Here is a 72,089-nt window from a genome sequence, read left to right on the forward strand (position 1 = left end):
GAGATGGTTACTGCTCCTGGTGAAAATGAGCTGTTCTTAAATGTGGCTGTGTTTTTTCTTTTCTTTTTTTTACTGTGTTGTTTTTTGTTTGCTTTTGTTGGTTTTTGTTGTTGTTGTTGTTGTTGTTGCTTTTTGGAATTCTTTTTAATGTGTGTGTGTTATAAACCACCTTTCATAGTCTGCCATCTTAACTGCTCTAGGCAGAAGTGTGGTGCTTAATTACTAAGTGTCATAAATTCATATGCCATTTGTAACTTTAATGGCAAATCATCAGTGAGATTTGTTCTGCCAGCACTAGGGCCCTGGAACATTGAAAGCAAAATTTCACAAGTTAATGGCCTGCCCTTTTCTGACAGCACACCAAGCTTTCACACTATTAACTAACACTTTGCTTCACTCAACCACTGAACTGTTGACAAAAGCACTTTAGCAAGTCTGAAGAGCAGAAAAAAATCAAGTAAATCAAAAGCCAGTTTGGAAGGAAGTAGAAAAACAGGAGAAAAAAATTCAAATCAGAGGAAAACTTTTAGAAAGTGAAGCAAAGCAACTTAGTATATTTTGATAAACTTCGTTATCAGTGCTCAATACAATGAATAATATCTGTTATAATTTTTCAATTTTTAAATAGTTTTTCCTCTCAGTACTGAGGAAACATCATTGAATAGTCCTGAATTATTTCAGTTTGTTTTAAGGGTTTTATCCTACATAGCTGAGGTAGTGCTTATTTTATTCAAGTGGTTTTGAAACATGAAGAAAATCCAAAATTTTCCCTGCTCAAATAACTAAATTTCACAAGAAATATTTACAATGGAAATATTGATTCCTATAGGGATTGTAGAAAGAGATTTTTAAGAGCATGAAAGAGATAGTAAATTTTTTATTAATAAATAAAATCATATGTTTAGAAGCAATCATAAAAATATGGTTTGTGCAAGCACAGTTGGTTGGTAACACACACAAAGAGGCCTTTAGTTTGTAAAAGTCTATCTAGAATTGTATGTAGGTGTATCTTTATCTGTTAAATGTATGCACGCATACATGTCTGTTTTCTGACCAGAATTTACTTTTGTACAATGGCAAATGACTGAGAAAACCATGCATGTTATTTTATCCAGAATATTCTTGGAAGCGAGTATAACCTAATTCTTGTCCAGTAACAGAGGCAACACAGTAAGAATTTGATGAAGAGGAGGATTGTATGATTACAGCTTCAGACTGAATTGTGTATAAAAAGTAGCACATAGAGGTCTGCAAAAAACCCCAAAGTTCCTGAGGCACTACATGGAATCTTGTGAATATAAATGCTAGGAAATTCACCTGCCTCTTAGATTTTTGGCAGATGCCTCCATTCTTATAGTCAAAATGATTTCACATTTGTATGAATGGTTCATAATATTTTCTTTGCCATTGCATCAAGCAGAATTTCTTACTCTCTGAAAGCATCTTGGAATATTGCACCTGGTTTCAGTGAGATGCCTGTGTTATACACATGCCAGCAAGGAGCAACTTAGCTTCCTAACAAAATAATTTCTGGTTCTGCCTTCTTCTGTAACCTTGTAATTTTCACTGAATCAACACCAAGAATTTGCTGCAAAGTAGTACACTGATGGGTTTGCTGCAGCCTATTCATTGATTGGTTCAGATAATTAAGAAGCATTTGAGGGCAGGCAAAACAGCAGCTTTTTCCTTTACATTTTTTCAAAATTTCAGTTTTGCTAAATTTTGACATCTATATAGATGTCTTAGACTTCCTGTATAAAGTAACAAAATGACACAATATAATTTGCAAATTAATTAAACATATGAATGATATAAAGAATATGACATAGGATTAACCATGTAATTGCCAAGGGGTCACAGCTGTCTTTCACAACTGCAAAGCTAAGCCACTATAATGGATCAAACTTCAGCAACTGCTAATCCTAAACACATTATATGCAGTTTAAGTACTTAGTACACATTTTTAAAGTCAAGTCACAGCAAGACAGATGCCAGAGAAATAGGAAAATGAAATGGGACGTAGGTGGGTAATAAGAGAGAGAAGCAACAGAACAGCCCAAGGATAAAAAATATAAAAGGCAGTTTAGCTGTCACTCAGTATTTCCTGTGAGATATTAAGAAAGTTGATTGCTTTCTGGTAGTTTGCTCTTTGTCCCATTTGCCTCAATTAAGTGTTTCTGGAAAGAATGTACACCATCAAATTCAGTATTTAGTGATATGAAAATTTATACTTACAAAGCTCTTCAGTTGTTCAGTCATGCCTGTAAAATATTTCTTCTTTGCCATCCTCTGTCCTCTTTTTTACTTTTTAGGAAGAATTCTTCATATATTTATAAAAGTTTTGATGTAAAATTACAGGAAAAAGAAATGAGAAGATGATTGATGACAGCAAGAAATTTAAAATGTTATATTTCGTTCTTGCGAAAGGAGATCTTGTGATAAACTTGGCGGCTATTTTACTGTCTCAAAATCAGACAACAAAAAAAATAAAATCTGAAATAAAGATAGTAAAGTTAAAAAATATATAGACATTCAACATGAGCACATAGGTAAATTTGGAGAGAAAGTAAAAATATTTCTCTAGTCAGTATGATATGGAATGTGGAGACATCTCAAACTGAACCTCAGGTCAGTTTAAAAACAGTAAGACTTTTAAAAGGTTATTCTGCATATATAGATAAAAGTGCTAATTCTCTAAATAATGTTGTTTTCAGAGAGATTAAAAATATTAAAAACCCTAAAAGAAGGACTGTATGACACAGGACTGGAAAATATCCTTGTTAGATACCCCTGCATTATCTGAAGGCAATGTTCTAAATTTGTATTCTTACGTATTCAGTGCATCATGTGCAAGTCAGAGTTAGTTGAGAAGACCACCTTTGTAACACACTATGAGCTAGAATTAATGTAAGACAGTGACATTGCAGCCTCTGATCTGAAGAAAATATGGCATTCTCTTGAAAATTCAACTTTACTTGTATAACAATGAAGAGATGAGTGAAGTTGTGTCATTTTCTACTTGCGTATGAATGATTTTAAGCAATTTTTTAACAAGTTTGAATATTTTTGATGAATTATTGGTTTCTTTTAACAATAATTGTAGTATTTGATGTAATTTCATATATTGTTGCATTTTCCCCCATTTGAAGCAGTAAGGCTATCTTCTTTTCTTCTCCTACAAAGTGATTTTCCTGTGGTCTCAGTACAGGGGTGTTATTTACTTTTTTCAGAACTGTCTGTTTCATTACATTCTCTGATTCTCTCTAAAGAGGTTGACCCAAAAACTGTTGGTTCCATGACAGAAAAAGAATTCTAACCTCTCAATTTGTATGTGAAATCTTTTGGCTTCCTTGTATAAAATCATGTAACAAAGAAATGAACTTTTGTGGCCCAATATTTAATTGCAAGAGGAAGAGACAATTACTAAACCTTTTTTGTTTGGTTGGTTTTTTTGGTAGACACCTTATTTTGGGATCTAATGATCCAAAATCAAAGTTTAATAAATTCATTACATCTCTGGAAAACCTTAGTTCTCCATAGCTCAAGTAATCAGTGGGTCATAAGGTCAAGTAGTATGAAAGTTATGTTTAGTGTTTTAGAACAAATCAATTATGCAAGAAACAATTCCTGAGGTTTTGGGAACAAACTGTGAAACATTTCTGCACCACCAAAAATAACACATTTCTATAATTATGCTGGTTAATGATGTTTGCATTTGCATAATCACCACAATGCTTCCTTTAATTTTTGCGTGTTTCATATTTTTCTTTCCATTTAGCAATTTCTCACATTGTTTGTGGGGCAGTGCGGTGGATTAATCCTAGAATATTTGCATTTGTCTATAAATAGCATTATGCATTGCTAAATAAATAGAGGGTTGGGTGGGGTTTTTTGACTGTTTTACTAATCATTTGATTATATGTGTTTCTATTACATTTGCTTTATTCGTTGAAAGAAATAGCTCCTAGGCCAGAAGGTTTATGAATCAGAAGCATCTGTAAGGAGATTTCATCGAAATAATACTTCTCTGTACACCACTTTCCACTTTTTATTCTTCAATAACCTAGAAAATCATTCTATTTTTCACAAAACTTGGCCAAACTTATAAAAAAATCCATAGAAGAAAGTCAGAAGTTCTTACAGCACTCATTTGCTTACAAACAACTGAATTGTCAGAAAAGACTAGTGATATTTACATTTTAAAAAAACCTCTGAAAGATTGTCCAGGACAATATCCTTCCTTAAGAGGCTGGTGGTGAGATTTGTATCATGTATCATAAATACAGAGCATGTTGAAAGTGCTGCTAGAACACAGCAATCAGTAACAGAAGAAATACTATATTCTGGAATTCAGGTTAGATATTAATGCAAAATTATAATAAAAAACATAATCACCCTAGTTCTACAAGGTATCAGATGTGGTTGACAGGGTTTTCTTCAAGAAAGAGAAATACCTATGCATATGCTATCCATACTATTAGTTTATGCAGAATATGTACTTATGAGTATAACAGAGACAGAAATGACAGCAAAAATAGAAAAATAATCCTTAAAAAAAAAAAAAAAACACAACAAAAAAAGAGGCAGAGAGGGGGAGGAGAAAAAAACTAAATGGAAGATACCTCTTGTGCTGGTTTAAAAGTTAACAAGCAGGGGAAATGAACTCAACTTAAAAGAGAGATTATAAGTCAGAATAACAATTTAATAAAATAATACAATAAGTACGATTGTACAGACAAGCAATTTGGTTTTAACCCACAAAACCCAAATGTATAACCCAGCACCCTGGGGCATGAACAAAGTGGTGTTTCTTGCCCCCCCCCCCCCCCCCCCCCCGAGTCCAAAGTAAAGGGAGAGGGGAGAAAAACCTGCTGGTGGGAGAGCTGTTGTAGTCTGGTCAAAAGTGGTGATTGCAGTCCAGTTGAGGGTGGTGGTCTCAGTCTGGTTGAGAGTGGTGAGCTGCAGTCTTCCTCTGCATCCCACGAGTGGTAAAAAGGTTCCAAAACTCCAAGTTTATATGTTCTCCAGTTCAGGCAGGCATGCTCAGTCCTTCCCTCAGAGCAGGGAATTCCATAAAAGGCTATGAGGACAGGAACACCTACAGGCCTCTACTGCTAACAGTTTCTGGGAAATGGCATGGAAGGCTATAGAATACACAGTTTTGGGTTACACCCATACCATGATGAACTGGTCTCAACTGTCCTAACTAGGACACTCCTGGTTAAAAAATATTACTTCTTCTATCTGAAACAATTTCTTATGTGTTTAAAAAAAGAGATAAACTCCATTTTTTTTTCATTAGAAACATGAACAATTTTGATATCTAGATAGAGAGGAAATATATGTATGTGAGCTGATCTTTAATCTTCATTTTTTAAACTTCAGCAAGTGCAGATACACTAGTTCAAGTTGCTTGTATTTTAAGTTTTGACTGAAAGCACCTTTCTAATTTTATACTCTAATAAATTTGTCCTGTGTCCAAACCCCTGAGTCAGAATTCATCTTTCTTCAATAAAATTTGTGGTATATTTTTACATTTAGCAATATAATTAAGTCTAGCTGAAGAAGAGTTTAGGTATATACTTACACGTTATTAAAATCGGTTCCCAGAAAACTACATGATGCTAATTGTTGACCGATACCACTACTCTGAGCTCTAAATTAATTTTATTTTGATAACTTGAAACCATCACAAACATAAAACCAACAAAGAAAAAAGTAATTTTTAACACTTATGGTTAAAAAAAAGAAAAAAATAAAGCAAGTGTGTAATAACAGATAATCAAACTATTTTCTGATGAACTCTGAGCTGACTTCAGTACCTCTTTTGCTGTTCTTTCTACATGTTTAGAGTTGCTAACTAGCAGCCATACATTGTTGAAACTTGTATAAATACCCAGTATAGACAGTTGAGTGTGATTGTGTATCCTACATATTAACTACTATGTTATTAATAAACTAAAATGCTATAAGAATGTATTTTTATGTATGTATTAGTATACATAATAAACTCTTGATAAGAGTGATATGGTTTGAAGCTGGCTCCCTGCCAAGTCTCCAAACCTTACCACAAGAAGTCGTCCCCTCCCAAATCTCATGGAGAAGAGGGAGGAAAACAACTAAGAAAACTCGAGACGAGAGAGACAGCTAAAGTGATATATATAAATATATATAAATATATTTACACTTTTTACAGTTATATACTATTGAAATATATACAGTTTCACAAGGGAAAGGGAAGGGGGAAAGGAAAAGGAACAAAACCAAAAATAAAATATATATATATCCTGATTAGTAACCCAATATCTAACAACTAACTTTGCTAACAAGAGTTAGCAAAGAAATAGCTCACTACTCTCCTTGGGACAACCGAGAGTCGCTCTGGAACGATCGCCGGCAACCTCTGTCTCCCAAGGTTGGCAAAGGCCTAACCAGGCCTCGCTTCCCAACACGGCAGACTCAACAGCAGGGAACCTGCACCTCCAAGCCACTGGAAGGAAAGAGAGCGAAGGCCTTTCCTCCTTTCTTCTTATAGTCCGGCTTACGTAAAAATCGTAGGGAATACTGGGTAAATCTGGACCCTTCCTTGGTTACAAACTGGTCATCAAGGAAGGCCTAGGCCAAACTACCACAACTATAAACTATGCTTTGCATAATCTGTTATTTAAATAGTAGCATTCCTAATATATTTAAACCTGAAAAGTATTGTTCATCAGTCTCACAAAATGCAGGTATAATTATTGTGGATATTCATGCTTTAGGTTCACAGGTCATCTACCACCACCACCTGCGTCTCCTAGAATGCTGCCTCTGTACAATCCTAAACATCCACTGGTCAGATTTTGTGACCAATACATCTGTTCTAGAGCAAGCAGCAGTCACAAGTATAGAGGCCATGTTGATGAGAACACAGCTGTGATGGGCAGGGCACGTCTCCAGGATGAAGGACCACCGCCTTCCTAAGATCTTGCTTTATGGTGAACTTGCCATTGGCTGCTGCATGAGAGGAGCCCCAAAGAAAAGATACAAGGACTCCCTGAAACAATATCTCAGCCTTGGCCATATTGATCACCATAACTGGTCTACTCTGGCCTCCAATCGGGAGGCCTGGAGACATGCCATCTATAATGCAGCTGTCTCCTTTGAGAACGCACGCAGGATCACTCTCGAGGAGAAAAGGCAACGCAGAAAGAACCTTGTCTTGCAGAATATACCATCTAAGGAGTCTGTCTTGCCTTTTGCAATCGGATATACCTGTCTCGTTTTGGCCTCATAAACCACCAGCGCGCCTGTAACAAATGTGGATAGAGCCTTCCCAAATCTTCGTTCGCAAAGCCCAGCCATGACGTCATGCTTTAGGTGTTTAAATCAGCATTTAAACTTTTAAAGCTTTCTTTTATTTGAGCCAAAAACTGAAAGTACTGTGTATTGCTACGGCTTGGATCATAATTTAAAGAGAAATTTAGTCTTGAAATTATCAGTTGTACTCAGGGAAATTCATGAAATATTTTCATACTAAGCTCAGTTTTGAAAATATTTAAGTTACATAGAAAAGAAAAATTAAATCCCGTTGATCTGGACCTGAAGTTCTTTCAGCATATATATTTTTGTTTGCGTTACATGATTTGTACTAAATTATTGTATTAACTTATATGTTCATAACAAAATATTTTTTGTGTTCACTCTCTATATAGCTAAATATATGTCAAAATACCTTTCAAGTTATGTTCTTATTATTTTTTTCTTCCTTAAAAGAGTGTGCTCCTAAGTACATAGCCTCTCCTACAGGCTGTGGTCAACGTGCAGTTTGCAAAGAAAACATGAAATGGCATAAAGCGGGATTTTATGACATTTGAGGATTCTCTAAATATCCCTGAGTTCTTTAAGAATTTAGTGTGTGCTGCATGGAAGGAAACACCAGTTATATCTGCAGAGATAACAGTGAAACTAACTGTTTCAATCTAACACTTGCAGCACCAAGGTTCCTGAATTCAATTCTTCTGTCAAGTCAGCACAGGACAGAATGTCATGACCCGTGTGAACAAAACTGAGACCGTCCTGCAACTGAGACAGATGGTTCAACCCTGATTGTGAGGAAACTACCAACTACTTATATGGTGAGTTGAAACAGCTTGTTGATCTGTGTGAAGTCTATCCTGAAAGAAAACATAAAATTGGCGACCCAGCTCTCTCTCCTTGTTACCACTAGAATCAACACAAGGAAAAGGTCTGGGGATTAGGGAGGCACTGCCAGTCTAGTTCAGCTTCTACTACATGTGGAATATCATTCTTACTTTGACCATAGGATACATTTTTCAAAACTACAGGCAAATAAAGCCCATGTCATGCCTCAATGAAGGCATTCCAGACCTTTAGAGCTGTTTTAGCTATATAGGCAAAAAACTGAAAGGTAGAAATCCAGAAAATGAAGCAAAATTTTGTTTTGAACAAAAAACAAGAAGTCTGAAAAGATGCATAAACAGAGATATGGAAGCTGAACTTGAATTATCAAGGGAAGAAGCTTGATGAGAAAGGACAAAGAATCCATAACTGCATTTCCCTCTGGAATGCAGAGGAGAAGAAAAGAGGACAATGTACTGAAAATAAATTGTAAGCTTCCATTATTTTTAAATTCATGTATGTTATATTACATTTAGAGAAAATGCAATTCCTCCTCTAATACCACATATATTTCAACTGACTATAAATTTTATTTAGGTTGGGGTAAATTGGTAATTTTATTTAAGTAAGGGGTGAATGTCACATCTATCATTATATTAAGAGTGCTGTCTCTAGTGTGCAGAAACATTCATCATTCAAATAGTGATTTTTTTTTTTATACAAATATATGGATATTTTTGTTATATATAAAAAAGGGTTACAATTCTTCATGTCCATTGTACACTCATTCTCTCCAAAACATCGAACATCTCAAGAGATCTTTACTTTTGACGGTCTTATCCTTTGTGCAACAAAACTTACTGATGACTCTTTGTCCCGAATAAGTGTTTTTGGCCGCTTCTGTATGCTATTTGATGACACCACAGATTTTTGTTCACATTTTAAAAATAGTTCTGATCATAATTTTCCATTGCATATGAATAAAATAACTACTAGGCTCTGTGTTCACACTACCAACAGAGTCCTCTTTGTGGTCTAGTAAATCTTGAGCCCTTGCAGAAACGTAGATGTTCAAAAGCATCTAAGGTAGTATTTTTCACCAGTTATTTTAAATGTTTTATTATTATTTTGTAAAATTCTGACAGCTTTCAGAAAGGCCTAATCCTTCAACATGCAGTTCTTAACTCAGAGGTTTGGATTCCATTTTTCAGGCTGGGCATAAACATCCACTAAAATGGCTAGCCTGTAAGTGCTAAATTTCCTGTTTGAGTCTTTCATAAATAAATATAGTTTACTTAAACATTCTTCTTTGCGTTTGTCATTCTTCCAGGTATTTAGACTTCAAGCTCTATACAGAGTATTTTCTTATTTTTCAGATCATAATGGTAGAAAACATTGGTGGTGTTTAACAGGACTAAAATCCATTTGGTGTTTTTCTTCTGCTTTCTGTAATGGAAATTTTCCACTCAGTTTCGCTGTCTAGTTAAATGGTTGTTGTATAAAGTACACCTATTACTTATTAGCGTTTTACCTGGATGCTACCTGACTACTGGCATAGTAGTATTCATATTTTGTAGCTATTCACTACTCTCTCTTAGAGGCACAGTACAAGTCACCTGCTACTTAAACCTCTGTGCTCAAAAGTAGTGGGAATAAGAGAGAACTTGTGTGCTCTCTAGAGAAAAGCATAAGTATTTTTCACTGATTGTATTGTAACATGAAAGCTGAAGTGGGGAATCTTGTAGATTATGTCTACTTTAGCAAGAAAGGCAGAACAGTCGGAATGGACTTGTAAATCAAAGCAGTTGTCCATAACATCCCCCATTATCACGTTTCATGTGGAATTACTTCAGGTTGTCTTCAGTCTGCTTTCATGAGCTGAATGGCATTAGTGTCTGGAGGTCATTGGGTGTACTTTTGGTGTGCATCTTCAGATTAGTTTCACTTGAAACTAATCCAGTTGTGCTCTGAGACTGTCCTATAAAGTGAATCAAAGCATGGTATATGGGGATGGTTAGCATTAAAAACACTCTCCTACTCCAGACTGAAACTGTAACATAGACATACTGTAAACCACTCTCTAAAACTAAAGGCAATTTCAAGGACTACAGCTATCTGAAGGTAATGGTAACTTCTTTAGATCATTGAATATTAAAACTGAAATAAAAGAGATTTCTCTTGTTGCATGGGCTACTTTTTTGTTATGGCTGTTAAGAAACAACCTATGGACCAAGAAGGCTGGGAGTGTTCAAGTCCAGGTTGATGAGGCTCTGAGCAACTTGATCTCATGGGTGGCACCCCTGCCCAGGACAGGGGAAGTAGATGATCTTTAAGGTCCCTTCCAACCCAAGTTTTTCTGTGATTTCATGTTTCTACAGTCTCATAGAGAATTTGTTCTAAAGCACAATTTATTAATACTAAAATATATCTCTTTTAAAGAAGATAATGTATTCACTGACATTTCTTGTACTCTGTGTTAAGTAATTTCCATTTTCAATATCACTTCTTAACGGTATTTCATCCATCACTTTGATTACAAACATCAACTTTTAAGTTCTTTTTCACTCAGAAGTATTTGAAGTCTTCTCTTATATTCAATATTAGATCTATAATGCTTAGAGCCTTGAAGCTCGAAATTTATGTGTTTTGTCTTAGGGACTTATTTGTCAATATTTAAAATTTATTATATTAATAATTATGGACTTTTTTTGGTCAAAACTCTTCAATGATTTTTAAAATAAGTTGGTTATCTAATTCCCTATTAAGCATACTTCTGAGTGCTTGTAATTATAATATGCACTTATGTCTATGTGGTTGACATTTGGGTTTTTTTTTTTTCTTTTTCTACATCAAACATATGTGCAGTTATTTGCTCATTAAGGAGGGGAAAAGCTTTACAATTTTGTGGTTAAATATCTATATTTTTAACTTACAAGGTCAATTCTTTTGATAAATATCTGACATTTTAGTGCAGATTTTATCATTTCTGTAATACAGCATTTCATTGTTAGATGTGAATATAACTGATTTTTTTTCAAAATAGACACCTATATAACTCTAGATTAAAAATATTCATAATTTTATCTTTTTACAGTATTTATGTTTATTTCATCTCAGTTTAATCTGTAAAGATGACAATCAGACAATTAACCAGATTTTATAGAAACATAGAGTCATAAAGGTTGGAGAAGACCTCTAAGATCAATGAGTTCAGCTGTTAGCCAAGCACCACCATGTTCACACCTGCTTTTAGTGATGAAGCACCTATAAACCTACTGAAACGAAATATGTATAATTCAAAACACGAATCTATCAAGCAATGAATGATGTATATAATGAAAAGGGTGTGTCTGAAGCTTCTGTGTCTGAAGCTTCTATTTCTGAATTATAGATTTCCTTTCCAAGACTTTTTCATTTTGGATTTATATTGAAGATTTCTGTCTCACATGCATATTCCCATCTGAATTCATCTTACTGATTTTAAAACTAATAGGAGAAGGGAGGATAGACTCATATATGCTTTATGAAATAGTGTAATAGCCAAAGAAATGGGATAAATTATTCTTTGGTCCTGTACCTCCAAAGCTTAAAGTAAACACCTAGACCACCTCAATATAGTGAGGAGGAGGGGCACTCGATTTTTTCCTTCCTATTATTTCTTATGCTAGTTTCATTTTCCTTTTGAAGACACATTACTACATATAAAAGTCATAGCACTAAAAAGAAAAGAATTAGGATTTCTAAGGTGGTACCTACAATGCTAAACTTTGGTTTTATCTCCTTAGGGTAAAATACACTTAAAACCTAATCTAAACAGTAGGATAAATATAGCAAATCTTGCTTATTATTCTAATTATTCCCAGGGCAGGACGTCTTCTCATTTATATCTGCTTTCCTCCACCCATTCATAATTTTGGTCCTTACAATATTCTGGACAGTGAAGTACATATTGCACATCAATAATATGATGGTTGCACAATAATAGACAGTCCTTGCATTGCCTACAAATGCAAAGGCAGCAATAATTTTTAAAAATAAAAACCACAAATTCATAAGAAGAGTATTTCTGATAGTCCTGTTTTCAGATGGCAGAGAGCTAATGCTCTTCTTAGTAGCTAATACAGTGCTGTATTTTAGATTTGGTATGAGAATAATGTTGACAATACACTGATGTTTTAATTCTTGCTAAGTAGGGCTTACTCTAAATCAAGGACTTAGTGTCTCATGTTCTGGTAGTGAGTAGATGCACAAGAAGCTGAGAGGGAGCATGGCCAGGACAGCTCACCCAAACTGACCGAAGGAATTTTCCATACCATGGAACATCATGCTCCATATATAACCTGCTGGGAGCCACTGACCACTGCTCAGAGATGGGCTGAGCATCAGTCTGTGGATAATGAGCAATTGCTTGATGATGAGGTGATTTACTTTAACAGACAATAGGTATCAAATGAGTATTATACACTCAGCTTGCCAAAACTTCTGCAATGCTGACGTGTCTCTAAGAAGTGGTGGTTCATTTAATGATATAAATGAAAAACGAAGCTTTACAAGTTACTGTTTAAAAATCAAAATGAAAAACCTATCAAAAGGTCTCTTTTTGCTAAACCATTTAAAAAAGAGTCAATGGCAGTTTGAATGTGCTCAAGTTATTATTGATATTATCAGTTGAATGTCTCTTAGCTCACCAATCTAAAGTACTTCAGTTTTTTATACAAGATCACTAGATTTTAAAATATACAGTTTTTAGTAGTAACCAATATAAAAGGAATTAAAGCATCTGACATTTCCATACCATTCATTCTTATAACAGGTCACTAATACAGAATAGCCCTCAGAAAGGAACTATTTTTATAGAAAAGATCTAATAGATAAAATAAAATGCACTAAATCTGTACAAGAAGGATATAGTAAAATTGCACACAGAAATTCAAGCATCTCTAAACTTGTCTGTTTCCATGGCAGCAAACAATTTGTATATTACCTAGTATTTTAGGCACTGAATTTTCTTTTTAATAATTTAGAAGTATTCAGAGACAATTTGAATCTGTTTTATTTTTGACAAAATAACTGATATATTTTATTTTGTTACATTATAAAATTTTTAAAAGGTTCCTATTAATTTAAACTTTCTCTTCTGATTTTGGGCTGTGAATTTTAGTTGCTTTTACCATTATAAGGAAATGGCACTAACACATTCACAGACTGCAAATTTAGAGTGAAATAAGTTATAGAAATACTTAATGTCATAGGAGACAGTGTGTCCAGAAACCAATAATGTTAATCACTATCAGAGACAGACATGAGAGCTCTGTTTTTTCATACCATTTCTAAAGCATAGTCAATGTTCAGCTCCAGAGAAGATAGAAAGGACAGTTCTTCTTCTTTACTTTAAATTGATTAAAAAATTGTAATGGGTTGGCCCTGGATGCCAGCTATTCACTAAAGCCACTCTCTCCCTCCCTCCTGCAACTGGACAGAGGAGAGAAAAAAACAGTGAAAGATTCATGAGTTAAGAGCTGGGAGAGGTCACTTACTGATCACCATCATGGGCAAAACAGACTCACTGTGGAGATATTAATTGAATTTATTATTAACGGGGTCAGAGAAAAAGAGTGAGAAATAAAATAATCTTTAAAATACCTTCCTCCCACCTCTCCTTCCTTCCCTATTTGTTCTACCTCCCCCCCCCCCAGTGGTGCAGGGGGACGGGGAATGGGGGTTACGGTCAGTTGTTGTTTCTGCTCAGAGAGAGTCCTTCCCCTGCTCCGGTGGGGTCCCTGCCACGGGAGACAGTCCTTCATGGATCTCCCCAGCATGAGATCATCCCATGGGCAACAGTTCTTCCCCAGCTGCTGTCCTGTGGGTCACTCCTCCATGAGGTGCATCCTTCATGAATGAGCTGTACCAACATGGGTCCCCCCCCAGGGGCCACAAGTCCCACCAGGGAAAAACCTAGTCCAGTGTGGGCTTCCCTCTCCATGGACTGCAGGTTCCAAGCAAGACCCTGCTCCATCATGGGCCTCCCACAGGGTCACAGCCTCCTTCAGATATCCACTTGCTCCAGCAAGGGCTCCTCCATGGGCTGCAGGTGGGTCTCTGCACCCCGATGGTCCTCCATGGGCTGCAGGGGCACAGCTGCTCCACCATGGTCTGCACCACGGGCTGCAGGGCCTCAGCTCCAGCACCTGGAGCACCTCCTGCCCCTCCTTCTGCACTGACCTTGGTGTCTACATTGTTGTTCACATGTTCTCACTCCACTTTTCCTGGCTTGAATTTTCATCTGTGCAACAACCTTCTGTTCTTAAATATGTTATCATGGAGATGTCACTGTTGCTCTTGGTTGGCTCAGCCTTGGCCTGGAGCTCTCTTGGCAGGAAGCCCATCCTGGAGCCAGCTGACATTGACTCCACCAAACAGGGGAACCTTCTAGTAGCTTTTAACAAAAGCCACCCCTGTAGCCCCCCCCCAAAAAAAATCTAGCCACAGAAACCCACTACAAAAATGCTTTGAGTAAAAGTAATATTTGGAAGCCGATTCATCTGCAGACTTTATGTGACGTACATTGTAGATTAATCTTCAATATGGAATGTCACTGCATATAGGTTGAACATAAATGTTATAAGAAAACCTAAGCCCATTATATATAGTGCATAGATCTAATATTTCAAAAAAGAAATACCTTTCCTATTCATTTTTTAAATCACCCTATGCTATAAAAAACCCCTGAAATCTAAGTAGAATCCAAATTTAGGTAAGGCCAATAGCAACAACATCCATATTGTTATGTTTCTAATAAATAAAAAGAACAGAATTAAACCAATATGTAGCATTGCTCTGTCGTATTTTCATAACCTGGTTCTTTCCAAGAATTAAAAGACCAAAAAAGGAATACAGATGAAATTTACCATAATCAGGGGATGTTCAGATTAGGTATTAGGAAAAAAAATTCACTGGAAGCACAGTTAGGCGTTGGAATAAGTTGCCCAGAGAGGTGGTGGAGGCACCATCTCTGGAAGTGTTCAAGAGGTATCTGGATGTGGCACTTGGGAATATGGTTTAAAGGTGATTATGGTGCTGCTGGGTTGACAGTTGGTCTAGATAATCTCGAAGGTCTCTTCCAACACTGATGATTCTGTGATGGTACAGAGAAGAGTAAGAGAAAAATACTAATAAAAGAAGGAATCAGAATAACAAAACCAAAGATCTGTACTAAAGTGGATCATGTTCCCAGGGCTTTTTTTCATGTTAGCAGAAGAATATTTCTTAAGAGGAAAACTGATTACGAAAAAAATAGAAACTGTTTATAGGAATTACCTGTTCTTGTTTCAGAACTGCCACTAGAGTTTGGAATTTTGCATCTTTAATGCTTTAAAGCTACATTTAAAAAACCAGAGAAAGATATTTGGTGAACACTGTATCCGGATTCACTTGATAGTTGAATTCAATAGGGATATGGAATTAATTTATAGTAACTATTGAAAATTAAACAAGCAAACAGGTTAGCAATCTTAGTTGCTTGACTTTCAGCTGATTTACAGTTGAAAATGAAACCTTCATATATTAAGATATAAAAGATAAATGTCGCGACGGAAAGCTCTAGACACCTCAATGTGAGAATCCAGGAACTTCGTTTATTGTAGATTGACAACAGCTTAATATACACTCTATAATAGGTTCATGAATATTACAGAAATTAGGCTCATTATTGGTGCTCAGTTAGGTGGTGATATCAACTGTCTTTCATTGTTTACACAGGTGGCTCGTTAAGTGTCTCTGTTTTGGTAATGCCTAGCTCCTGTTCTTCAGCTCAATTTAGAATACCCAAGGACGCTGCTGCTTTCTCATGGCCCTGCTATCTCAGACTTTCTCATGGGCCTAGTCAGACTGGTCTTATACTTTAGCAGCTCATCCATAGCCTTAGCCATGTTCATATGTCCTCTCATTTCTAACCAATCCTCTATAGATAAATATTAGCTTTTATAGGAAAAAGATCTTTTGCATATTTAGTGTTCACATTTTTCTTGTATTTTGCCTGGATAGTGTCATCATATGGCATCGTGTTCTTCTGTGAAACTATTTTCCTTGACAGGCATGAAACACTGTTCTTGGGGTCATCTCTGAAAGGTGTGTGCTCTGTAATATGTATTCAATGCATATATTTTGTTATCTTTTTTTTTTAATCACAGAGATTCTTCAATTTATGATAGGTCTAATAAATGCAGTTGTAAAATGATTAACAGTTAAATCCTGCTCAATTCCACTAAGTGCATCAATATTCAAGCATATGTCTGATTTTGCAGAATTTCTATCTTAAGTCAGACAATGATCACATTGTGATGGAGTGTCTGACTGATATGGGCATAATATGAGACAACTTTAAGGTTCTCCGTGTTTCCGTATTAGGAAATTTCTGGTGAAAATAATTAGTACATTATGTGACCTAATTTATGAGGACAATAGATTTCTTCAGTTTCTTTTATGTTTCAGAGAAGAGTAGGTTCTCTGAATTTCTTAAAAGAAATGTAGATACTCCCCATTATCCGCACCAAAGAGAATATTTGTGTTAAATTAGATGGTCATTCTTTTTAAGAAGTGTATTTATAGATAGATTCTACTATGGGAAGGAGTATTTTGAAAGCATCTAGGTGATGCGCTAAGTTTCACAGCAAAATGATATGCTTTATGTATTCCAACAGCAAACCAGAACAAGGATTTACTCTATTCCCCATGATTTTTTTCCCCATGATGTTGAAGGCCATAAAGTCTTCTAAATCCATATTGATCAGGAAGTAGAATTGCACACAGGGTTAAGATTAAGTCTTCTGCAAGATATGTGCCATGGATAAAATGTTGTTTTATTAAGTTGCAATTGTGCTAAGTGGATGAGATGTGTACAGCAGCATTACATGCTGAATGCCTCAATGTACTTGAGACCACCACCAAAGAATTCTAAGGCTTTAATTACAGCTCAGATATTTAGTTCAGCTACACTGAAACTGAATCACAGAATCACAGAATAGTTAGGGTTGGAAGGGACGTCTGGAGATGATCTAGTCCAACACCCCTGCCAAGGCAGAATCGTCTAGATCAGATGAAAGAGGAACATATCAAGGTGGGTTTTGAATGTCTCCAGAGAGACAGACTCCACAAACTCCCTGGACAGCCTGTTCCAGTGCTCTGCCACCCTCAATGTAAAGAAGTTCTTCCTCATGTTGAGATGGAACTTCTTCAGTTTGAGTTTATGGCCATTACACCTTGTCCTGTCACTGGGTGCCATTGAAAGAACTTGGCACCCTTTGACACAAAACTTTAAGATATTTATATGCATTGATGAGGTCCCCTCTCACTCTTCTTTTCTCTAAACTAAACAGACCCAGCTCCCACAGTCTCTCTTCATAAGAGATTCTCCAGACCCCTGATTGTCTTTGTGGCCCCTCGCTGGACTCTCTCCAGAACTGTGGAGACCAGAATTGAACACAATACTCCAGATGGGGACTCACTCGGGCAGAGTAGAGGGGGAGGATCACCTCTATAGATCTCCTGGCCACACTCTTCCTGGTGCACACAGGGATATCATCGGCCCTCCTGGCCACAAAGGCACACTGCTGGCTCATGGTCAACTTGTCATTCACCAAGACTCCCAGGTCCTTCTCTACAGACCTGTTCTCTAGTAGGTCAACCCCCAACCTGTACTGGTACATGGGAATTCCTCCCTAGTGCACTATACTACATTTACCTTTGTTGAAAAAGCATGTGAAACATCCATGCTTAGCCGGTATCGCAGACAGAAAATCATGCATTTATGAGATATTTGAGGATTATCTGATAGGTTATTTTGAGGATGTCAGTGAACACTCTGACTATGGTGAGTTGAACACCTACATGATTAGACAGGGAGTCAAGATCCTTATAGTCTATAATAATTTTGCACATAATCAGACATGAAAATCAAAATTAAAAAAATCAAGTTCATTTTTGTCTCAGTGGATTAAAGCAAATGGTCAAAGAAATTTCACCTTTTAATACCATTAATAAATGATTTACATGACTTAAGACAGGGAACTTGAGGGGGGAAAGATAATATCAGATCAATGAGAACAGACTTTTTCATTCATCATTTCTTCATCCATCCTGAGCAAATAACACTTTTAATTTATTATGATTACAGTGGTATATACACAGTTGCAGGTTTATGCAGGTTTATGCTATTTGAGCTCAGACTGGGGTTTTTTTACATGTTAAAAAGTATTTAATAAATAGTTACTTGTTCAACCTTTGAAACAGTTGATAAAGGAGTTGTAAAAGTTTCTATTAGCCATTTACTGAGATCACTCTCCACCTAGCGCCAACCTCCTTTCACGTAGTTATAGAGAGTAACAAGGCCACCTGAGACTCTGTTGTCTCCAGGTTAGACAACCCCAGCTCCTTCATCTGCTCCTTATAAGGCCTCTGCTCCAGACTCTTCACCAGCTCCTTTTTCTTTCTCTAGACTTGCTCCAGCCTCAATACTTTCTGGCAGTGAGGGGTCCAAAACTGAACACAGGATTTGAGGTGTGGACTCACCAGTGTCAAATACAAAGGGAAAATTGCTTCCCTAGTCCTGATGGCTGCACTATTTCTGATATAGTCGAGGATGCCACTGGCCTTGGCCACCTGGACACACTGCTGGCTCGTGTTCTTTCTGACAGGCAGTTTTCTAGGCACCCTGCCCCAAGCCTGAAGTGCCTGTGTGACCCAGGTGCAGGACCTGGTAATTTGCCATGTAGAGCCTCTTACTCTTGACCACAGCCCATCAATTCAGCCTATCCGGATCCCTCTGAAGAACTTTCCTACGTTCCAGCAGATCAACATTCCCACCCAACTTGGTGTTGTCTGCAAGCTGAGTAAGGGTGCACTCAATCATCTCATCCAGATCACCAATGAAGATATTAAATAGAACTGATCCTAATCCCTGGGGAATCAGAGATCTGGACTTGTGACTGGCCCCTCACTAGATTTAACTGGATTTAAGGCATTAAATCCAGTTAACTTAACTTTCTAACAATTTAAACTACACTGATCTGCAGCTCCTGGTACACCTAAAGTATTGATATGATTATATTTCCTTCAGCAAGATTCTTTTGGTGCCAGTATATCTACTACTGGTGATGCCATGCATATGAGACACATATTCTGCTGGATTTTCAAGCTACCTGTCCACAAATGCCAGTTTCAGACCATAACAAAGTCTGAATAAAGGAGAGATGAGTTCGAACCATTTATAATATATTTGGTGATCAATAGCCATATACTTAAATTACTGATGTAAGCAGTCCTTCTCAATTTGATTTCTGGAAAAAACTATTGACTTCCCAGTGACCTGACCTCATATCTGCTAAAACATTCTCAGACTTAGAAGAACTTCAGTCCCTTACCTATCAAACTCTGGAATGTCCTTCTTAATTCCAGTTCTTTCCAAGATGAAAGCTTGCTCTCCTGGCACTTCAGACTTTTTTTTGTTGTTTTTTTTTGGTTGTTGTTTTTTGTTTGTTTGTTTGTTTCTTGGGTTTTGGGGTTTTTTTGTAGCATGAATATGGGCATATTTGTTTGAGAAAAGTTCTATGATAAATACCCAATTCATCTTTCCTTTTATTTGCAACTGAAAACTATAGAATATAGTTTTTGTCTCTTAACAAAGACAGTTCATTCCTCAAGTAACTGTAATTCATTAACTTTATTGCCACATTGAATAATTAAGAAGCATTTCACTGGGTAGGGCTTTTAAATGTTAGGTATTGCAACACTAAATCTACATCTGCTTTCACCACTGAAGTCACTATATTTTTAAAGTAATCACTCAAGACGATGCCTATATGAAATGAAGTCATCATGATTTTTCAGACTTAACAGCCTGACAGAATACAGTGATCTGATACAAATTGCTGTAATAATCTTACTTTTTGTTTTAGTTGACATATCCTTATTTATAGTAATGAAATTTTGTCATCTATTTAACTAATACAATTAATTTTCCCTTGTCTTAAAGAAAACAGGCAGAAATTCTGGGTAAAAAAAAGAGTTTGTTTGCAATGTATATAAGGTGGGTTGTTTGTTGTTTTGGTATTTTTGTTTGTTTGTTTGTGTTGTTTTTTTTTTTGGTTGGTTGGGGTTTTTTTTTGTTTGTTTGTTTGTTTGTTTGTTTGTTTGTTTTTTCTTTATACCCTATACCTTATACTATAGGATTTGGGATTTGTCACTAGTACAGTGCACCATGATTTTTGTATTATTCTTCCTCACTGGTTTTGGGGTGGGGGGGGTATTATTTGACTTCTTTAAATGAATGAAGTGGTATTTTCCTCTTTATGAGCCAAACTCAGAGAAAGAGAAGAATCTTTCTGGACATAGACACATGCTTCTTTCCTCAAACATTTATATCATGCTATCTTATTTTTGTACGGTATGTTATAAACGAGACAGAGAACAAGTTGTTTAACAGTGTAACTGTCCTTAGAGAATACAGTATTCCATGAGATGATATAGATGGAATCTCTTTGGCCAGTTGAGGCCAGCTGTCCCAGCTCTGTCTCTCCCAACTTCTTGTGTGATCCTAGCTTCCTTGCTGGGGTATGACAGGCAGAAAGGGCCTTGATGCTGTGTAAGCACCACTCAGTAGTATTGAAAACATGCTGTGTTATCATCACTGCTTTGGACACAGGACATCTCTCCTCCTTAGCACCATTCAGGCTTCTATGAGGAAAGTTAGCTTCAACCCTGCCACATCCAGTACAATGTTATTTCAAATAACACAGTTTTCACATCACTGTTTTGCTGGAAATTCACAATAACACATTTGTGGTTTGAATTAGAGTAATAAATTTACAGCCAGATTTCCAGAGGAGTTTTCTGTGACACCTAAACAGGAAGCTGACCTCCCATATCAACAAATATGGCCTTAAGTGTTAAAGCTGATTATGAGTATTCATTTCTTCCAGTACCTATTTCTGCCCACACTGTTTCTAAAATTGAATGGGAAATAAGCAACCATATTTTAAAGTTACATTTAGAGAAAAATAAGCATATCAAAAAGTACTGTGCTATTAGATTATTGTCTGCATTTTAAATTTTTCCATATTTTTTAATAATCATAGCAACAAATGTAACATTTCAACAGCAAAGTGTGTCTCTTGCAGAGTCAAAGGAACAGTTTTTATTATAGCTTGATTTTTAAATTAATTCTGTACTTCATCATCATGTTCATTACATTGTCTTCTACAATGACCCAAAAAGTTGGACTGTTTTTTCCTGTGTTCACTGAATGAAGGGAACTTCAGAAAATATATGCTATGTCTAATAAGTCCAGTTAAACAATTGATTCTAAACCAAATACTCTTTTTTTCTGTGTGGAGGTAATAGGGATTTATAAAAAGTCTAAGCTTACTTCCAAAACTTATGGAAATTTACAATGTAGCTTATGAAAGTTAGTCTTAACTAGTGAATTTTCATTTCAATTTTTTACTGATAATTAAATGGGGCTTTAGACTCAAAAGCAGTGTCTTTCTGTTTCCAAATACTTTTTTTGTCTTATTTCCTTTAAAAAATGCAATTATGTGAATGGAATTAAAAATTACTTGCTGTTGTATTTCTCTTCCACTCCATTCAGTTCACAGTTCCATGTTGGTTTTTGGGTTTTTTTTCAGTTTCTCACATTTTCTCCACCAATTTCTCCCTGCTTCTTTTCTCCCTGCAACAACTTAACAATACTTTGTAAAATTGTTTAGATTTTCTTTGTGATACCTCTGGGATGGGGAAAAAATACTTCTTACAGCACAGTCAATGGAACTAAAGATGAAACTGATACAGCAGGTCTAGTTAAAACATTTTTCAAAATTAAATTAACAGACTTGTCTAAGCACTTGTAGTACTTTGCTCTATAATTACTGACAGGAGGTCCATCTTTGAGGATTGAGATCATTTCATGGCTCCCAGGAATGTAGAATCTGCAACAGCTGCAAAAGCAGCATTTGTAGCTTTTGGTGTGAGCAAGAAAGTCTCTTGTAGTTTTCAGTCTTTTTGTAGTTTCCAGTTCTTGCAGTTTTTTCTTCTCAGTCAAAACTCTGATTAACAGACTTTAACAGGTTTTGTGCACCAAGATGGGGTCATAGTTTCAGAAAGAATGATGTAGAACTGTCTGACTCCCTCGTGACTCTATGAAGGGAGATTCTGTGCTTTGATTGTCGCTAGACACTGTCATCGCCATTTAAATTGGCCTGTGTACCTTCTAAAGCAGTAGAACAGCTAACCTTTTGAATATTCTGAAATCATCATTTAAATTGGCCTACGTACCTTCCAAAGCAGTAGAACCTTTTGAATATTTTGAAGTAATATTGAAAACCTTTCTAATTTTTATACATTATTCTCATTCACTACGCACTGAAATCAGGGGATGAAAAGTGAGTTGCAACAGAACATACGTGTTTACGTGTGTGTCTGGGAATCAGAGGCTGCTCAGTGTTTGGAAGAGTGATGAATCAAGCCAACTTCAAACTTTAAAACATAACATTGCTCAATTCATTCACTGCTTGTGCTAATGGCTAGTTCTCATACTTTAACAATCCCTACCACTACACATACAAAACAGCCAATTCTCAAGTCACCTCCTAAACAATTGCCCCGACTGATTTGTACTGATAGCGCTCATGGCTGTAGTCCTTGATGATCACAATCCTGAAGGCTGAGGTTATGAGCTCAACAGTTCTTTGGCAAAAGAAGATGGAAATTTCTTTGTGTCTGGGTGGGCCCCTTGCATCATCAGAGATTGTGTGTTTCTGCGTGTCCTCCAGTTCACTTGACGTTATTTAGAAGGATGAACAGAAAATTTATGACAAGAAATTTCTTCCTTGGATTTCCTCTATGAGTTCAATTCAGATTCTTACTCCATTTTTATGATGAAGTTGCATGAGATGGCAAAGTTAACCTCACATATTGACACTACTCTAAGAAGGAGAAATCAGCTTCCCTCCCACTGCTCCAGCTTTCCCTATTATTCACCCTCATTCTTTTCCATCTGATTCCAGTTCATCTTTTGTTCTGACTTCAGTATTCTCTGGAACTACAATCTAGTTTTATTTTCTGATTTCTGTAGAACTTTGAAAAACATGTTTTTATTGTAAATTTTTTTAAAAACTATATTATTTTATTAGCCCCTCACTGTAGTCTTGTATGTTTTTAGGATTGCAGAATTAATTTCTTTCCAGTTGAGTTCTTTCTTACATTAACCATGTAGTCCAGCTGATAAGAATGTATGATAAGAAGCTCCTGGACAGAGCTGTTCAAGTTGATGAGAATGTAGAAGGCCATCAACCAGCTCTTAACTTCTAATGATTACCAGTCAGAGAAAGAAATATATATATAAATAGTGAACCGCAGCTCAAAGAAAAAAGCTGAGGTGTCATGACTATGGACTAAACAAATGGATGCTTTGTTCACTGAGATTGGGAGGAAATGCTGCAAAAATATATATGCATGTAAAATTAACTTTCTCGTCACAAAGATCCTACATACTAAGTTCCAGATGAAATCAATCACTTTTTGTGTGATGCTAGGAAAAGCATTTCTAGAGTACTACAGGAATTTAGTCTGTAGGAATGAGCACTGAAGGCTGAAAGCATACAGAAAATATTAACAGAAGTGAAATCAGTGGATTTTGAAAAGTGGTTATTCCACTTTACTTGGTAATCATTAGATTGCATCTAGAATACAACATCTCGTTTTTGGCCTTGCAATGCAAGAAAAACATTGACAGACTGTGGTAAATTCAGCAAAGGGCCACCAGAATAGTCAGGGGTTGATGTCTGTGAGGAGAATCTGAGGAAGTTTAGGTTTTTCAGCCTGGAGAGGACAACTTCAGTTTGCTGAGTAGCAGCCTTCCTGAGGATGACTGAACACCTGCCATGGGAAGCAATGTTTTCCTTTGTTTTCATGCACTGCTTTTGCTTTCCCTATCAAATTGTCTTTTGCTACACCCTTGAGTTTTCTAGCTTTTACCCTTCTGATTCTCTCCCTGATCCCACAGGTGGGGGAGAGAGGAAGCATCTGCATGGTGCTTGTTTCCTGGCTGGGGTTAAACCCCAACAACTGGTGATGAATTGTCAGATTATGATTGAAAGAGATACAAAGAGAAATGTCTTCATTTAAAGTATACTTAAACATTGGACCAGGTCCTCCAGGTAGACTTCACAGTCTCTGTGCTTGACAGTTTTCAAAACCCAGTTGGACTAATCCCATTGTTTCAGTGTTGATTTTGTGGTGAATAGGACCCCAGGCTAGATGATCAATGAATGATCCTATGATACTAATTTCATTTGTGCTCTCTTACATATCTTTTAACACCTGTATGTGACTGTTTTCAGAAAGCAAATCAATGGCATTCACGAATTTTCTGGATGAGAAGTTTGTCTGTATATCACAGGTAAAAACAACTACTTTCCTTTAAAACTTCCATGGCTTTCTAATGAGTATTATATCAAGACTTTGGAACATACTGTTTCCACCTGCAGAGTGACCCCTTGAACCATGTTGAGATTCACTTTTACAGCTTACTAGAGGGAAAAAATTCAGTTGCTGAACTACCAACATGTGTAGCTGAAGCTGTTTGGCTCTTCATCTTTTGTTTTCCTATACAGATTCCTATTTGGCCTGACAGGCCGCTTAGCCTGTTAGAGCTGAAGTCACCACAGCAAGAGACCATGTGAATATAATTTGTTTCTTGCTGGATGTGCAGTTCCTATTAGCAGAACATTGGTTCCTGTGCATTCAGCAAGTGAAAAATAGATTTTTTTTTACTTCATGTTCAATCAATAATATTATGGATTAACTACTCTCTTGAAATATTTATCGAGAAAATCCAGCTGCCTGCCTATTAATGAGAACCATTTTCATTATTTGTATTTGCAGTTTTTGATCAATGTCAGACAAATCAAATTACTGTGTGAAAATGGTTTGATTAAAGCAAAATTAAAATTAAAAATCTAAACAGTTTATAGCAGTGGATTTTTATTTCATTTCATAATGTGAATCTTACCTAGATACTACAGCACAATACTCATTTGATAAGATTTTTCTTTCATCTCTGTGACTACCAATTATGCTACTTTCCTTCAATGCACTTTATGCTCAGTAAAAATTGTTATGACTTGAAATTATATAGAATCACTAGTAAGACAACTAAAGGAGAATATATGTTTATTTAACACATCTTCCAGCATCCTGGAAAATTAAAGAGAATTTTAAAGTGAAACACTATAGCACAACACTTGGCAAGGCATACACTTCCACAGACAGGTGGATTAAGCATTGATGAATTTGGAAACAGTTGGAAAGGACTATATAAAAAGATTCCCATCAAGTTATTTCACTATAATTCCATAATTTGTTGTCTGAACATTATGATATGATTTGAAATGTGGCTGGATAATTAAACCAAAGATGTTGTTTAGATTTGGTTTTGGTTTTGTTTTTTCCTATTCCATAGTATGTATTGGACAGAATGTATATGTTACTGTACTTGTTTTGGTAGTTTGTATTCAGAGTACAAAGGACAAAATTCATCACCTGAGTTTCTTTGCAACAAACAAACCTATCATGATGAGTTTCCAAAACTAAGTTATGAAGATTATGAAGATTATATCAGTAGTTCTTGCTTCTCTTTCTTCAGTAGGACTCCCTTCTATGTTTTAATATGTGAAGGTTTGGAAAAATACCTTTCTGCCCTGGGGCTGGTGATAGGCTGCACCAGGGATGGTGTTTTTGATACTAGGCCAATTAAAAACTTGGTGCGCCCTGCAGAAATTACATACTCACAGACCCAGAAGAGAAGAGGTTAATTTTAATTGCATAGCTGGAAGAGAAGCCGTCATGCCCTAAAAACGCCACGTGTTAGCAGGGTTGGGGGGCCTTTGCCCCCAGCTCCTGGTCGGGGGGCCCAGGAGCAACACAGCCACTGAGTGAAGCCCCCCTGAAGCTGGTGACCGAGGGGGATCCCAAAAGATTGGGAAGACCCCCTGGGTTGCATCTTCTTCCCCCCCCCTCACAGTGGGGGGGAGAAAAACGGTGGCACGGTGCCCGATTGGCCAGCCAGAGGGCTGCAACCGGTTGGCAGACACAGCACTGGAGCAGAGACAGCACGAGTCGAGGGGTGGCCGGAGCGGGTCAGGCTGATTCTCCATGAGCCATGACCCTTGGAGAGGTGGCTACAGCACACAGCCATGGAGTGGCCCGGGAAGGGGTGAAGCAGCAGCTAGGACCCTGAGGCAGAGGCAACCACAGAGCAAATCCCTCCGAGATCGCACAGCAGCTCGGAGCAGAGAGGCCCCTGTGAAGGATATTGAGGTGCCGGAGCAGGTCCAGAGAAGAGCAACAAGGCTGGTGAAGGGACTCAAACACAAGTCCTATGAGGAGAGGCTGAGGGAGCTGGAGTTGTTTAACCTGGAGAAGAGGAGGCTCAAGGGAGACCTCATCACTCTCTACAACTCCCTGAAAGGAGGTTGTAGCCAGGTGGGGGTTGGTCTCTTCTCCCAGGCAGCTATCAGCAAGACAAGAGGGCATGGTCTTAAGCTGTGCCAGGGGAGGTTTAGGTTAGATATTGCAAAGAAATTCTTTACAGAGAAGGTAATCAGACATTGGAATGGGATGCCCAGGGAATTGGTGGATTCTCTGTCCCTGGAGGTTTTAAGATGAGACTGGATGTGGCACTTAGTGCCATGGTCTAGTAACCGCTGTGGTAGTGGATCAAGGGTTGGACTTGATGATCTCAGAGATCTTTTCCAACCTGGCTGATTCTATGATTCTATATGTTGCTACATAAATGGAACAGAAGTTTTAAAATGAGTACAATGGTAAACAGTGAATACAATGATTAAATAGCAAAAAAGCAAATGCAAAAAGCATGACATTTTCTAGGAAATCTAAGTACAAAATCTAAATATAATTTTGATAATATTAAAAGCAGTCCTTTGAATTATGCATTTCCCAATTAAAGTCCATGGCAACAAACATAAAATGATGCAGTATAAAACCAGAATAGAAAATTACTTTCTTGGATAGCAAGATTAACATTATCATTTGATTAGCAAATGCCCAATACTATTTTGGATGAGATTAGTTTCCCTTTAATTACCCATGTGTTCACAATTTAAGGTACTTTATTACATGCACATTTCTAGCCACATCTATCTCTCCTATTACACCTTTTCAATTACAATGAAAGTAGTATAAAATTACATTATTATATTCACATTTTAATTTTTACTATAACTATTAATCTTTTCTTAGCCTTTAACCAGCTGGATGAGTATGATGGCATAGGATTTTTCTCCTCCAAGCAATCCTTCTCTTCTGACAAGAACCTTTTGTTCTTTTTTGGGGAATGATGGTCAAAACCACTTTAGAATCCATCACACATTTATATGTGTATTTCAAGGTAGAGGTATGTTTATTATTTAACAACTTTCAGTGGGTTTTGAATACGTTAAGCTTAGTTCCGTTTTTTATCAAATCAGAACTCAGTAGACATTTCAAATGTGATACATAAAAATTAATGCAATCATTTGGAAAATATACAGTAATGTTAAGACACTAGGAGTATCATATGATGGGCAACACAGGACACATTCAGCTTCTTGAATTATGTCTGATTCATAACCTCTTTATATATCACATTCCTTCCATTAGACTTGTGAAAATTTTAGATTTTTGAATAAAACTTTCTATCAACTCTTTCATGGAAATATTCTAATATTCTTTAGGTAACTTTAAAGCACTTTATTACAATGGAACTGAATTTATTTGTGAAATATTGCTTTGTCAAAACAGGTTCACCAAGAAACTAGATGGTTGATTCTTACTGAAATGAGATCATAATGTTTAAACTGTTAGTAGTTTTGATACCACAAGCAGTTCAAACACAGAAAAATGCCTTGGCATCTTTAGAACAGGTGAACTTTAATGGATGTTTACATACCTAAATAGAAAATAGGTGACTAATTAACCTTCACCTAGCCATAGATGTCCAAATCCTGATCACTTATTATCTTATATCTGTGGTAATTTTCACCTCAGATCATGCCCTCACAGCCTCTGGGCATGTAGGCAGTCTCATTAGACCTGGGAGCTGAAAACAAGAAGAAACGGAGCCTTAATTTGTAGTTGGAGGTAGTCCCATTGCATATACTTCATCAGCACTGAAAATTAATGCTAAGCAGTGCTGGATTTAATTAACTGCCTTGGCCAGTAATCTTTCTGTTCATCGTCTAAATACATAAATATTACTTACTGATTAGAGGAATCCCCTGCTAATGTAATCTAAATAATATGATTTCTTCAGTATAAGGGGAAAATCTCTGAGAAAATCTCTGGCTTTCTCTTTGGCAGCAGTTCCACATTGTAGAAATAACAACATATTTACTGAGACTGTGATTGTCTGTACAGCCCCCATAGCACTTAACTCTCAGACCCATGTTCCTTGTCCAGCGAATATTTAGAACAGAGGGCACCAGACAGGCAAACAGAAAATAAGTTGTCCTAGAATTGTTAATAGCCTGTGATTAAGGCTGAATATAAACCTGAACAAAACCTGAGCCTACATGTTAATCTCATCTCTTCGTGAATGTTCCACCTACAGACTAACTGGTTTTTTATTCTGACGCATAACAGTAATCTTTAAAAATCTTGAGTACTTGTGTGGAATTGCAGAAAAAACCCCATGCACACCAATAAAAATGTAAAAACTAGTTAGCCAAATTTGATATTTTTTTTTAACTTGGCTTCTAAATTCAAGTAGATAACTAAAAGTGTAGAAACTAACAAAATCTTTAGACTCTTGTGAACAATAACAGAAAATGAGATAAATGTTTATCAGATTCAGTAGTTTGCTAGATTATAGTATGCCCAGCCAAAAAGGTTTTCCATTTGTTTTCTTCATGGCCATATCAGAAAATTAGATATGAGATGCAGTCTTCTAGGTTAGGAAAACTAGCATATACTATTTATTTTGCTTATTATCAATAGATCATGCAAAATTCTCTCTTATATGACTTAACTTCCAGTAAAAAAAATAATCAGTACTTTGGTTCAAGGACATCAGACATTTTTCTGTTTAAACCTTGATACTATATTATACAGTATTTCATATGTACTGATAATGAAGATAATGAAGAATCTAGAGAAAAAGTCCTTGGGTTTTTTTGTTCTTATTTGTTTGTTTATTTGTTTGTTTTATTTTTAGAATTGAAGTGTGCAGTCTTTCTACATAGTCAAAAGATAGGAAATCATTTGGAAGGTTATCATATCATAGAATAACCACTGAAAGTGTGAGTCAGGTTGGTTGTTTCCTCACAAGAGACTAATATACAAGCAGATGAGGACATCATAGTGCTACGAGTACCTTGGGTGGAAACTCTTTTACAGCTTATTCTTTCAGAGTTGTCATATGCAGATGTATCCTGAACTTGGAGACCAAGTGACTGTAAAAGAAGGGGAAATACATCGTAGCAACCCTTCGATAAGTAAAGTAGCCAAACATTCTCCTTCCTTCCTTCCACTCTGAAGGCATCAGTTGCCACAGGAAGACAATAATAAATTAGCTTATATTCAGTATCTTAGACAAGCTTTCAATGCATTCAGCACTAACTTTATTTGCTTATCTTCAAATACAATTTACTGGTGCAGTTAATCTGAAAAAATATATAATTCTTTTTAATATTTTTTGAATTAAATAGCACAATAAAATCTGTTCCTCCCCTTGATAATCTCTGAGATAGTCTTTCATCCATGTTTCAGATATCCTCTGTTCTTTTAACATGCCTATACTTCTTGTCTTTTCATTTGAGCATGAAAAACTAATTTGCTTCCTGCTATTAGACTGAATATAATTTGTCAGAATAATCCAGTGTATCACTTAGTTACACTGCCCCTGTTGCCTCCTTGCAGATTAACTATGGATCTGGTAGATTAATTGTTCTTGATGGAAAGTCAGAACAAACCCATTTCCTATGCTATTCTTCTATGAAGTTAAGCCTCAGTGATTCTACTTTCCTTGTATTCTGTCAGTTTTCTTGTTTTTCTGTCTCACTGTATAAAAGAGTTTCTTGTTGTATAAAAGTACTGAAGATTTTGAAGTATGATGTCCAAATTAGGGTCAATAAAATAAAGCTCTCCACTACATAGACAGCTAGAACATAAGAACATATGTCTAAGATCCCCACAAAGGGTCACTGAAAGCAGAACTTTCACCTTTAATGGTGTAGTTTTTTCAGTCTTATGAATCATGCTTAGAACTTGGTTGCTTACTCCAAAAATCTCCAGCATGGGCAAGTATAATGCCTGATCATATGTACTTCCAAGTACATATGATTCTTCAGTGGTGATATAATAATATTCTGTGAAAACACTTTATTTATCAGAAATTCTGCCTTCTTAGTGTCATTTCAGTCAAATCATACATCTTAACTTGAAGTCCTGTCAGAATGGCCAAGTACTGCAAAAAAAAAAAGTGACATAAAGTAATAATAATAAGGAAAACTAAATTAAAGAGGTCTCAGTAGGAGATTTAGTAGTACTCACTAGCAGAAGTGGTATCCCCATACCTAGCCTGAAATTTGGTATTTGATGCTTCTTGTTTACATCATAAGAGCTTCACAAGTAATGTTTGTAAAAGTGTTCAAGATAATCTAATTTTTGCATGTTGAATTCACTGTGCTGCTATTAAAAGCTTTTACTTTCACCATCTTATTTTTAAAATCTTGAAAGAAAAAAAGTGCATAAGAATAAAGTGTATGAAGTATGCTAAGAAGTTGCCACCTTCATCTAGTAAAGTGATTTAAATGTTATCCAGCTTTCCCTAACTCTACATGTTTTCATACATGAAAATAATATATTTTTTCTTAAAAGAAAAGGAAAAGAAGGGAAGAGTGCATAAGACTAGCTTTCCTAAACTTAACTTCTCTAAGATAAAAATGAAATTAGTAATTCCTTTTTAGTTGGATAACTTCCCCCTTGAATGAAGTTACATTATTCCTATCTAAACTTTGTAGTATTGACACAATCAGAATAATTAAAAAAAAATTAATCATCTTAAAATCAGAAAAATTAAAAAAGTAATTTCTTAGGATATTCAGTTGCACATACTAATTTGGTTTAAAAGTTCTTTAATTTTTAGCTGAAAAAATAACCTATTTGCTTGAAGCTACTCAGTGATGGAGAGCATTTGGACTAAAAGAATCTAGTGACAACTCTATAATTTGTATCATTTTAAATAGCAAGCTGAATTTAGCAAGGCAGCTTTTTTAAAAGTGTGTAACAGTATGCAAGAGACTGAAACAAATGAAGATTAAGTCTTATATTTAGATAAATGTGAAAACCAGATATTAACAGATAAGTTATATTTATTTCTCCAAATAAAAATAATCTGATTTCATACCGTGTATCATACTGTGAATTCAAAATGAATCTTTATTATCATCTAATAAATATCGGGGCTTTTATTTGAACTTTTTTTTTACGGATACTTACATGAACATATAACATGTCCTGATACTTGAAAGATATTTACTGCAGACATACTATCTTTCAGAAATTTTATCGAGTTTTGCTAAAAAGCTTCCACCTAGCCTCGCTCCTCTTCTGGGTTTTTTTTCTTATGCATGAGAATAATATTCTAAATTTAATAGTCTGCTCTGGAATTCCCTTTAATTTTTCAATTAATTCTATAAGCTGATACAGCACAAATATGTCTGAAACAGTAAATTTCCTTTATTTTGATCTTTCTCATCCTGTGACATATCCTAATATAGCAGGTCCAAAATGGCTTTAGAAAAATGTAGACATAGCATTTTCCAATATTGCCAAGTTTTACTTCTGTGCTCTCTGCTCATAAGGACAGATGAATTTTGGCATATTGCTATGCAAATATGCAAACGTAACCTCAATACCAAAGCTACTTGTACATTTGGCCAGCTGAATCTGTGCTCATGTCTAGTCGTGCCCGCAGGCACCTGTGTGCCTGTGTGGGTTTTAGCTTTTATCTTCAAATTATCTAACTCTTCAGTGGGATTGTGTCTTATTTTAATGTTCCCCTGGAGTCTATATACATTTATGGAATAAAAATGTAAGTCTATATGTATTACAAAATGCACTGCAAACAGTCTTAACCAGCTTTGTCTGAATAAATTTATTATGCATATTCCTGACTTCATCTTTCAGAAAGCCCTTTCAGGACCTGCAAACTGGTTATAGGCAAGCAATGAAATTGTCAGGTCTAACAAGTTAATTCATTTCAACTCCTTTGCTCCAACTACCTGTATACCTAAGCTAAGCCTAAGACAAATTCAAGCTAGATTGCTCAGTGAAATTTAATAAGCTGTCTGAAGTTTATCATAAAATAACATGGACAATTAGCACAGAACAGTTTGTGCAGGGTAATTTCATACTCTAGCATGTCCTACAGTAAATTACATGTGCATTCAGATGCAGAAATATTCTTTGACTGCAAAGCACCTAAGGTTTTGAATTTTTTTTGAATTAAAACATCCAGATCACAGTGTTCATTCTGATGACCAAGAAGAGCAAGTTTATTCCTGTAGCTCTCTTAAGGTTACAAAATCACAGAATCACAAAATCACAAAATGATTGATGTCAGAAGGGACTTCTGGAGGTCATCTGGTCCAACATACTTGCTCAAGAAGGGACACCAGGAGCAGGTTACCCAATACCATGTCCAGGCATCTTTTGAATATCTCCAAGGAGGGAGGTTTCATAACCTTTATGGGCAACCTGTGTCCGTTTTCAGTCACCCTCATAGTAAAAAAGTGTTTCCTTACATTCAGAGGGAATCTCTTGTGTTTCAGTTCCTGTCCATTGCTTCTGGTTCTGTTAGTGCTGAACTGTTAAACAAAGGTGCTGCAGATCCATATGTCCTGAAGAACATTGTCATGTCCTTTAGGATACAATTTAAAATGTAGAAGTTGAGCCACTTCCTGGTTTTCATACTAAGAACATATCACGAGATTATTTTAAGCTGTATTTAAATGCACATTTAAAATGCATTGAAGCTAAGAAATGACATACATGTATCTCTTCTATTTCATATCACAAAGACATAAGACACTTGACCGATTGAAGTAGGAAAAACTTAACTGCATATTTTTTCTTCTCCTATTCATTTAAACTCAAGCTCAATTTTGCATGACAGTTAAGAACAAAATGATTACAGTTTTAGAAAATGTTTTGCATCATCTGGAAAACTAAGAACAATATTTCAGTGATCCACTTTTCCAGTTTCTCTTATGTAGGTTTCTATTGATTCTTGTCCATTAGTATCTGTCTGTTTTCTTCCTTGTCAATGAATAAAGTAAAATGAAGTCATTAGCATGCATACCATAATTTAATATCAATTGATGATATGTTTGTTTCATACACTGCAAAAAATGAAAAAAACATGATAATGCTATGGTTGTTGAAGTCTCTAAAAATAAGAATATTTGCATAAAGCAAATAAGTTGTGCTACATACTGGTTTTTTTATTGTGTTTTTCGAAGATCTGGATATGCCATATATTAATAGGTAGATTCCTATAAGTTAAGAAATGTGTATAAAGACCAAAGCCCCACATTTTCTGATTACATCTATTTAATTGCACACTGAATGATCATGTTGAATTCAAGAGACAAGCAGAGTGTCAGAAGGTACCTGAACAAGTTCAGTATAATATATTCTACTTTTTATGTTTAAAATATTCAGTCCTAAAGTAAATTAATTGCCTCACTTGAAACATAAGTTAACAAAAATATAACTTCAGCCTATGTTAACATTCTTTGCTACCTATAGTAATATTATTTGTTGTTTAAATTCACCTCTATTGTATTTCTTCATTGAGACTATCCTTACTATGCTTTAATCCTTATTTAAAAGAAATGTATTTTTTCAAATATATATTTTATAAGAAGTTTACTACCTACCCCCTCAAATTTCTCTTTCTTGCTTGTCATTTTTATAAATACTTAAAAAGACGCTATAATAATTTACATACCAACATCTTATTTATTCTATAAAAAATGTTCACAGAAAAGAAAAGGAAATGAAAAATACCAACAGTCACGCTTCTCTATATGAAATAGGACCAGAGAAGTAAAAAGACTGGGAAAAATTAAGTCATCACTGTGACTTCTTTGGGGAATAATCACAGGGTCATCTGTAGCAGTCTGAGGAGATTAAGTTTACACAGTTCGATTAGCGTAAATGGATGAATGTATCACTATAAATAAGGAAATGATTATTTTTAGCACAATGTGCATAACAGGTCTAAAAGCAGATAGCATTTTTTATATTTTTTTCTCATTTTGAATTTCAGCAGACAGATTACTTGAGAGCTTTTTGCAGCAGGCATGCCGTACTTAAAAATTGAAATATGAGCTGTGTAAGCTCAGTAAGCAGATGATGTTTTCTGTTAACAGACCAAGCTTTCTGGGAAGTCTTATACTGTCAAGGAGTTGGAGCCAGCAATGGAAAAAAGCCAAATTTAATAAATAAAGTAAGTATGATAGCACCGTAAAGACCTGAAAAAGGAAAAGACATCATTCTACTTCTACATATACATTCTAAAATAGCATATTTCCAGGCTGTTACTGTTGCTTGATTATTGTTTGATTATGCTTTTATTATTCAGTACCAGTAAACAGAAGTACAGACACTTCTCCTTTATGCTAAACTCCTTTTTACTTAGATTTTCATAAGTGTAGAAGTGCCATTAGGATTCCCCAGTCATTCTAAGCCTGGTTGCCACATAAATTCTACTAGCAAGCTGGGAATGAAAAGCTAACTGTTAGCACTATATTGTACTGCAGAAATCATCTGGATTGGCAAGTATCTATATTTTGAAATTACTTTAGAGTGGGGGAAGTAATTAGATATATGGTTGAAATATCCTGTTATAAATTCTGTTATTCTATATTCTAATAGACCCTGAAAGGAGAACAGAAAGCAAACACTCCTGAAACTGTCCTTATCTACTCAGGAAGATTTAGGTTCACCCTTGAAAGTCTGTGAGCAAGGAGGACAAAAGGAAATGAAAGCCAACTTTCCTTACTTGCTTACAGAATAAGTGTCATGGAAGTAAAACTAATTAATTGGTTAGAATGTTTATATAGTGAGGATCATCCTATCTTCCTATGAGAAAGGAAAACATAGCTTTGGCACTTAGAATCTTTATTAATTCTAAGGATGTAGTAAATTCTATATCTGTAAATAAAAACAACCAAACCAAAACAAAGCCCAAACTACAACTCCTTTTAAAAGATAAATGTTTTTAATATAAATGCTAATAAATACCATAATAAATATTTGCATTAGTGATTTTACACATAGATTTAAAATAACATCTAATTTCAGCATTCCCGGTTCAAATTAATTCTATTATCAATTTAATTATTAAAAAAATCCAAAACAATAAAAATTCTATAAACTATCATGGTAGTTTCCATGACTTATGCCATGTTTATGCAATCTTTGTCTTCAGGAAAGTAAATAATGATTATCACATTTTGACTAAAATGAAAAGAATGAACATTACACTAAGTAGTTTCAGAATGTTTTGGTGAGAGAATGAACTCAGTACTTTGTAAAATATGCCTTGATTGTCCTGGGATTTTACTATGTCTGTTCCCAGCATAACAGGAAACTGATCAAGTCCATCAAAGGGAAATGTCAAATCCTGTGTCTGGGATTTGACAACTTCTTGCTGCAGGAGAGGCTAGTGACCAATGAACTGGAAAACAAAAAAAGACATGGCAGTTCCAATGGACAATGAGCTGAACAGGAGCTAGCAAGGTGTCTCTGTGGCAAAAAAACCCCAGCAACCTACAGTTGCATCAGGAAGATGGTTGACCAGCAGATGGAGGGAGCGATTTTTTTCCTTTAATGAGCATCAGTAAATATATCTGGAGTAGTGAGTCCAGTTCTGGGCTCCTCAATACAAGAGGCACATGGGTGTACTGTACAGCAAGTACAAGAGACTGAAGCATCTGAAATATGAGGAAATGCTTAGACAGTTGAGACTGTTCAGCCTTTAGAAGAGAAATCAGAAATATTGTATAAAAATGTATAAATATTTAATGAAAAGGAACAAGGAAGATAGAGTCTCTTCTCAGTGTGGCCCAGTGACAGAGGAAGAAAAATGGACATAGTTTGGTTTTTTCTTTTGTTTGTTTGATTGGTTGGTTGTTGTTTTCTTTTTTAATTTCTATTGAAATATAGGAATTTCAATTTAAAAAATTTGAAACCAGCCAAACCAACCAAACCAGAATGCAAAACTCCATTCAAACAAAATAAACATTTTTTTTTTACAGTGAGTGTGATAAAACATGGAAAAAAAATGCCCAGAGTGACTGCTGGGGCTTCATTTTTGGAAATACTTGCTCTAGATTTCCCTGCCTAAAGCAGGATGGTTGGATTGGATGATCTGCACAGGAATCTTTCTACCTCAGCCATTCTGCAATTCTGTGAAATGTGTCTGTCTGAGAACAAAAAGCCCAAAGTTTTTATCAACTAATATTGTTGTTGTCCACAACATTATATTTCTGACACTTGTATATTGACAAATACATACTGTAGTTTGTGATAGTTAATATATATATTAGCTAGTCTCAGCTCATTATATGATGAGAGACTTGAAGATTTCTATAGATTTAGTTATTGTCTCATGCTTTAACCATATTTTTGTGCCTTTCTTCCTTTTGTTGAAGGTTGTCTTTTCAGTTCCCAGCATTATATCTTAGGCACTATTTTATTTGTCTCGAAACCCAAGAATTATAGCAATTCTTCAGTTTAGAAACTAAAATTAAGATACTTCAAATCAATAGCCATATGGTGCATGATCTGAGCATGTAAACACCATCATTCAGTTTATCAAATAATGTCTATCAGCTAATAATCTCAATCTGAAAAAATTCCCACTGAAGGTACAGCTTTCAAAATGCATTTGACCTTCAGAATTAACTTATTTTAGATGTTCTTGTGACTTTTGTCTGTAAAATTACAACTTTGCTACATTCAGTGAACTATATGGAACAGGACAAATGGTTTGTCCTGCATAGTAATTTTGAAACACTAAGAGAAATTAATTTTCTATTGGAGATTATTATGTAGCAAATTGGTTTTATCACCTATGAACAACGAACATGCTGAGCTACCCATATGGTGGAGAATCTGAACTTTATAAGCTATAGAATAACTATGTGTCTTGTTCTTTCAGAACAAAAGGCAAATAACACATCGGCCTTCATAAGAAGTGTCTTACTGGACGTGCTGTCTGTTAACTGAGGACTCAAAAGTATGAACCATGTCCATGATGGGACATTGTTGTTGACAAAATACATATTAAAAAAAGATCGAGAAAAATGTCTTTCCACAGCATACTGTGGTAAAACAATGGGATCCAAAGTTATAAACTCTACATTGTCAACATACAATCGTGCAAATGTTGTGTCATCAAAAGAACAGATTTTTTGGTAACTTCGGTGGCTTTCCTGTCCAAATAAACACTTCCACTAGTTTTGAACCATTTTAGTGGGAAATGGGCAACATCAGACTGCTGAACCAAAAAATCTCTGAATCAACTGACCATAAAGAAAAAAAATATTTTTTCCTAGAGATGCAGTTCAAGCCCTAAAGCAAATGGTTCTGTTTGAAATAGTATTTTGATGAAAAGTGCATTCTGGTCAGACTGGTTTCTTGAGTTTTTGATTTGCTTTTCACCTTGGAGGGAGAATTGGCAGCAAATAGTCTATGTTGCGTGAGATGTATATCTTCAGCAAGATTAAAGCTTTTTGTTTTAAACGCCTTTGAGTGCTTTTTGTTCTTAATTCTGACATATTATATTTTTGTACATTTACTGTGTGACCACTTCTCTAAAAGAATTTTTTTCAAAACATCCATCTTGGTTGTAACACTGTTGTTCATCTGAAACTATTACACAACACTTCCAGAACTGTGCTCATCAACAGATGATGGTGGTTTAAAAAATTTGACTATTTTTTTCAGCAAGGAATATAAAACCTATTTTAAGCAAAGAGTATTATACAGAACTGAGTATACCAAGCCATGTTCTGTTACTATTTTGCAACTAATAAGCATATAGAACCTTTTAAAGATCAGTATTAAGCTTATTGACTGGAGGATTTAATATTTACAGTATTTTGCCAGAATCAATACGATGACCTTAATGGGGGAAAAAAAATACGCTTGAGTCAACTAAATAACAATGGTTTCTCATTGTGCCAGAAGCCTGCTGATATTTAAATATATCTATGGTGAAAAATTTGGAATGTAGTTACAGTTAACAGCTCATCATTCTTTGTCTCGTAGAACTCCATATTTTTTAAATGTAAAAAAATAGTATTTTTTAAAAAAAACTCTGGCACTTGGCAATGCTATCTGATGTGTTGGATCCTTTTATTTTAAGAGGCAACTGATGTTACATGTGACTCCACAGACTTCAATTTCAGAGAAATTCTATTTCATTTAATGCTTTTAAAATGTAGAGTACCCTTCACTTTTTTGCTAGCCATTAGTGCAAATTAGGGTCACTTCAAAGTAGATGGAATTGATTCATATTAATTTAGTCATAGTGGCTTTAAAATGCTTTGGTGCTACTATCCAGTTTAGACTTCTTGTAATGGGGATGATCAGAAAAATCCACAAGAATCCTGTGATTTTTTGTATTTGAAATCCCTATTCCTATAGAACACAATACAATACAGCACAGAAATATGCTGTACTGCACTGTACTATACAATGCTATGCTACATCATACTGTGCATACTATGCTATAATATTGATGGCTGATTTTTATTTGCCAGCTTCTGTCATCTGTCTTCTATGTTCTGCTTTAGGGAATATGCTTACTGCGTATTATTCAGATTATTATGAAGATAAAAGTACCATAAGAAAAAAATATTATAAATTTTGCTAAACAGCTTATCCTGCCTTGAGTTAGCAATGTTTGTTGCACATCATCCTCCAGATCAGAATAACAGTCTACATGGGCACTTTTTTAACAAAGACACGTAGAAAAGCAGCAAAGTGATGATGCCATACTTTTAAATATTTGTATGGCTATGTAAAAATAAATAAATAATAAATAATGTGGGTTTTATGTTTGTTGGTGTATGATATATTTTTTCTTAATTAAGAAACTAACTATATTTTCAGTTATTATTTTTACTGTGTTTGTATTATACGTGTCTTTCATCTTTTCTGTCAGAGATTCTGAACATTACAAATGTCAATGCAAGCCCATCCAAAAAGCACAGATTGAGGGACTAAAGTGATTTAATTTTTCTTTTAAAATTAGGTTCATAGATTTTTAAACATTAGAGCTGGTTATAGAACAGTTTATTCTGGGTTTTGTACTCAGACTTCAACTAATTTTCAGAAGATGTTGCAGAAAATGTAGAAACAGAAATGAGAAAAAAACAGACACTAAAATGTATAAGGCAGCACATAAAATTCCCCTTCCCCCAAAGGAATTTGAAAAACATATTTCAAAAGGGAAAACCTACCATTGCTCTCAGGAAAAATAAAGGCTTTTTTTTATTTTCAGATATTTTTAGAAATGCCAAAATCTAAATTGTTTAATAATAGCAAGTAGCTACCTTGCTATTCAGTATACAGATATTCATGAAGACACTCATCAAGATAAATTTTTAATATAATTGAGGAATCAGTTTAAATGTTTTTTTTTAATGTATAGAAATTATTTGGCTGTGGTACTTTCACCACTGTAGAATAACTGACTTGTTGATGTACTGGATGAAACATGTTTAGGGAATGAGAGACCAAAAAAAAAAAATTATTATCTTTTCAAGTTGAAAATGCCATTTTTTCTATTAAGAACCTTAAAATCTCCTGGGAAGAAAATGGAAACAAAAGAGCTACAGAAATGTCAAAAGGAGCACTTCATGATGTCCTAAAAGCTTATTTACTCTAAGAGAAAAATAGAAGGGGAGAAAAGAGAAAGTGGCTGTAGCAATCCACAGTACATGTGCTGTTGCTGAGATACAGTGTATTTCTTAGGGGAAAAAACTTTGACTGTGTGTAATATGAATTCTTGTTCTGTGTTACAAGGAAAAAATAGCATTTACAGAAAATATAAAAAACCCAACATTCCTCTCTCTTAAAGCTTTACTTTGGTTTGGTTTTATTTTCTTCCCCTCTGGATGCAAATATACTTGTCCTTGTATTTTTATCTAAATGACACCAAAAGTAATTGAAAGGTACATTTGATTTCATATTTGTATGGAATAAAGAGTAAAAATATAATCAGAATCTATGTCTTACTCTCTAAGTGCCTAAGCACACAGATTTAGTGTTTTTCATCTTCTTACCTTTTCACCTTCTTTGCTTTTCTTATACCGAAAGCCTTTGTTTTCTCACCTTTTCAGCAATCATGGCATGAATAATGAGGAAAGTAAAAACAGAAGAAGAGCTGTACAATGTCAGGCAAAAGGAGATGTCTAAAGAGTAACAGAGTGGGGCAGCAGTCACACAATAATCTTCCAAGAATACTTCCTAGTCTCCAACTATATGGGACACAAATACTTTTTGAGACAGAGGTATTTTCTTCATATTTGAAACTCTGGATGGGTTTCCTCTCCCGTATTTGTCCAGTCTGTCTTTTGATCCCATGTGATGTAAATCACTATAAGGCAGATCATGATTACTACTACTCTCTGTTTGTTCCAGATATTCTTCAAAACCTCTACACACCTCTCGACATAATAAACCAAACACTTATTAAGCTGAAGAGACTTTTCTTAAAAAATTATTTATTTTTATTTATTCTTAATCTTGTACAGATGGCATCGCACTGTTGTTGCTACAAAAGGGTTTCCCCACATAATTCTCAAGTTGCCTTATCTTAGGGAGTTTTCCTGATCTCTTAAGCTGTCCTATTTCCTATTTAATAGGGAATAAACTCTTTCTTCTTTTTTTTTAACGAGTTCTTCCCCTAAAAAATTGCAATACAGCCGTCAAATGGAAGTATATTAATTTTCACATTTGATACATTTTCCATGAAATATGAAATATTTTCAGACAAATGCTAGTACTCTCTCAACAGAGAACATAATCTATTATAAAGGAAAATGCTGTTTAAAAAATTTGCTTATTGACCTGTACTTTGAATATTTTTCACCTACTGAACATACTTTAAACTTGCACAAATCATATTAAATGTGTAACATAACCACCTGTTGAATTACAGGGTCTTTGTGAACAGATTTCTCCAATTACATTCAGACTGAGATCTTCTGTAAATAATAGCCAAGTTCCATAGCAAATGGACCTTACATTCAGCTTTAAAACTACACTCTCATGTCATACATCTTTTCCTACATTTAAATGCAGGGAAGTATAGAGAAAAACATATGTATGTAATTGATAAACATATAAAATGCTAGCATAGATTAAAAAAACTTCCTGGATGTAATAAACAGATATGTGAGTCTCTCTCTGTTTGTTTTTTGGAAGAAAAGAAAAAAAATCACTCTTTTTGGATTTTTTAAAAAAATTAATTATTAAAAAGAATATTTGTCTTTTAAAGGAAATGCAAATTAATTAAGGAAGATGACTTTTACCTCTGAGCCCAGTTGTTCTGACAAATGTCTCTAAGATTATCTTAGTCAGTCAAACCCCTACACAGTGCAGTATTCCCTATTCATAGAATTGCATGTCATCTATCATGTTGATATTTTGTAACCAAACAAATGCAAAAAGATGTTTTTTCTGAATACTGTGATCCAAACAAAATGCGCATTACAGCTATGTTGTATTTACACCAGCAGCTCTGCCTTGTGGTGCGATACAGTCCCAGAATACATTGAAGAATTATCTTTCAAAACATTTGTTTCATATTTGGCTTTGTTGCATGTGCTTGTTTTCTGATAACCTGAAATTTAAAAGCCTACATTTGCAATTCTAAGCATGACTAATACAATGAAATCTTTCAAACATGTTAACATTAATTTCATACAAATAAAAGAGTAGAAAGTATGTTAACACATCTTAAATCTATGTAGGGGTTTTGGTTTGGTTTGGTTTTCCTCATTCTATTAAGATTTGTTGAAAAACAAGATACAGATATATATGTTCATAATATTCTCACTTAATACAGACTATCTACATTTCCCGATAAAAGTTAGGAGCTACTGAAAGATACGTAGCAGCTCTTGAAAACAACCTGAATTTGACAAAATGTAATTGCTTCTCAGCCTACAGAGAGTTTATTTAAGACCCAATATGTAGCCAAGAGCAGAAGTTTGTTTCACAACTAATTAATGAAATGCCTGATTCAAAAGTGCGTAAAATAGGACACAGGAACCGGTCCAGGATATCTGCGTTAGACCACTCTTCACCCCTTGCAAATACCTAATTTTAGCAGTCTGAGTTTCTTATTTATTTTTAGTGATTTTAGAACATGTAAATACTGCCTAAAAGGGCTGTTAAGATGAAAAAATACCCTGACAAACAAACAAAAAAACCCTGAAAACTGTGGAAGAAAAAAATAAAGCAGCAGCCACCACAAACTAAGAAGTTACATAAGAGACAGAATGAAGGTAAATATGTAAGCAAAAATTCATGAATGAATATCCAGTATATTTTTCCACGATATTTGGACAAAGTCACTATAAGTTAACTGATTAAAAATGTTTATTTTTGAAAAAAATATTTAGAGTTCAACAAAGAAGTAACAGAAACATGATAACTTTTTGTTTCCCCTCTATATTTTTAAAATAAAGAGAGCAACCTTGTCAACTTTTATTAATGATATGTGTGACAACTATAAAAGAGGAAGCTGATGTAATTGGAAAAACAAAAAAAGTGTTTGAATATAGTACTTTTAGTGAAGGCGGAGCCTTCATTAAAGCAATATGAACTCCTGCAAAATAGCAGTTATATGACTTGATTAAGGGAACAGTTGCAGGTGCTTCTGTGAATTTTGAGTTGGTTTTAGATGTTATATTTTGACTGGATTATTTAAGATAACTTTTTTAGTTTCTCAGCTATAAAACCTGACCTTTACGATATTTTGACTGGGAATATGTCACCTCTGATCTAAATACTGGGATACTGAAGATAATGAGGTGGTGGGGTCATAGTTGATATTCAGAAAGCAACTTAATGAATAAGAAGATATTTACAGAAATAACAAATAAATGAACATGTGAACGGACAGAAGGAAATTAGAATGTGTCATGATGTTTTTCATAGAACATAGCATTATGGTAGGTTATCAGTATTCTCTGTTCAAATAAAGTGATAAGAAAACTGTTGCTTTTTTTTTTGTATGCTCAAATGATGGTTGCAAAGATGAATTTTAATGTCTGTCAGATGATGGGAGAAATTTAAACTTTTCAAATTGTTCTCATGAAAATTACACAGTACTCATGTAATATTTGAAAATCTAGACTAAATAGAAGCTTAAAGAAATTATAAATCATTTTTTAAACCTCACTGTCTGATCTTCTCAAGAAATTTACTGAATTTTTTTATGTGCCAAGAGCTGCAGATGGATAAGCAAAAGGAAGTATCTATTGGTTCCAAGCACCTAGTGTTGCGTCTATAAAGTCTCTATCAAAAAATCTGACACCAGCTTGCGCCATTCTGTGAGAGAAACTGCCATGTCTTGCTTGTGTTCTGCCCTTGCACAAGAACCACAGCCTTTGTCATTGAAACTCTCAGTATCCCTTATTTACATATAAAGTGGCTGCCCCCCTCCCATTTATGACAGCAACAACAGGATGTTTGACTACAGTCTCAATGCCACTTCTTCCAGAAGTATAAAATTAGTATTTGAAATGCTCTGTGCTAGAGGATGAGAATACAACCCCAACTCATAGACAAGTTGATGGGCTTGCTCCTTTCTTCTCCCCAAGGCAGAGATGGCTCTACTGTAGCTTTTGCACCTGCAAATACAGCAGAATACCTGGATAAAAGATCTGAGTGAAATTAAGCTTAACTGACAGTAAAGTTTAGCTTAAAGAATTACTAATGTTAATATTTCTAATATTTTTAGCACTAATGCAATAAGTGCATTAATCAACAACAATTCCGAACCTGTGTTTTTGTTGCTCCAATAAATGACACTATTTGTGAATCTGTGATAGTGGAAGTTCCTATTGAACATGACCAGACTTACAACGCCAAATTGGTTATAATCAAAGATTAAGCCCAACCGCCCCCAGACTCTCTGAGTTCTGAGACCCAGTTGCAATGCAAGGGGAAATGTTTATATTCTGCCAAATTTTGTACAAATTTAATGCAACAGTAGTAAAAAACTAATGGTCAGTTAAAACATGATTTTGAAAATGTCTTCATTTGTAGGTTGCTAAAATGTCAATCCTTCACATGTTAGTTAGGATTTAAATGCCATACTGAACTGCACATATAGAACTATTCAATAAATTAAATTCATTCTATTGTTTCACATTAGCCACATACTCAAAATTATCAAATTGTAACTTTACTTCATGGGTGACTGAGCACTGCAACAGATTGCCCAGAGAAGTTGTGGAATCTCCTGGATGCAATCCTGTGCAATGTGCTCTGGAATGATCCTGACTGAGGAGGGAGGTTGAATCAGATGACCCACTACGGTCACTTCCAACCTTACCCATTCTGTGATACTGTGATTCTCTAATGAACTTAAATAAGTAAATATATTTACTTCTAAATGAAATAAAAAAAAATTCAGATAAGACAGAGTCAAATAGTTTTCTTCTCTGTCTCCTGGTTATTGACTATTTCCAGTAGATGTAAATCAAACAGTAAAGGGAGTTCAAATAAATTCTCTTAACAGATTATTCTTTAAGACACTTTAAATAGTCTTTGACGTTCATTTGGGGCCAATTCTCTTTGCATTCTCAAATACATCAGAAGAAAAAGACCTCCAAACTACAGTTTCCTCATCCTCTTGCTGGAGAATGTATCTGCCTCTGAGAATTCTATTTCCAGCAATAAATTCTTTCTTCTTTCTTTCAGCATGAGGCCTTAGCTCATGTGGGGAAGGTGGAAAAGAAAACTGCTGCTGGCCTAAAAGTTGCCTGTGTCCACCCCTGAAACTTCCAGATAGTTTTGCATGTAATCAATTGAGTACTCAAATTGAAAATGTCAGAGTATTCTTTAATCTAAATTGTTTCTGTGTGCCATAATTCCATCTCCTTAGTAGATTTGGGAATGTTGAAATACTTTTAAAATTTTTTTAATCCTGTTATTTTACAGAATAGAAAATTGGAACATTACAGAGAATATTACAAATAAATCCCGAGATCTTCACCATACCAGAAGTGTCTTGATCTTTTCTGAAAAAATTAATGCTTTAATCTTACTCTCTGTACACATCCATTTACATATGGCAAGTGAGAGGAATAGTTAAAAAATAGTCATATAGTTTATACATTAAAAACTCATGGAATCTAAAACACTCATGAGCAGCAAACCCAATAGTTTTCCTTAGTGCACATTAGATCTTATCCAAAATTTTATTTGAAAAGCATGTTATTCCTTAAAAAAAAAAAAATAAAAAAAAATTCTTTGATTTCTTCTTCCTCTGTATATAGACATCTCCCTTTTAAAATTAAAATATTTTTTTCTTACTCTTCATGGGTATGTAGTAATGTCCTATTTCCTATGTCATGGGGGAAATACGCTGTAGAAAACAGAGACAAATATACTGAAGATAGGAAATTTTTCATTGTTGCGTTTTATAAAAGAAGATAGACAGTGTTTTTCCTGACTGCAAAATCTTTGCTGATATTTCCCCACTGATCCAATAGTTTTTTGAAATGATCTATTTATGTCGGGAATACGGCTATGCCATATTTGCACTTAGATTGCATGTTTGGGAAAAATTACTGTGAAATGTATAAGCAAGGACTTGGTTGCAAATTATTGATGGCAGTTGTCTAGCAACTGTTCTATTTTGGAAATGACCAAGGGGGCATTTCAGTTCTGTTTTAACCATTGATGGCTTAACAAGTAATGTCAAAGACAGGTAATCTGTGCCTGAAACATTGTTTAAATTGAAGACTGTGTCCTTTTATCATTTAAAGTGTTTGCACACTTCTTATTGTGAACATTATTTCATGTGGGTAGTGGAGTCAGCATCCCTGGAAATATTTAAAGGATATGTAGATGTGGTACTTGGGGTCATGGATTAATAGTGCATGTGGTAGTGCTGGGTTAGTGATTGGACTCGATCTTTTCCAAATCTAATGATTCTATGATTCTATAATTCTATGTAGAAGGTGGTAAGATATAACTACTTCCTCTAAAAACACTTACATATAAATGAATTAAGTAATCTTTATGTTATGTTTTCTTCACATTAATATTATACTAAAAATTTATCTACATCTTTGAAAATATTAGATTCTAAACAAATATTTAAGAATATGAGCAGAAAATTAGCTCTGATTTAACAGTTGAAAATTCAGTTATTAAAATATTTCTCTCATCAGAGAACAGAAGCATGGCTTACAGGCTATTTCTCAACATAAACTAGTCAATAACTTTGAATTATGGAATTTTTAGATTCTTGCAGGAAACCCACTCTAAAAGCAAGTTAGAGGCAAATACTTACTTCTGGTAAATATACAATGAACAATTTCAATAATTAATATGTTTGATTAAATAATATGTTGGTATGACAAGAATAAGGATTTATTGGATAGATAGAACACCTTAGTTGCTCAAAACTTATGTTTATTAACATCTTTATGAACTTGATATGATAAATTGCTACAATTTTTCTAGGTTTGGCTAATATCTGGCAACTTAAGGAAATAAATAACTAAAGTATCACAGAGTTCTAAACTACCTCAGCACAGCTTTTAGGGCCATGTTGCTCTACACATGGTCAGGTGAAGAAGTCATCCATCACTCAAGTTGCCTGAGAATAAACTCAGCATGTGTGCCTGTAGTACAGAGCGACTGTCCAAAACATGCTAGGCACTGTCTTTGAACCCTGAAAGTAGGCTTTCTAAGAGAAAAACTACATATGATTTGTCAATTAATGGAAAAAAAAAATCATAGGGACATCATCACTGACAAATACAGGGAGGTTTTATACTTTTCTGGGTCACACTGATATTTGCAAACAGAAGTACAACGAAGTCATCAGTAAATACAGAATTGCTAGATTTTATCTTGGATTCTTTGGTCACATCTGGTCATTTGGAGAGTTGCAAGCCTAAATTTCATAACCACAAATTTGAATAGTATGATATTTTGGTTTTTTCCAGATATTTTTAACTGTTTGGGGTTGTCTTTTTTGTTTGTTCTTTTTTTTAAAAGGTTTGAAGTATGTGTAACTGTGTATTCTGAACTGTGTATTCAGTCTAAAAACTAGCTCCTAGTTTCATGGTATCCTAACAATATACGCTATAATGCTGAAGATAAGGAATTTTGTTACTGAAGGTGAGAGAAACAGATAATCAGCAACATTTAAAGAAGGGACTTATCCATGGTTAAGGTATCCACCAAAGAATACTTACAAGTAATGAGCAAAGTCACATGAACATAATTTTTACTAATTTAAGTTTTTGCTGTATTTTTTTATGAATTTATGTTAATATAACTACTGTAGAGCATAAGTCTTAATTTAACTTTTAAAAATAATTTGTGGAAAGTTCATAGGTCTTCTAAGTCTTCTGTTTTAGATATTACCAGAATAATGGATGAGAAAATGCATTGTACTGCTAAGCCTTGTAGAGGACCTAAGCATGCTTTGTCGCAAACATTCTGAGTATTGCTACAGGAAAGGTGATTGGTGGAGAGGGTCCCATGGAGGTGGGACTGTGCTGTTCTGAAATAACTCCCTGCTCTGCAGGGAGCAAATAGGGCCCCCTCGCTCCCTTTTTCTTCCTTTTCACTTTATTTGACTTGAAATCCCAACCTTAGATCATCCATGTGGTAGGATGATGGGATGAGGGATATAAAAACTGGTCATATTTGTTTTCTTCCCTTGCTTTGCCTGGACAAAGCATGACTATCATATTCTACTCCATACTCTGTACTGAGGTTTGTTGTGGGATGGGGGAACTTGTGAAAATACGCTGTGTCTTGTTAGCCAGCATCTTTCGAGGAGTTTCTTATGGGATTTGAGAACTTATTGAAGTGTACCAAATTAAGGGCTTGCAAGTCTCCACTCTTGTGGAAACCTATTGTAGAATTTAAAGGCTTGTTAACCCAACCTTTTCAGTTTAAACAGTGGGGTGGTTGCTGGAGTTATATGACTGTACAATAAAATGTGAGAGTTCCCTGACATGTGGTCTGATGTCTTTGTTCAGCCTGACAAGAATTTACAACGAACATCATTATCCCTACCAATGGGTTGTAACAGTCATGCATATTTAAAACTAGCTTTCATGGTTATTTTGTAACTTGGTTTTGTCCTTGAAATTCCTTTATCTTCTTCACACTTTTTATAAAAGTACTCCTTATAGAGAAAGAACACAACAATTACAACATTTTAGAAAAGAGAAAAAAATTCTCAATGAATTCTTAACATTCATAATTACTAGAAGCAATGAAAATAAAAAAAGCTGTAGTGCTGACTCATTACCATATCCAAATAATACCACAACAGAATGTTGCAGTTATGTTGTATAACTGAATGTAACTAAATGAAACAAATTGACAAAAACATTTAATATATGTATGCATCACTGACTCTTGTGTCTGCATTAGTGCAAAAGAGATCATGATCTTCATTCACAAAAGTTGAAAAAGGCACAGTGAAAATGGAGAAACATTGTAATCAAGGTAAATGTGGTACAATTAGAATAAATTACAAAATAAAGTTAAGCAATTTGAATGGCAACCATAAAACTACATAATGTCACTTTTAGTCTGAAAGTGTTTACTTATTTTTATTTTTATTTTAAAGTTAATTAAATCTAATGGAAGTAAGAATGAACGGAATTATTTTTCAATCACTAGTTTGTGCTATTACAGGTTTATACATAAATATAAATCTCCAACAAGAAAGGCATTTCACAATTGCTAGAATTATACTATAAATGTCATACCACAAATAAATTCAAGTAAAGACAATTTTCAACACTATATTTTGTAATACCTGTATCTTTCCAAAACTTGCATTTTTCTCTGCAACTAAAGAGTAGAACAGAAAAAAAATAGTGTAAATCTGGCAAAGGAGGATTATTTGTAAGAGAAGAAAACAGGGACAAGCCATTAGAGTTTCACTTGTAACACCCTACTTATTTCCAGCTGTTACATTGACTCAGTATAGGTTAAATTTACATTGGGAATCAGGTTTGTAAGTCTGATGATTATTAAACTCCACTAAATATGTGAATGATTTTTGTTTGTTCTAAGGTCAGTTGAAAGGTCTAATGAAGTTTTATAATGTATGCTAGGTCAACAATCATTTTAATTTTACTCTTTCCTATTGTCTTTGTTATTTGGGAAGAAACAGTTTAAGTAACAGAAAGACACCTTCAATAATGAAATAATAAATAGTCAATAGTAAAAGATACCCTATACAATGGAAAAAATGCCTATATAATATGTTATGTAAAATGGACTATGATCCTAATTATAAGAGGTTTATTTGCATGACAATATAGATGCAGGAAATCTGGGGATGATTTGAAAGTGGATCAAGACTTACACAAAGTGGTGAAACATTTCTAAAAAGAGTCATATTCCATAAAACATACAGAGGTAAATAAAATTATTTTGATATTTGTATAGGTTGCAGTTCTAGTGAATTTTCTTGAGATAATAGACTGATATGTTAGTTTGGAGAGTAACAGAAATTATACATGACCCAATCCCTGTATAAATCTAAAGTAATTATGCTTACATCTACCTAGAGCTTAGTAACTGTGGTATTAAGTGCACAATAATTATTACAAATGTTACTTTGATTATCACAGAATCATAGAATGGCCTAGGTTGGAAGGGATCATCCTGTTCCAACCCCCTAACATGGAAAGGAACACCTTTAACTAGACTAGGTTGCTCAGAGCTTCGTCCAACGTGGTGTTAAACACTTCCAGGCATCCACAACTTCTCTTGGCAACAGTTCCAGTGCCTCATCACCCTCACAGTAAAGATTTTTTTTCCTAATATCTAATCTAAATCTACTCTCAGTTTCAAATCTTTCCCCCTTTTCCTGTCACTACATGCCTTTGCAAAAAGTCCCTCACCATCTTTCTTGTAGGTTCCTTTCAGGTACTGGAAGGCCACAATTAGATAACCCCAAAGTCTTCTCCAGGCTGAACAAACTGAATTTTCTTAGTTTTCCTCTATAAGGGAGTAGCTCCATCCCTCTAATCAACTTTGTGACCATCCTCTAGATTAGCTATTAGGTTTAGAGTGTCTCCACTGACAAGAAAGTACCACATGGATTTCATAAAAAAGTTCAAAAATACAAATGTATTGCTTAGACTAAAGAAGTGGAGACTGAGAAAGGTATACGAAAATGGTCTTAAATGATATAGAAGAGTTTTACAAAAGGGAAAGTAATAATTTGTTCTTTATGTGTGTGGTAGATAGGACAAAGCCTGATGGCTTTGAATTGTTGGATAGAAGAGTCATATTATATACAAGAAGAACTTTATTGAAACAGAGTTAGTGTGTTCCTCATCGATAGTCCTTAAGAGCAAAATAAACTATTAGAATCTAAATAAACTGATCCTCTCCTAGTGCAAGATTAATGTTCAAGATCTAACAAGTTTTCCCTTTGAAGACAAAAGGGAAAAAAATATCATTGAGACTGTTTAATATTGTCAAGTGGTAGTTTAGTTTCTGCAAGAAACAAACCAAAAGAAAAACCAGAAATACTAGGAAAAAAATGTTTAGATTTTTCTTATGAACACTAAATGTTTCAGAGAAGAGCTGACTGGACCAAAACAAGACTTTTTGTGAAATATCACATTTTCTTTGTAAAGTTGCCAGTATAGTAATTTTATATACTGTAGTGTGCCACCATTGTTGACTATGCTGTACAAATGAGTAGGGCATCCTGATGAAGCACCAGAGGTGATTTAAGGCCACTCTAATCAATAGTAAACCATTTCAACATACCATTTGCAACTGTGTGAATTCCTGGCTCTTTAGTAAAGCCTTCTTCAAAAACCATTTTATTTTTCCCAAAGTGAATCAGACATGCTTCATCTTCAATCAGATATCCTAAAGATGAGACTAAAGTAATATCAATATAACAAACATGAATATCAATCCTCTTGGAAATTATAAAAAAATATGTATTTCAAACGCTCAAAAATATTAGCTACCTAGAATTGTATAAGAAGGTCTCACTTAGAAGGTAGCTTTCTTCTTAGAAAACTCTAGTAGTTAATTTTAATATTTAATACTTCTTATTAACATAATTAGTGCTTGAGGGCAGAAGAATTCTAGAATAATTGGGCTATTGGCAGAAGATAAACATGTCTAAAGTGTGTTTTGATGTTTGAATAATGCTTTAGTTGAAATATGCTGTTTGTCACAACAAAACATTTATAATTAAAAAATTATATGTTATAAAAAATGTATGTATAAATCATGTCCAAATTTAAGACATCAGAAAGGTATTTTATTCTAAATGCCTATGACTGAGATACTGTATTATGATTTACAAAATGAAATCTCTTCTCTGTTCTGCATTTGTGTAATACTGAATTATTCTTCTCAATAAAGGACATAATAATAAAAGTAGAGAATACCTTGGTTTTGCCTGAGGCATGAAGTTATAGCACCACTTACTATGTACTATGATTATGTTCTTGCTTATACTAATAATTTAAGGCCTGAGTTTTTGAGGAACAAAAGCACTACAGCTAATAATTTAGTTCTTGCACACTGTTGTTCACTTCAAACTCTGTTTCTGATGGTCCTCACAAGTGTTTACACCTGCCTACATGACAAAAGTTTACACCAGCAGACACCATAGGTGTAACAGACTCTTAATAGATTTAATTTGTGTATTATCAATGGCTTAATATTTTTATTCAAACTAGTAAATCTTTTTAAAATACATGCTAATCTGTTTCTGGGGACAAAAAATTTATACAGACAGTTAAGACCACAGTGGTCAAAGGGTAAAAGAAGAAAAGAGAAATCAATTTCTGCTACTTCTATAAATGGTATGCTACTGAAGAGGAAAAAATTCAAGATTATTGATTCAAAATGCAAAACAAAAACATGAATATGTACTTTACTTGCCAATGCTCTCACTGACACCCACTGAAAAATAATCCTTGCACTGGTGCTTGATTTTGGAGTTGTTTCTCTACTTTGATCCATAATGTTTAATACAAGATATGTACAGCACTTCAAGAGAAGCATCCATATCTCCTAGTAGTGGGTTGACCTTGGCTGGACGCCAGATGACCACCAAACTACTCTATCACTTCCCTTTCCAGCTAGATGGAGGAGAGAGAATAAGATGGAAAACAACTTGTAGGTTGAGATAAGGCAGTTTACTGAAGCAAAAGTGAAAGTTTAAGCATGTAAAAGTGAAGGGGAAAAATAACAATGTTTACTCTCTGCTTCCCATCAGCAGCAATGTCCCACTTCCTGGGAAGGAGGACTTCAGCAACGCGGAGCTATTGCTCAGAAGACAATCACTGTAAATAACAAATGGCCCCCTCTTCCTCCTCCTTTCCTTAGTTTTTATATCTGAGCTGAACTCATAAGGTATGGAATATCCCTTTGATTAGTATGGATCACTGGCCTGATTGTGTCCCTTACCAGGATCTTGCCCTCAACTGGGAGTGGGGAGAAATGTCTAGAGACAGTGCTGTGCCAGCACTGGTGTGTTATCAATACCTTTTTAGCTATCAATGTAAAGCACAGCACTGTGAGGGCTGCTATGGGGAAATGAACTCCATCTCAGCCAGACCCAAAACACTCCCTTTTTCCTAAGTTTGCCATAATACAAGAATCATACTTTCTGTTTTTTTTCAGAGTGGTTTAAAATCTCTTCTTCAGTGACATAGCATCTCTGGGAGTGTCAGAAGGTGCCCTTCTTACCAGAGCCTTACCTTTCCAAGCTTTGAGCTATGTTGCAGCTACACAAGTGCAAAGCCACATCCTTTGTTGATCCAGACCTTGAATCTCACTCACAAATGTGACTGCCTCGTTTGATGTCAGACATGCTCCATCATTATGGACTCACTGATGGTCATGGGACTGTGACTAACCCTGGCTACCACCAACAGACCTGAAACTTCCTCTTACTTGTGGAATTCCTGTCTCAGCTTCGCATCATAACCTTCCTGATCACTATAGACTTATGATCTGGGTTCTTGGCTGACCTTAGCTGACACCCCTGGGCTTGCCCTGCTCTACTTACTGGAGTGCACTGGATCATGACCAACTGCCCCTATTCCCTGACAAATTAATTCTCTCAAGAATCATTAAAACGTCTTTGAGAAAAAAAAAAACTAGAATTAATTATTGAGTGAGTTGGAGATAGAATCCTTGGACAACTCACCTGTTTTCTGGGTACGTTGTCTAATGATGCCATGCTATCACAAGAAAGGAAAACAGAGCCTCCTAAAGGAAAATGCAGAATCTACTGTCAGAAATACTATAATGTATTTGGGAAAGTGTCCAGTGCCGCTAGAGAGTTAGACACATTTTCAAATGCCTGAGAATTTTGAGTGGAAGACTGATATCTTTTCAGATCCCTGTTACATCAGTATTGAATTACTGAAATTAAATAATACCTTTTGAATATTTGGAAATTAAATAACCATGTTTCAAAATAATCTTTCTGCTTTTCTACCAAACACGACTCAGGAAATTCTACCGAAAGTAGGAATTTAAAACTGTTTTAAACTTACTGGCTCTGGCAGTCCCAGATAAACCAAGAAGTCTGGAAATTGGAAACCAAAGCACAGAATTGAGATCTTTAATAATTCTAGCATGGAACATTATGGAAAAAGTTCCCAAATGTGCACAGCTGGGAACCTGGCCTGCTGAGAATTGTACTTTAAATGCTTTCAAATTCCCTCTGTGTAAGAGTGGAAATTTTGAGATCTCTAGATGTAGCCAACATCACCAGAACAATGGCACTGAGGCAAATGTTTGGAAATTCATTAAACAAGAAAATAATACTAAAAAAATTGCTTATTTCAACAAATCATATTTTTCATAAGCAATTTTTCAGTGTAGAATTCCTGTAAATTTGAAGAGTTCTGTCATAGAAGGATGGGGGGAAATGAAGAAGAGCTCTCTTACTCTTTTATTGCTCTATATTTATGATCTCATCAACAATAAAAAAGAGGAAAAGCATAGAAAAGGACCCAGCGCTACCTCTTTTTTCTTGTCTAGTAAATTTGTGAATTTACGAAGAAAAGGTTTAGTTTTTTCTGATGAAAATTTTCTCTTATATGTATTTCATAATCTTTTCCAGTTACTTTCATACCTGAACTTCATATTTTTTAATTAGTTTTTTTTATTTCCCTTAAAGGATGAATGGACCTCTGTTTGCCTATATCACCTCTTTCCTCCTCTTTTTCTTATGCAGATAGTGAATTTACCAGTCTAATGACATTTTTTTTCTTGGGTTTAACGTTGCAACATATATTTATCTAAGCCTATCTTCCAATCTGATCTGAAAACTCCAAGATGGACAGAATTTATCATTATTCTTTGGCATCAATTCCAGCAAATAAATATGTCACTGTTAAAAACATGCTCTTTTAATTTGTGCAATTTAGTGGAAAGACACTGATTCCTTATGTATTTTTCTATGCCACTTTTTATTATACAGTATTTTTGTTTGAAATGTTTTAATTCTGTGATAAAATTCATAAATAATAAAGAGTTCATTAAAGAACAAAGCTAATTGGCTAACATTCAATGTATGCAGGTAATTAAGAAATGTATGCATGTAGTCTTTTCTTATGCTGATTAAAGAATAAGTCAGAGCTCCCCTCAGCTTTGAATACACTTAGTGTTAACTTAATGTTTTTAATAATACTATTCAATAGAGATCTTAGATATGGTAAAATTGTCCTGATATGCCTGGTGGTTACCTGTGTTTTTGAAGGAGAAATGCTAATTATTTTAATCTTTACTCTTTATTGCCCGCTTTACTGAAAAACAATATTTTTATGTGACCCTAACTGTGTGATACACTCGCTATAGCATAACTTTAAGGTAATCATCTTTAGGAATGGTTGAATTATTTAGATATTTCTATTTGAAATTTGCATACATAGGATTTCTTCATACAAACAGTGTGGGTTTTTATGACTGCTTTTTTATTGTATTCATCCAACTGAGGAACTGTCTTCTATAAATAATTTTTCTTTCATTCTTCCATGAACAATTACTAAAAAACTTTCAGATCTTTGTATGCAGAGTATGGGCAAAAAAGATAACAAAAAGAAGCAGTATTGAAAAAAAAAAACAAACAAAACACAGAAAAAAAAAAAGAGAAATATCTATGCTTGGCTTTATTCTGCAAGGTTTATAAAAAACGATTTCACAGATTGTAGTCAGAAGCAGTGATTATTGAACAAAGTCTTCCCCAAAGCACTCTGATTTTCCTTTACAATGACATTTTTATCCTGAGCTGAGCACTTTCATATCTGGAATATACACTGAATTGGGACAATAGGTATCCTGATATTCAGCTGATGAGAACTATAGAAAATCCTAATACTAATATGGCTTTCCATGGAGATTATTCAGGGGTATTAAAAAAAAAAGAAAAAGAAAAAAGGAAGAAAAGGAAAAAAAGGAAAAAGAAAGGAAAGTAATATTCTAAAGGATTTTGTCTATATCTAGGTTGTGCTTTCAGGATAACACAAGAATTGAATGGTTGTAGTTCAGAGACTGACTGCCCAGAGGATTACAAGGCAAACAAAATCTAGAAATTATCTCTGCATTTTTAGCCTGTTTTTTCATTATTTCTGTACGACTATAGGGCTTCGAGATACTCAGTGGATTAGATTTTGTACGTGATGTTGTATATTTGAATCTCTTGTTCAGAATGAATTGTTATTACTTTTCAAAGTTTTAGATTTTTTATAGAAGTAGGAATATTTTTTGTTTTGATTTGTTTGTTTATTTTGTTTTGTTTTGTTCTATTCAATTAGCTTCTGTTACCTAATTTTTCAGTTAAGAATTTTAAATTGTTTTACTGGTAGTGAACATCGACAGGTTTATATAAGATTGCTTTCTGACTCCCTGTTTTTGGTTGGTTTTAGTGTTTTTCTTTTCCTAGAACAAAATGATACAGAGTTAAGATGTATAGCTAAGAATAACTGGCATGAATCTATGGCACAGATTGTGGTCTGAAATCTTCCCTGAATCCTGATTGACTGATAATGACCCTTTTGTTCCCCACAGCTATGAGCCTTCCTCTAAACTAGCAACCAATATCCTAGGGGCCATAAAATCTTCAGTTTGAAGCAAGTATAAAATTTCTCATGTTATGAATGATTTCCACATTTCTCAGTGAGATCACTGCTCTATCAGCTGCCCTGGGCATTTCCACTGGCTTATGTTGCAGCAAGGTCATAAAGGGCAAGGGCAAAAAGAGAGGCTGAAAATGTATGCAGGATGTGTAGGACTTTCCAAACAGGAGTCAAGGTGAAGACTCTGGCATTTTTGCCCTGTGTGACTCTGCTGTAGGTGACTTTTCACGCTGTTGAAAACAACCTTCTCGATTACTACCATTCTCAACAGCCTAGGGCCTAAGAAACACCTATATTGTATTCCTTTTGACTCACAGTATTCACTTGAAGTTAACCTCTGCCTCATGCTGTTACTCTTTCAGTCAATGTCAAAAGAGGATAAATAGTAAAAATGTACTTAAGAATAACTGAACCAGTGCCAGCGACAAAGGAATATCACAAAGCTCTTCCCTGCAAGTTAGAAACTGATGTGGCAGAACAGATTATCAGTCCATATTGGAGAATGAAGGCTTCTCAGAAACAGAGATGGCAGTGGGACGAACTGTTTTATATTAGATCAAATGATCTACTATGGTGCAGCAATGGAATTTTGATTATTATGTCATAAGGAGGTGAACAAGAAAACTAGTATGTTTATTAAAACTGTTATTTCATAAACTGGAAGTGAGAATTTTTAAACTCTGGTCATGGAAAGAAGCATTATTTTGCTATTTGTTGTTTTTAACAATGGAACTTGTTGGGAAAATAATAAAGAAAAAATTTCACTGGTTGATGAATAGGTTTGGAGACAGGGTGATAAGGACTTGTATGGATTCTGAGATAAACTAACATTTGTATTACTGTTCTTCAGGTTTTGTAAAATATAAATGTAAATGCTTCAAAATAATTTTATTATATGGGTATTTTAAGGATATCTGTTGTTTATTACTGTTTCTCTCAGCTTTCATTGCAAAGGCAAAGTTTTTAAACTCCACGATTTTCTCTTTAGATGTATGTATATATTAAAAAAATGAATGTGACAGTATAAGTTTATGGCTGCTTTATTTGAGAAAAACTTCTTATAATTACTTTTATCTGCAAGGACTTTTCTAAGGGCAAATAATTTGTAAAAAAAGTCAATTGTAGACTAAAACATACAGAGTTTTGCAATTCAGCTTAATAATTGAATATTAAATTTATAAACAAGTTCTGAATATCAAGAAAATAGAAAAGAGGTAAAAAAATTTTTAATCTTAATCCAATTTTAAATTAGGAAAATAGTTCAATTTTAAGAAAAAGTTCAGTTACTATACATATGCAATATACAATGTATGCATCCATAAACTCAAACACTTTTAAAGCTCCATGTAGGAGTAGGCAAACAATAACAAAAATTCAAATATTTTAACAGTTTAATGACTAAAAGTTTATATGAGTGGAACAGAATTTTGTTGAAACATAAAAATATTTACATACAATGTGATTTTTAGCTATCCATATAAGATATTATTTTGTACTAGAAGTAGAATATGAAAGAAGTGTAAAGTCTAATGCGTATGTGTAAAAAAGTGCTAGGAAATTTAGCATCCTTTCTATCTTGACTCTTGGATGTTATTATTCTATTCCTGTTTCTTCTGTGCTGTTTAATGTAAACATCATTTCATGTCAGCATGTCATACATTTTTTTGATGTCATTAATATTTTTATCTTAGCCTTTACTGGAAGAGTCAAATAAGACATTGGTATCAGATACACTTGCACAGCTTACAGTAGGTGAGAAAAAGCAAATTGATAATGTATATACTGGAAACCAAGTATTCCAATAAAAAATGTAACTTTCTCAATATAGAAAATCACATTATTCTTAAATGGTGATCTGAAAATACTCTGAGATCCAGTAGGTCCTGTAGGTTGTTGAGGACATGCATATTCTTCAGCCATAACATTATACTGGGCTGAGGGATGAGTATTTCTTTTGTGTGTAACTTATAACTGTAGAGTATGTAATCTATTTAAAAAAAAAAACAAATTAGCGAATAATATCCCAAATTAACAATTTACAATGCAAATCTCAATATTCCTGAAGGAAAATTAGTTTTCTGGTTGCTCCAAGAACTCCCCAGACAGACATCATCATATACAAGGTCATGGACAGGTTTGAGACAATGGAGCAACGTGGTACTGGGTGAATAATTAAACTCTTAGCAACACTCTCAATTGGTGCAGAAGTTCTCTAGGTGGGAATTTCAGACTGTCCTGAAAAGTCCCTCCAGACTGCTCCCTCTCTGCAAGTGCAAAGTTGTGTGTTTGATTGTGTTAGCTAATGTCCTGAGAGGAGGATCTGGTCCTCCCTTCCAGAGACTCCCCCAAGTGGTTCATGCTACAAAACTGATCAAATTGTACATAGATAAGCAATAGTAATGAAGCAATAAAATCTTCCTGTAAATGCAGAAATCATCACATAGTCTTTTGTACACACTTAAGAAAGGTAAGAGTTGCTTCAGATGTAGATTAAGAGAATCTATGGCAGTGGATCATACATGTGCTGAGTTGTTTGCATAAGACTGTGGGTCACCTGCATCATGAGACTTCAGCAGAAGCCAGACCCATCTGATGTTAAGGAATCTTGCAATAGAGACCTCATTTCCATCTGGATACTGACTAACTGTCCTGTTTTAGACATTCCCCACATCAGAGTCACCATATTCAAGGGACCAAAGAAATCAACTTCGCTTGCTTTCTTGCTTGCCTTCAAACAAACTGTCCATGCGTGCAACATGGAGAGAAACTATCTGCCAACTCCATATCGATGTCCAGTTTAATTATAGGTGAGTTGCATGGGAATATTTTTCATATTTACTGTGATGTTTACAAATAAATCCACAGTGACCAGACTCTACCTTACTGTTATTACTGCAGAGCTACATAGTATCCTGGTTCTCCGCATTTTATCTGTGTAATCGTCACCCAGATTCTAAATCTTATTCTTAGATATCTCTACAATGCTTACTGTAACATAGTTTTAGTCTATATTTCTTCAATGCTGAAACAGAAACACAAATCTTTATTATTATATGGTGAGTAAAACTGAACAAAGTAAATGAAACATCACTAAATGAACCATCACGAAACAGTTGTCCGTGTACCTATTTGCTTTTCAAATACAATTCAAGCATTCTTTAAAATGATAATTACTTAAAAAAATGAGATGTGGAAAAATGGTAATTTCTCATAAATTTGTGTGACTTCAGGAAAATAAAAACAAAACACAAATGAAATTGAAAATAAATCATCAAAGATAGGCATATTATAAATATCAGTCCCTAAACAACTGAAAAAGAGTGAAATATTTCACCTGCAATTTTTTGTGCAAGACCTCTGCATTACAAATATATTTACAATGGAAAGAATCTTTCAGACACTAGTGGGAGTTACATTAGGGTTTTTTCATCAAATACAGAACAGCTCATGAAATACATAACATTCACCTAGTTCAATTTTTCTTCAAAATAAATATGTTTGCAAAAAGACCCATAGGATTAATTTTCAGAGCCAAATAGAAAGCTTATTTAACATGTCTGTCAAGAAAACATTTGAATGAGAAGGCAAGCAAAATCTGATTGCTTTTGGAAATGAAGAGTAACATCTGCCATTTTAGTCACAGTAATCAAAACTTGTCTTCTAAGGGACTCTAAATAACATGTACCTGTTAAACTTTCAGAGTAATCCATCTGCCTTGTTATATAAAAAAGTCTATATTTCATGCCAAAATAGAATATTTTATTAATGAAGCTAAAACATAATTTTTGCAAACATGTAACAAACATCTATGTTAATTGAACACTTGGAATAATTAATCTAAATATTTTGTGTTAATTCAGTATTAAAATTATTATTATCACATAAAAAACCTCCAGCATTAGTGAATTTATAACACGAAAATGTAGCATAGTTTTATAAAACTATATGCATATACCAAAGCTCTGAAATAAACACAGTGGTTTCAGTCAGTGGAATTTTTAGATCTCAAGGCTTTAAGTGCCAAAACTATTCAATTCCTCTCCTGTTTCCTGTTTCAGGCTTTAAAAATCTGACACTATTCAAGCACTGTCAGTTTTTGCAGGCAATGTCTGAAAACAACACGATGGCAATTTAAGTCAGCATCACCTCATGCATTTGCTATTTTATTGAAGTCACTTGTTTATTTGATAGATCCTGCTGACTGTATCAGAGGGGTCCTAGACCTATGTATTAAATATTCTAGTTGATATGAAGTGTGAGCTTTTCAATGTTAAGTGTTGATAATGTCTAACTTCAGTGTTTTCCTGGCAGAAATTAAACATCTGGAAATTTTTGTTTCAGTAAATCAGTAAAGTCAAATATGTGTGAACCAATAGACTGAGGAAGTTGGTGCTCACATACTAATGTGCCCACAGGAGCATGGGGTTTTTGTTTGGTTTTTTTTTTGTTTGGTTTTTTTTTGTTTGTTTTGGGGGGGAATGGGGATTGGGAAGCTTTAGGGGGTGAGATACAGTTTACCTGGTGCCAAATACCCCTACTACACAGATGGTTCACAGCAAAATAAGGAAGAGATATTGCATAAACTTTTCATTCCCCAAGACTGGACTCTTGTATGAAGAACCATAGTTTTATCTTTCTCAAAGAGGGAACAACAAATCAGTGTCTTTATCTCCTCAGTATTTAAGCCATATTACTATTCTTCCTTGTGTTTTTTTCTGAATGACTGTCTGGTACCTGATGTCCAACCAACCTCCCAGCTGTGAGTTTGGACTATGTGCAAGATGATATGGTTGGGAGGATGTTAAAGTCAGTTGAGCAACTGCAGCATCAATGCTGGGAGGATTTTTAAAATGAACTTATGACAGCCCTCTTTCAGGTTCTTTCCCTTAGGGAACAGGTATTTGAACAACTCATTGCTATAGTTTGACATTTGGCTTAAGAGACAGTAGGAAATATCTTCATACTCTCTTGTGAATCAATTCACTTACAATCAACCATCCCTTTTGGATATGCATGATTACTGTGACTGTACATCCTGTACAGTTTGGGCCCTTTCCTGTGAATTGAAAGGAAATTTTGGCTAGTATATCTTCATCTCCTTAGAAGATACCTTTTATTACTTCTTGAGCTATGGGTGCTCTCTGTACAGGCTTTGACTACAGTGGGTTTGGCTAGCAAAATGTCAGTCAGTGACTGTAGGTACAGCTACAGTAGGAGCTTGGTAAAGGCCTTGACAGAAGAATGTGAAGTTCCATAGAAGAAAAACTTCAAAGAGGTTAGGGATGTAAGGTACATGTGTAGATCATTAGTCCATGGTGTCTAGAACACAATCCAAGAAGGATGTTCCTTCTTCCTCCCATCATTATTAAGACAAGAGCTTTTATCTTTTTTAGTTCTATGGAATTTTTTATCCTTTGTGCTGTTCATCCTTTATCTTTTTTAGTTCTCTAGAGGCATAACCTATCACTCCTGTTCCTAGACTCTGGCTGTTCCTTGGCTTTTGGCTATAGCACTCTGTTCAAAGAATAACCATCATGGCTCATCAATACCCCTTGGCTGATGCTCCTGAATCAGAGGGTCCCCACAGATGAAATTCATTCTAGGAGCTATTCTCATTCTGCTGCAAGCAAAGCCCTTGCAATAGAAAGTCTGTTTTCTCTGGTTTTGTATTCCTTGCAAAGAGTTATTCAAAAGCACTTTTTGCCTTTTGATGGACTTTCAATATACCTCCCTGCTGTCATCCCCCTCCTGGTAAATCTAAGAACATATGTAAAAAAGCATATAGCTTTAAGTGAAAGTCAAGGATGGGATGAACTCTAGCTATACAGAAAAATGTCAGAAAATATTTTCAGACAGTAAAACACTGACTTCCTAAGAAGCTAATATGACCCATGACTTGCATGTGTGATTTGGTGATTTGGGTATGGATGGGTGAGGAGGAAGAATTAGGAAATCTTCTGTGATCAAAGCAACATTCAAAATCTGTATGTTTATATTAAAAAAAAAAAAAAGTTTTGATGAATTAAGATTTTGTAAAGAAGAAATTTTTAGCATATTTCTGATTAGCCTAATAGCATACCTTTCTACTACTATATCTGGAATAGATCAGTAATGAGGGTACCGTCAGTTAAAACCTACAAAAATTTATGTGGTATTCCAATAGATCTGATACAACATCTGACTGGCCCCTAGTTTCATATGTTAGAACTGCATTTTTGTGTAACCCTTTAAAGATAATTAACAGCAAAGAGATGCTTAAATCGTTAAGTATATATATGCTATTTCGATATAAACTAATAAGTTATAGCGTTTGCAGAATTATGGTATCAGGATTGACCTTCTCTTGTCCTGCAGAAGGTTAAATAATAGATCAGTCCCATGAAATGCCAATACATTAAATTTCTTCTGATACAACTTTTTATGTGTTCTTATTTGTCAGATGGTCTAGAAGAGTGCATCTTTAATCACGAATTTTATAAGATTTATATATACTGAGCTGATTACATAAGATCTATTTCAAACTTCATATTTTTTAAAAAGCATGATACTTGACCTCCTCTTGCAATCCTCACTTAAGTTATGCATCAAGAACAGTTTTTAGCAATTGATATTATTTGATAAAGTAGAGATAATAGAGACACCAAGAGTGTGTCTGATCACAACCCTTGTCATTGTGACTCATGATTATTTATGAAGCCTCTACCTTTTCACTATAACAGCTGTACATCAATCAATGTTATGATGGCATCTATCTAGTCAGTTTTTAAATAATTATTATAGTAATCAAATCATTCTGGTATTTCTCTCTAGTATTTCTGAGCAGTTAATACAACCCACTACTTAAGTATGACATTCATGTCTACAGATTCAAATTATGGGGGTTTTTTACCAATCAATATTCATAACTGCATATTTCACACAAGTATTTTCATGTAGTGGGCTATATAGAAGAAGGGACTGAAAATTTTCCCTGTGGGCATATTAGCTGTACTTGTGAATATTTGTTGATTGTCATACAAACTCTTTTTATAATTCAGACACTTGACCACTTACTGGTTGAACTGATTCTTGTAGATTTATGCCTGCAATTTTATGTATAATAATCTAATCTTGATGAAGGATTTGAAAACTATCTTCATCTTCTTGGCATATTGTTGTGGTATGCATACTAATAGCAGGTCAATCATTGACCATTTGTAGTTATGCTGTTTACTGAGATGATGAACAGCATGTTCTTGGCACATATATTCCTTTCGTATGATGTTCAGTAAAATATAAAATATATATATTTTATCTTCCATGGATGCCACAAATAGTGTCTTAGTGTAATATAAACACTAACCAATATGAAGTTGTGGATACCAAACTTTTGTCTGTCTGCTCCTTCCTTCCTTCCTTCCTTTCTTCCTTCCACACTTACACACTTCCATCCTTCCTTCCACCTTTCCTTTCTTCCTTCCACCCATCCTTCCTTCTGCCCTTCCTTCTACCCACCTTTCCTCTCCCTTCACGAAGCCAAAACTTGCAAGCTGCTCTTGCTTTTTACTACATATGTTTTGAGATAGGAAAATTATTTTAACATGATAATTAACATCTCTACCTCATTTGATGTTCACATTCATAGACAAGAAAAATACTTTTCAATTTGTGAAATATAGATATCCTGAAAATACTTCTGCTATCATCTTTCCTGTTTGATATTAAGACCAATGACACTTGAGATTCCTAATGTCTCTCTTTTCATTCTTTTGATAACCTTTTTAAAAATTGTATTTAGAAATTATATTCTAGCTCCTGAAACAGTCCATGTGAAAACAGTCCATGTGAAAACAGTCCAGGAAACTGCAGAAATTCAAGTGCATACCCTCTCACATTTGGTTGTGTAGAGCAAACTCAACTGTAGTTCACAGCGACAGCATTCTCTGAATGGTGCCAAAAGCACAAAATATCTCATTTTTATTGCTTCTAGGATTCAGGTAAGAGCAGAGCTATCGCCTCTCACACTTTTTGACAGGGTAGTGGGTTTTTTTGATCATAAAATACTTTCTGTGACCACAGTTCATCATTTATTCACTATGTGAAATACATAATAATGATGACAATAAATTGCTGGCCCTTACACAGGTGTAAAGTAACATAAAAATAGTGATGGAACATTTATATTTCTTGACATGAGGCACTATGTGGAGAATATTATCATCAAAGATTAATTTTATTTGGAAGAAGTTACCAAGGGCAAGTACATCATTAAAAACAATTGCATTTTAAGATAGATATTAAAAAAAAGGTGGACAATTCATTTGTCTTGAATGAATTGACCGCATAACCTTGAATTAAAAAAAAAATTACTATACATCCAAAGGATTAAGACAGGCACTGACAAATTGATGGAAGTCTGTCAATAAATCACACAAAATTGTTTAATCTGTCATTTAAGAACTCTGGATTGTTTAATGGATTAAAATGTTCTAACAATATAATCTATCAGTTTTTACAGATGTAAAATGTATTTTGCATATTTAGGATATCAGCTCAGACATCTTATAACTTTTTTTCTCTGGGTCATACACAGGTACCTTTTGCAAGTTGCAAAGAGACTTTGTAGGAAGTTTATTTATTTTAAGATTACAAAGCATTTATTTTTTTTTTCAAATATATTCAATCGATGACCAAAACTAACTAATTCTTGATTGACATTTAATATGTTTACTGTTTGAGATGAGACCTGTCATGTATCTTTGCTGGTAGACAGTTGTTAGTCAGAGGAGGAAGGGCGACCTCTTTTTCTCCTCAGAATGGGCTGATCCTCGACGTGGTTAAATCATCATATTTACACATAATTCTCTTTTTGTCCTTGGAATTTTATACATTTCCACATCAGTACTTTCCATCTTTAATCCCTGAGGTTCTGGGTGTCCTATCCCAATTATCCTACCTCTTCCTATATTTTTACTTGTGTGACCTTTTATGGTTATTTCCTCTGCACTTTCTCACAGCTTCTTCTCACAATTTATCAGTTTTCTCAGAAGTTTCAACCAAGCATACACACAGTTGGATTATATCAAATACAGGCACTCGATCACAGGCAATATAACCACCCAGACAAGATTTAGTCTTATTCTATTTACGTAGATTTAGAATCTTCCATAAACACAAAGTCTAATACAGCTATGGTCCATGTGGAAGGAAGAAACACATCAAAGGAGAATGATTCTATATATTATTTTAAGGCAACCTTACAGTCTTTTGTTCCAACATCACCTTACATAATTAAAAAGCCATTAACATTACTAAAATGATTCCTTGAAATCAGTGGATATCTCTTCATCATCTTTGTTTGGCTTTGTACCTGGTATAATGAAACAGATTGACATACTATAATAACTAAAGAAGGGTAATTTAAATTTCAGTAAATAGCTTAGCAGTGGAGCACACTAGATTTTTTCCCAATATCCAAAGTTTATTTGATCAAGTGCAGAGGAAAAATTATTTCAGAGAAGGAAAAGAGCTGTAAGTTGACCAATAGCTATGTTGGTTGCTGGGAAGAGGAAAAATGATTTCCAAGTCTACCTCAGTTCAGAAGTTGAATTTCATGGCCAGCCTCTTTAAACACATGCAGAACTTAAATTCCTCAACGACACAGGGAGTCAACTATACAGATAGGCTGTAAACTAAAGGGTCTGGGATTTTAAGTTAATGACCACTGTGGGAAAAAGTGAAAATGAAGAAAGTATTCACAAGTTCTCAGAAGACAGGTGTTGCTGTAACCTGTTAAAACCACTCAGCTCTTCAGTTTGTCAGATTTGTCTTCATTTACCATAAACTCTATTTCCAAATGGAAACAAAGACATAATCTGCACAGGTTCTGTGTGTTTTCTTACTGCATTAGGTTAGGTTAACACTGATTTTATAAAAGGCAATAAATTGAAAATTTATTAAATGTCCTAAAAAGCACACTTTTATGGACAAATTGGAAAGAAAACACAAAATCAAAAATTTCTTTTATGTAGGATTTGTAATGCACTAGGAATAAGTGAAAAAAACCCCTGGAAATCTAAATTTACCTAAATAAAATTTTCATACAGACTGAACATTTCCCACTCATCATAAATGCATTATTTTAATCAAAGGCCTTTTATTTTAGAAAAACAAAGGCTAGGCATGCCTGTTTACATTTATTTGTCTTTTATTATATTTCCATGCAGAACATCTCTGACACTAGATGCTGTGTCTCATTTTATACAACAGGAAATGCAAACAAAAACAAAAACAGTAATAACAGTAGTGTTAAAATAATAATTTTTAACCTTTTTTTTTCAACCAGGAATGAACTCTGATGTCTATACTTTCTCTCCCTAATGAGAGATATCAATCTTAAGGTGAAGATATGTTCAAGCCTAGTGAAGATCATTTTTTCAATCATACTAGTAACATTCCATCATGATTTCAGTTGGATCCTCTGGAAAATTTCTGCTCAAGGAACTTCTAACACTTATCAATTAAAAAAAAAAAAAAAAAAAGGCGAAAAAGTGTCTGGTTTTGGTGGTTTGGTTTGGTTTGGGGGGTTTTTACCTTGTTTTTTTGTCAGAGTAAATTCTATGTACTATGCACTGCCTACCCAGAGGAATTAGAGATTTAATATTCTACATTATATTATACTCTTTCCATGAAAACCCAGCTAGCAGCTACTGGCACCTGTTTTCTGCATTGATAGAAAATAGAGAAAATAAGTAATAGGAACTGTAGCATCAGATGACTGTAGATCTCAGAGTGATCCTTTAAATGCATGACTTTCTTACAATTTATCTAAGATTCAGATATGCCAAACAACTGATTTTGTGAGCAGAGAACAGCTACTATTTCTTCTTCTGTAAAAAAAAAAAAAAAAGAACTATATACTTCACCACAGTTTGATTTTTTAAAACTAGGTATGTATGTGGAATTCCACTGGATAAATGTTTAACACACAGGAAATGGAGTCCAGCACTTAAAAAAAGTTCAGTGCTGCTCTGGGGTAACCAATAGTCAGATATCCTCTTTGAATCCTTACCAGTAGCCTTTCATGAGGTCTCAAAAGAACCAGTCATTGATGCCCTTAACAGTCATTTTTAATTGATGTCAAATACCAATTTATGTGAATGGAGCTAAAAAGCAACACACCAGTGTTCTTCTGAGTCCAAAATAAATAAATATATAAATAAATAATTATTATTTTCTAACTCTTCATATTTTGTTCAGTAAAACCCTTGATTAGTTTAAGGAGTTTAAGGCTTTACTCATATTTTTTTGGAAAATGAACATTTTACTTTTGACTGTTATAAATTCTGGGGCTTTAAACAAGACAGAAAAAATACAGAAGTGAAGGAGACTAAATTTTTTTACAAAAGAGGAAAATTGCTGAATGCAAACTGTAAAGCTGGCTGAGTAATCATGGTAGCTGGAAGTTCTAGGAGACTGGCAAGCTTGCTTTCTGTAAATATCTGCAGGATATGAACAACAGGAGTGACATCTTGACTCCTTTCAAATCAATTGTAAAAACTCAACTGACTTCAGTTAGACTGGAGTTTCAGTCACAGCGAGAGAGGAATTAGGTAGTGGAGAAGTGGCATAAAAAGAAGTTTAGATGAATGTAAAAAACTGAGGATAACAACCTTACATATTCAAAAGTTGAATATTTATATATTAAAACCAACATATGCAAACATATATAGACGCATTCATATACTATTAAAATATAAGTCTATGGATTAATAAATCTTACAATGAGACAATGGAAGCTCATCTTGTTTTTGAGATCCAGGAGGTTTCCTTTAGAGCAGGAGACATCAGGTTGTGCTATGACACAGAGCTATATAACCCCTTTGTTTTTCACGTTATGTTATTATAAACACTGAGCAATAGCGTGTATATATTTTTAAGAAAAAGTATGGAGAGATTTCTAATATTATGAAAAATTAACTTGGTAGATAGCAGAAACTTCACTCTCTTCTCTGAGGCAAATACTTAAAAGCAAAATTTGACTGAGATGATACAGCAATACACAGGCTAATATTTCCAGAAAGAGGTGTTTCAACTGTGTTTCGACCCCCCTTGGGGTCGACCACTTTTCTTAGCCTCTGGGGGAAAACAAAATTCAAACCACTACAAATCCAAATAAATATTTTCTTGCATCCAGAAGACTGCCTATTACTTTTACCAAAATCAGGCACATTCTTACATATTTATACAATTCTCATATCTCTTCTTACATTTAGTTTTCTTACAAGTATTAGTAACAAGGAATAATCCTGCCCAAGGATATCTATTTTGATTGATTGTATTTCAGTCTTAGGCAGATAGGAAAAAGTTCCCAGTTGTTTACATTTGCAAAAGTCTTCTGATTGGCATCTATAAAGGAAATAATTCTAAGAGTATATACTCTGCTTCATTGATTTTTTTGCCCACTGGGAAGTCAATGACAGGCCTCAGACATCTCTCAGTTCTCAGAGAAGATATAATGGTGGCATCATCATCAGGAAACTACTGTCAGAAGAAAGGGCAACACTTTTGAATTTGTTGATAGCAGTAAGCTCTATAAGAACCATTGGAACTCATTAGTCAGGCTTTGATATTCTAATAAATTCTTCTAGAATTCTCCTAACAGAACATCTGTCTCAGCAGTAATTCAAATAGAAACAATAATTAGCAATACCAAAACAAAGATAACAATTAGGAAATTAGTTCAGCAAGACACATTTTAACATGCTAACAATAGTTTCAATGAAGGTATTTCCTTCTTCTACAGGAGATGCAGTCTCAGCAAAAAAAAAAAAATCAATAGCACTTTCAGACAAAAAATAAATCCTATTTAGCTTTTACTGCATGTGGTATCTCATCTAAAACAATTAACTCCTTATGTTCCCAAGAAAATTATTTTTGTTTCTTTCTAAAACTCCAGAGCAGAGCACGTCTGAATCAACACTGGTAAGTATCTTCAAAAAGGAAAAAAAGGAGAACCTAGTCTGGTCAGCTTCACATCAGTGCTTGGAAAAGTTATGGAGCAACTAATCCTGGAAACCATTTCCAGATACATGAAGGGTAAGAAGGTGTTTGCAAGCAGTCAGCATGAATTCATAAAGTGACCCCATGAAAAGTCAACAAAGGGAAGTACAAGACTGTGCACTGAAGAAGGAATAATCCTTTGCATCATAATATGCTGGGGGCTGGGAGCTAGAGCACAGATTTTCAGAAAAGGACCTAAGGGTGCCTTTGCAGCAAAGAAGGCTAATGGTATCCTGAGCTGCATTAGGCAAAGTATTGCCAGTAGGTGATCATTTATTATGGCGAGGGTGACCAAGCACTGGCACAGCTTGCCCAGGGAGACTGAGAAATCTCCATCCTTAGAGATATTCAAAAGCTGTTATGGACATTGTCTTGGGCAACCTGGTCTAGACTTGGGAAACTGGATCAGATGACCCCTAGACCTGACTTTCAGTCTCATCCAATCTGTGATTCTGTGGCAGATTTAATCATTTTTTCACCTATTTTTTCCTCTGCTATGGTTTGATATTCTACAGATGTGTATTAAAATGTAGGTTGCCAAAGATACTAAGAGACCACATTGCTATCTGTTTAGAAAGAGACATGTCTGTGTATTTTCTGGATGAAAAGTCTTCTCAAGTGAAATATTCAAGTTTTGTAAATTTTCTGGGACTCCAAGTAGTAAATAAATAAACTATGAAATGGACTAGCAGATATGAGAAATATCACATTGGAAATATAAAGTAACTTTTAATTGAGTACACACTTCTGAGCAGTCATGAATCTTAATTATTATTGTCTAAATTAATCAGGATTAGTTGATTAAAATAGTCTCACAGAACTGTTTTAGAAGTTAAACATCTCTGAACAATTTGAAGCATATTTTGCCCCAGCCCTTGTCTGCACAAAGTCTACTGATGTTTAGCTCACAATTTTAGAGGTTTGGGAAGTAAGCATGTAGACTAAATAGCTCATTAGATCACTGTATTTGTATAATAGAGATTTATTTTCCCTGTCTGTCACCTCAGTGCCTAATATTGACTGTTTAGTCAGACTTTTGTGAATTGTGATCTACAGTATAATATTTGAAAGGGATATGAAGTACCTGAGCAGTTGTGGCAGACCATTAATACTGGTCTTTCCACTTGCTTAATATATGGTAATATAAGGTTTTCTAAGATTCTCAGTGTCAAAATTTAGAAGAATCTTCAGTATCTGATAAATTCCTAGTGAACTGATATTAGGAAACACAAAAGGAAAACCATTTTTAGAGAGGCAGTAAATATCAGTACAGAGTAAATACCCTCAGCAAAGTGTTCCAAACTTTACAATAAGTAAAATATAATACAGCAGCAACACAGGTTCCCTATGATGTCTTCTTGGGAAAAAGTACTATTTCCTAGAATAGTGGATAAATAAGTAGGATACAGCTTAAAAGGCATAATATTTCATGTGGCACTGTGATTTATTTTACTGGATATCAGTAAGTCTTATAATATTGAAATTAATATTTTTAATATGAATTCAAGAGATGAGATAACAAGCAGCAAGAAATTTTACTACCTGCCTTAGTCTTCCTAAATAATGTTGATAATCACAGCAAAATCTAAGCTCCTTTCCCCATGAACAGTGAAAGACAGACACATCTAAAGGTGTATCTGCCTATATTGGATATCTATTTGTAAAGCAAAATAAATTACCTTCCAGAGGTTCCTTTAAATCCCCAAGCACCTTTTATTAAATCTAGCCCTTTTGTTGCTTAAAATCAACAGACAGAACAGAGCCTAAAAGTTCACCATTTATTTAAATGTCAATTAAAGATGCTCTAACTCAATGACTTTAATAGTGTTGTAGACCATTAATGGCAAGACTTGGTTTTCTACTTATTTTAAAGTAGAAACAAACCTCAAGCCACCAGAGTTACTGCAGTGGGTTGTGTATAATATTTGAGGAAAATTTTTTGACAAAAACTTCATAAGTATTTCATAAACCATACATATTTACTTTGAAAAAGCATGTGAGGTAAAGTGTTTCATATTATAAAAGTCAACACATGGATTCCAAATATTGTGAGATGGTATATAGCGTGTCTATATGAAGCAGATTCCTATTCACTGATTTATTGTGAGTAATGTGTCAAAATTTTAAGGGATAATAGCATACTACTTGCAATTTCTTTTTGTCCCTAAGTCAATAGCTAGGATACAATATAAATTTACCCTATAAATTCTTGAGGAATTCTTATTCTAATTCCAATTGTGCAATGCTAGAAACCTACATGAGGATTACAAAATATGAAAATTGATTTATTCTACTTTGAATAGTCCATCACACAATTTTTAAAAATAGTTGTTTCTCAGCTACCTGTGTAATGTACATATAAAAGAGAAAGTGCACACCCAATTTTACTTTAAGTTTAGCAATAAAAATAAAAATACAAAGACTTTGTGAATACTT

At 34.6% G+C, this 72,089-nt stretch overlaps 1 long non-coding RNA gene across 1 annotated transcript; it reads left to right on the forward strand.

The window, feature by feature from the left end:
- The first annotated feature begins 7,974 nt into the window (after positions 1-7,974).
- LOC135413877 (uncharacterized) lies at positions 7,975-38,229 on the forward strand. Its single transcript, XR_010430460.1, has 3 exons — positions 7,975-8,117; positions 34,608-34,684; positions 37,403-38,229. It is a non-coding gene; the product is annotated as an uncharacterized LOC135413877 (long non-coding RNA).
- Positions 38,230-72,089: the final 33,860 nt, after the last annotated feature.

The sequence above is a fragment of the Pseudopipra pipra genome, chromosome 4 (genome assembly GCF_036250125.1).
Source record: "Pseudopipra pipra isolate bDixPip1 chromosome 4, bDixPip1.hap1, whole genome shotgun sequence".
Classification (NCBI taxonomy): domain Eukaryota; kingdom Metazoa; phylum Chordata; class Aves; order Passeriformes; family Pipridae; genus Pseudopipra; species Pseudopipra pipra.